Source organism: Vicia villosa, linkage group LG6 (genome assembly GCF_029867415.1).
Source record: "Vicia villosa cultivar HV-30 ecotype Madison, WI linkage group LG6, Vvil1.0, whole genome shotgun sequence".
Lineage (NCBI taxonomy): Eukaryota > Viridiplantae > Streptophyta > Magnoliopsida > Fabales > Fabaceae > Vicia > Vicia villosa.
Genome location: NC_081185.1, coordinates 142168634 through 142240722, shown reverse-complemented (window position 1 = coordinate 142240722; position 72089 = coordinate 142168634). Strand labels below are relative to the sequence as shown.

At 33.8% G+C, this 72089-nt stretch overlaps 5 protein-coding genes, 1 non-coding gene and 4 pseudogenes across 7 annotated transcripts; 4 read left to right on the top strand and 6 right to left on the bottom strand.

The window, feature by feature from the left end:
• The first annotated feature begins 2060 nt into the window (after positions 1-2060).
• On the top strand, positions 2061-2610 carry LOC131614852 (uncharacterized; annotated as a pseudogene).
• A 1794-nt stretch (positions 2611-4404) lies between these two features.
• Positions 4405-7886, bottom strand: LOC131610285 (ankyrin repeat-containing protein ITN1-like; annotated as a pseudogene).
• An 8419-nt stretch (positions 7887-16305) lies between these two features.
• TRNAR-UCG (transfer RNA arginine (anticodon UCG)) lies at positions 16306-16381 on the top strand. Its single transcript has one exon. It is a non-coding gene; the product is annotated as a tRNA-Arg (tRNA).
• Positions 16382-26316: 9935 nt separating this feature from the next.
• Positions 26317-27812, top strand: LOC131612594 (protein SODIUM POTASSIUM ROOT DEFECTIVE 2-like). The gene is made up of 3 exons (XM_058884360.1): positions 26317-27070; positions 27277-27352; positions 27442-27812. The coding sequence occupies exons 1-3, from the start codon at positions 26486-26488 to the stop codon at positions 27618-27620; spliced, it is 840 nt and encodes a 279-aa protein (XP_058740343.1). The 5' UTR covers positions 26317-26485; the 3' UTR covers positions 27621-27812.
• Positions 27813-39593: 11781 nt separating this feature from the next.
• On the bottom strand, positions 39594-40622 carry LOC131614851 (uncharacterized). Its single transcript, XM_058886390.1, has 2 exons — positions 40052-40622; positions 39594-39988 (listed from the first exon to the last, which is right to left on the bottom strand). Exons 1-2 carry the CDS (start codon positions 40620-40622, stop codon positions 39594-39596), a joined length of 966 nt encoding a protein of 321 aa, XP_058742373.1.
• Positions 40623-40952: 330 nt separating this feature from the next.
• On the bottom strand, positions 40953-42033 carry LOC131615257 (glutathione S-transferase T2-like; annotated as a pseudogene).
• Positions 42034-42778: 745 nt separating this feature from the next.
• Positions 42779-44084, bottom strand: LOC131614849 (uncharacterized; annotated as a pseudogene).
• Positions 44085-44414: 330 nt separating this feature from the next.
• On the bottom strand, positions 44415-44987 carry LOC131614848 (uncharacterized). The gene has a single exon (XM_058886389.1). It carries the CDS (start codon positions 44985-44987, stop codon positions 44415-44417), a length of 573 nt encoding a protein of 190 aa, XP_058742372.1.
• Positions 44988-46524: 1537 nt separating this feature from the next.
• LOC131610284 (probable serine/threonine-protein kinase PBL7) lies at positions 46525-49379 on the top strand. The gene is made up of 5 exons (XM_058882186.1): positions 46525-46803; positions 47780-47970; positions 48129-48318; positions 48404-48795; positions 48895-49379. The coding sequence occupies exons 1-5, from the start codon at positions 46704-46706 to the stop codon at positions 49159-49161; spliced, it is 1140 nt and encodes a 379-aa protein (XP_058738169.1). The 5' UTR covers positions 46525-46703; the 3' UTR covers positions 49162-49379.
• Positions 49380-63571: 14192 nt separating this feature from the next.
• Positions 63572-65766, bottom strand: LOC131612593 (mRNA export factor GLE1-like). 2 transcript variants are annotated; one of them, XM_058884358.1, is made up of 6 exons: positions 65492-65766; positions 65215-65317; positions 65061-65144; positions 64805-64961; positions 64522-64642; positions 63572-64357 (listed from the first exon to the last, which is right to left on the bottom strand). In XM_058884358.1, exons 3-6 carry the CDS (start codon positions 65095-65097, stop codon positions 64205-64207), a joined length of 468 nt encoding a protein of 155 aa, XP_058740341.1. In that variant the 5' UTR covers positions 65098-65144; positions 65215-65317; positions 65492-65766; the 3' UTR covers positions 63572-64204. The 2 variants fall into 2 exon arrangements, with proteins under 2 accessions (XP_058740341.1, XP_058740342.1); XM_058884359.1 differs by having other exon boundaries at positions 65061-65317.
• Between the last annotated feature and the right edge of the window lie 6323 nt (positions 65767-72089).

Sequence of the window (72089 nt, the reverse complement as noted above, 5' to 3'; positions counted from 1 at the left end):
AACCAATCTTGCGTGCAAACAAACGCTTCCACCATTTTAGGTGTTAGACAAGTGCGATAATCACTAACAACCCTTTCACCCGTGCTGAAAGCAGATTCTGAAGCTACAGTAGAGGCGGGAATAGCCAACACTTTTCGAGCTATGCTTGCCAAAACAGGATATCGAGTTAAGTTGGCTTTCCACCATCCCAAGATGTCAAATTCAACTCCTTTATTGTATGGTACTCGTGCTTCTTGTTGATATGATTCAATTTCACTCTTAAGATCAAACTTATGCCCATTTTCTTGACTGTAGTGACAAAAAATAGTATCACCATCGTCCTCATTCGATGGTGTGTCTAGTTGGCTAGATTGAGAGTCATCAACACCTCGATATTGAGCATAAAGTTCTGAAAGAGAAGACTTCAATTTTTTCTTTAGATCATCAACCTTTCTAGTGTCAGCATATAAAAGACTAATATAAAACTCCGCAATAGACAATTTCATCTTTGGATCAAGAACAAAAGCAATCAGCAGTAAGATGTTTATTGTGTCAGGATTTCCCCAATACTTGTTGAATTTACGTTTCATCTTCTCCGTCGTGTTTTTTATGTGCTCATTATCACTCTCTAAATATTTATTGATTCCTTTTTCAATGGAGAATATCTCTGTCATATATGAAGCACTAGTGGCATATAATGATCCAGACAAACGATTTGTAGATTTGTAAAACATCTCTAACAAGGGAAGCACTGATGCAACATATATCCAATCCTTTTTCTTAACTCCCCATTTGTTTTATCCATTTCTTCGCGAAATGTCTTATCTCGTGCATAGAATAAGTCAAAAGATTTTTGATACTGTAAGACAGCCTTCAACATTAAATAAGTCGAATTCCATCTGGTTTCAACATCAAGGATAACAATACCTTTGTATGTAACTTTTTCCTGCGCTGCATATTTCATAAATTTGGCTAGTTTGCTAGGAGAAGATTTGACATATTTAACCGCATGGCAGATTTTTTTATGTAACTTTTATCCATTTTCAATCCCGATTTTACAATTAAATTCAAGATATGCGTACAACAACGCATGTGGACAAATTTCTCATTCAAAACAAGATTATTCCAAGACCTCATCCTTATGCTTAGATACTTAATCATACAAGTGTTTGCCGATGCATTGTCAACCGTTATGGTCAAGATTTGACTCAACCCCCAACTTCTTAAGTAATCATCAATATATTTCCCATTCATGTGACCCGGGTGCCCTGGAGTTGACAAAAGTTGATGATTTTCTTATGCATCCTCCACTCACTATCCACAAAATGCACGGACAAACTCATGTAACTTAAGTTTTGAGTTGAAGTCCAAGAGTTTATTTGACCACCGACACTTGGACTTAAACTCAAAACTTAAGTTACATGAGTTTGACCGTGCATTTTGTGGATAGTGAGTGGAAGATGCATAAAAAAATCATCAACTTTTGTCAACTCCAGGGCACCCGGGTCACATGATTGGGAAATATATTGATGATTACTTAAGAAGTTGGGGTTTGCATCAAATCTTCACCATAACGGTTGACAATGCATCGACAAACACCTGTATGATTAAGTATCTAAACATAAGGATGAGGTCTTAGAATAATCTTATTTTGAAAGGGGAATTCGTCCACATGAGTTGTTGTACGCATATCTTGAATTTAATTGTAAAACCGGGATTGAAGGAGGATAAAAGTTGCATAAAAAAATTTGTCATTCGGTTAAATGTGTCAAATTTTCTCCTAGCAGACTAGCCAAATTTATGAAATATGCAGTGAAGGAAAAAGTTACATACAAAGGTGTTGTTATCCTTATGTTGAAACCAAATGGAATTCAACTTATGTAATGTTGAAGGCTGCCTTATAGTATCAAAAATCTTTTGACTTGTTCTATGCACGAGATAAGACATTTCGCGAAGAAATGGATAAATCAAATGGGGGAGTTAAGAGGATTGGATATATGTTGCATCAGTGATTCCCTTACATGTTTTACAAATCTACAAATCGTTTGTCTGGATCATTATATGTCACTAGTGCTTCATATATGGCAGAGGTATTCTCCATTGAAAAAAGGATCAATAAGTATTTAGAAATTGACAATGAGCACATAAAAACACGGCGGAGAAGATGAAACGTAAATTCAACAAGTATTGGGGAAATCCTGACACAATAAACATCTTAATGTTGGTTGCTTTTGTTCTTGATCCAAGGGTGAAATTGTCTATTGCAGAGTTTTATATTCTTCTTTTATACATGTTGACACTGGAAAGGTTGATGATCTAAAGAAAAAATTGAAGTATTCTCTTTCAGAACTTTATGCTCAATATCGAGGTGTTGATGACTCTCAATCTAGCCAATTAGACACACCACCGAATGAGGACGATGATGATAATATTTTCGGTCACTACAGTTAAGAAACTGGGCATAAGTTTGATCTTAAGAGTGAAATTGAATCATATCTACAAGAAGTACGAGTACCATACAGTAAAGGACGAGTATCTAAAAGAGTTTCAGAAGACCCTAGTTTAATTTTAGTTGCTTTTGGTTTAAAAAATGGTTGGATTGAATTTTGGTTTAAGAAAAGTTTTATTTAGATACTAGGATTGACTTTTTCAAGTTATCTCCTGATATAATTTTTGTGTCACTGTTTGGGAGACTTTATCAAAACAACTTATGACATTTTTTATAAGTTTTTTTAACTTATTTTTATAAGTTCTTCAAGATAGCTTATGAGAACAACTTGTACACATATATAAACCATTTAAATTTATTTTATATTTTGCTATAAAAATGACTTATACAAGCTTATTTGTTAGTGCTTGTTTTATAAGCACTTGTGCTATAAGCTATTTATCCAAACAACCCTAAATATTGGTAAAGTCGACTAATTTGTGATTTTTTAACGAGTTTTGCAATTTTGAATTAATTTGGATTTTGATTATGAATGTAGATTAAAAAAAAATAAGTTAAAAATTATGTATAATAGTATATTAAAAAACTTTATAAAAAAATGCTAAAAATAAATTTAAATAGATTTTTTATTAAAAAAACTTCAAAACTAAGTATGACGGTTCAGTTCTTTAACAAATGGTTCGGTTTGGAAAATTTGTTTTCTAATGGTTTGGTACAGTTCGGAATTCCAAACCGTTATGCCAAACCAAAACTTTTGATTCAGTTTGACTTTAAAATAATTGAAACGGTTCGATACAGTTCGAATGCCTTTATATAATTGTTCGACTCAGCTCGATTCAGTTTTCTGAAAAAACCGAACCATGAACAGCCCTATCAGCAATAGTCATCTTCTTAATTAGTACCACGGAAAACAAGCACTGGGACGTGATATGTTAGCTGCAAACGCTATTCCAAACAGACGTTTACACTTTTCATATGGAAAATATTACCAGATAAATTACGGCAGAGTATTAAACAAAATAATTATGTTATATAAATGGATATTAAATGCGTTTAAAAGAAGTGGAAATTAAAGAGAAGCTTCGTCTTTTTAGCCCATAAATTTACATATGTACTTATTCTACTTCATGAAATCACAAAGAATGTTTAACTCTTTGGTTGATTGATGCTTTTGGTGTGCGTATTGCTTAGGCTATCCATACTTTTTGAGCTTACAAATTGTTGATATTTCAAACAATCTATGGGAGTAAAAAATAATGTGGTACTAGCATAAATTATATTTGACAAAAATAAATTAGTTATTTACATTATTTCCATTCAACTATACTAAAAAGTGCTGATATGGCCGTTTAATAATGACATGTCAGACCTAAAAAGTTTTAATACTTACTCTTTAATAAAAAATAACTCAACAATATATATTAATTCAACATCTTCTAGCATGTTTGGATTGACATTTTAGAAGAGTCAAACTAATTCTAAAAATCTAGAATTGATTCTGAAGTGATTTTAAAATGATTGGTTCTTCTGAGTATAATTGATTCTGCCTCTCAGTTTAATGGTGATTTTTACATTGAAATTTATTATTCAACTCACTTTTATATAGATGTATTCAAATTAAATTAGTTATGCTAAACTCAATTATGTTAACTTCAATTCTACCAAACTCAATTCTATCAAAATCAATTCTTTCTACCACCAATCCAAACACACCCGTCAGCTTTAAATCGATATTTTATTCTCATCTTCAAAGTCTCCATCTATATAATAGTGTGTCCATGCCCTTTTTTATAGGTAAAAAATGTTCACAAGTTAGTATAAGCTAGTAGTTATGTTAGTTTTCAGCATTTTAGGTCTCCTTAAAACTCTTTGGGTGAGCTCACAAACCTTAAATAGGATTAACTGCATTTACACTTTTTCCGCATTCACGCATTCGGTTTATCTGTAGCCGTTGGACCAAGATCAAACGGTTCCGATTTAATACAAAATTTAACTTCGTTAAAAATTAAAAATTCACAAATTAAAATCTAAATTGTCCGAACAAAATCCAACAATCACAAATGTACTGAATGCGTGAATGTGTCAAAAATTGACTGCAGGAAATAGTGATCCAACAAACCGAGCAACCTACTCCAATAGTGTATCATGCAATCATTATATGATTCGACTTTCATCACTTTCATCTTTACAATCGATATAAATGATTATTTCTCATTTTGTCTAATTTGAATCAACCCGCATCCCTTAATTCCTAAGAAGCGACTTTCAGCCTTGCGGCTAACTTTCTTAAATCCTCTTTAACATCATAGTTATTAATTGAAATGTTTGATGGTTGTCCTTTTGGACTATTTTCTCAGCAATCAACAATTAAAATTGACATAGTGTAGGTTTCAAAAGGTGTTAAAGGTGTGTTCCTCGCCTAAACAAAATAGGAGTAGCTAAGAGATCAAAGATGTGGACCTCGCAGCGGATTTCATCCCCACCAACACGAGCTAGTTGTTTCCTCTTGTGATGCTTTCCTCCTTCTTTGACTACACCTAACAAAACAAGGACAAAATAGTATGTTCACAGCATACATGCTAAATATGACACCTAATGTCTGAAGTGAAACCAACCTTTTAGGAAAATGTGACTGACCGATTTGGCTCTGTTAGGTCTTTTCACTTTTAAACACTACCAAGAAGCCATTTACATCCATAAAAGCCATCTTTTTTCCCATCTATAAACAAAAGAAACCTTAGAGGACTGCTTTTTAATGTTTGTCAAATAAAAAGGCATGGAACAAAAGTATCAAACTTACATTGTAAGTGCAAAGTGAACATTAAATAGCATAAATTGGATTTACTTCTGATTCAGAATCAGAAAGACGCCATGAATTTGTCCCGTTCCTTGAGATCTTCTCTTTCTTCTTCACTCTTCGATGACGTTTAGATTTGACAACATAGTATGTCATTGTACCAAGAACACCACCCATTACAATTGCCCCTACAACAGTAACAAGGATTGCAGCCCATTGGCTGCGCCTACCAACTACTATATAAGATGCTGCAATGAAGGAAACTGAGGTGCCGACAGAGGCTAACCACATCATCTTATTGATCACCTCCACAACCCTCCTCTCGGACTTTATCTCCCCTCTAACAACTGTTATTTGAACCACCACCACGGCCAATGAAGTGAAAAGTGAAATGGCATTAGAAAGGAAAAAGGTCTTGAAAGATGCAGTGTGCACCATCACAGCCATCCCATGAGAATCATCCCCGCCGGGGACCGTGAAAAGTGCCGCAAATGCAACTGTTGCAAATAGCACAGAAACCACAGTTACAGAGTTGGTGGCATTGTTGATTCCTGCTCTGTGCAACTTGCGTAGTTCCTTGGCAATACCATTCACATTTTTGTTTGTTTTTCGAGTTTGTTCAAGCTGCAAAGAAACATCCTTCTTAATCTGTGTCATGGTTTTCCGTAACTCGTCCCTTGGCTGGTTGAGATCATTGGCTTTAACTGCTCCATAACGAATAAGGGAATCCTTGATCTCCAAAATTTCCTCAGATATTGGAAGTGCTTCTGCAAAATCGAGAGCTGTTTTGTTCTCTCTTGTAAGGGCGTTCACATTGGTGTCAGGAAGAAGCAACAACTCATTCACTATCTGCATGAATTGTTGTGTGTCATAATTACTTCACTCTTCAAATTAAAATCAGACACGATATATTTCTCAAAATAAAGGCATTATTGCGTATATAAAAACTATAGGATACATTCATATAACTAGTGAACTCCTCATAGTTTTACAGTAATACTATTGTATGTATCATATCATTGTTTAAAGTTGAGCAGACACAACGAGATTACCTCTACCCTCTTCTTCCTGGTGGCTACATGCAATGCAGTGTTGCCAAACTTGTCAGGAAGCATGACACTTGCAGCGTCAGCACCAAGAAGCAACTTCACCACTTCACAGTTAACCCCTTTGACAGCCATATGAAGCGGAGTTTGTCCTTTCTTATCGGTCCTTCGAGCAAGCTGTGGGTCCTTCCCTAGCAAAATCTTGACGACATCAACATAACCTTGACGCGCAGCTAAATGGAGTGCATTCTTTCCATTGGATCTAGATATCTCCAACTGACTAGGATCACATGATAGTAAAAGTTCAACAACATCTGCATACCCTCTTGTAGCCGCAGATATAAGAGGGGTTGCATTAGACTGCGCAACGGTCTTGATAAGCCCAGGATCATAGTCTAGCAGCAACTGCACAATGTCTGTAACAACACAACAATATATCATAAAACTGTCTAAAGGAACAACTTTACAATTAATAACAAAACCATAACTCGGCTCATTAGATAAACAACTTAATTAAGCCCTTATTGAATAAGTGCTTATGTAAGATATATATTATCAAATAAACTGCTTTCACTTTCACATAACATATAGGTTGTTTTCTTAAACTATCCTGAAATCCTTATGTAAACAACTTAAGAACAGCTTATGAACATGTCACAAGTTGATTGTATAAACTAGCAAAAAAAAAAAGTCTCCCAAATGCTTATGTCAATTATAAGATAACAAATCAACACCTCTAAAAAAATGTATGTAGCACCTGACATCTCTGAAAAAAATGTATATATCCTGAAACTGACATATGTGATTATGTTTAATTTAAATTTATTCATTTTTCCAAATTATTACTAGTGACGATGTGCCAGTGTGGTGTCATGTTTCTCGTGTCCGTGCTTCAAAGATTGTAAGTATACCTTTGTAACCTTGGTTGGCTGCAATGTGCAAGGGATCAAAACCAGAGCGGTTTTTGAAAGAAAGCGCCTCTTTGGTGGAGTAAGGGAGAAGCTCTCTGACGATATCGAACTGACCTTTATCAGCGGCGGTAAACAGGGCGGTTTCACCCAACTCATTGACCTCATTAACAATAGCAGACCTTATTTCCGCAACCTCAGCATCAAACTCTGCCCCACTTAGGGTTCCGGTCATCTGATCATCAATCTCAGCGAGAATCTGCCTAACCGCGGCCGCATCGCCGCGCTGCGCGGCGAGGTGAAGCTCGGTGTCGTTGTGACGGCCGGTGACCTGTTTGACATACTTTTTCTTGCTATTGATGTTATCGAGGCGTTTGCCGGAATTGGAAATGATGAGGTTTTTGCCGGAATTGGAAATGAAGAGGTTTTTGTGGGAGTTGGAAACGACAAGAGCCTTGCCGGAAGCGGAGACGAAGAGGGTGGGTCTTGGGGTGGTTGGGGTGGCGGGTTCGGAAGGAGGGTTGTGATGATCCATGAGTGGCCGCCGTGGTGGAGGGAAGCGGAACTACGGTGGGGATTGGATTGGGATTGGGATTTGGGGCCCCATTCCAAAATCCTCGACGACAATGCAAGACGACCAATCCCTCTGGTTTTGATATGCACCATTAGCGGAATCTCCTTCACTATTATTGTTGGTTTCTTCGTTCCTCCCCTCACAATTTCATTTCATATAATCTTTATATATACTATCTATTATTATTATTATTTTTGAAATTTTCATTACTCTACTATTTATTAATAAAGTTAAATATGATTTTTTTTTAAGGTTTTATATATATATATATATATATATATATATATATATATATATATATATATATATATATATATATATATATTGTTTCGTAGGTTAATTTTGAGGATCATTTTGGTCTCTTAACTTAAAAAAGATTATATAGATGGCGCAAATGGACTAGCATGTTTTTATATTTTGGACCGAATAGAGTGGATTTAAGATGGATTGAGTCTTAGTCATTTGGACCTTTGGCCAATCCAGATCAGGTGTTCATAATGCTTTGTCGGACACCGAAGGAGGTGGGGAAGCCTTTACTATCATTGATATATGGTGGTCTGATGTGGAATATACCTGAATTGCTTGGGGTCAGTTTTTGAAAAGAGTAAGGGGGAACATACACATTTAATGCAATCTCATTGATGAAACATTTGTTACTCATTTTTGACATGAATAGTGACTTACAATGTTGAAATGTAATACAAGATTACATGAGTACAGTTTTTGCATACTTATATGTCAAGTATGTTCACAATACAAGATGTAATAATACTCTAGACAACAAAGTATACAACGGAATATAAAATAAGAAAAGATAATCTTCCAGCTCCTCAAATATTCTTACTCCTTCCTTTACTCGATATCGGCTTATCTGAAAAAAAACCATCAAGAACGGGGTGAGATAATACTATTTCATTGTACCTCCTACTAAAACCATAAGTCCACCCGGCTCTAAGGTTATCTTGAACTATCTCAACATTACGGTCCTAGATCTTACGGGATCAATAGAAACCATATGGGTACTCGAGGCATATTAACTTCATACTATGTAAAGGTACTAACATATTAGCCACCTATGTGCTTATACACCAATTAGAACAAATACTTACAGAGAGACAACCATCAGTCGACACTTACTACGTCAAGCTCGGTTTATGGAATATGTGATTTCTTATCAATCCTTCTCGATTACATGTTGTACATACGGAACTTAACTTACACCCAGGAGATCAAGGTGTAACAATTTCCTACTATATGAAAATACTAACATAGTCACATGTACATAAAAATGTAAATCAACGAGGGAAGAATAGTTTACGGGATGAAACCTACCAACCGACACTTATTATGCCAAGTCTAGTTTACAGTTAGGTGACTCCAAACTATTCTTTCCGTTTACGGACTACATTTACGGGTTAGGCCTATTTCTAGCCTTTCTTTCGCACATATGTTTTACAACATCTCTTTCTAGGCTAAATTTATCGTATGCTCATCTTTCTTAGAAGCGGATAAGCACGCCTTACTCAATATTTCCAAGACCAATCGAGTTAACCAAATATTAGGGTTTCCCCACCTTGTTCGATTTATTTTATTCATGCATGAACAAAATCCATTATGTTATTCTTGGTCGTGGAATGAGTTAATCAACCATAAAGAGTCTTTTGTACTATTACAATTCCTTTAACATAAGAGAATAATACATGTTGTCTTTGTGCTTTCATTACATAGAATATACACGCACATACTATCATAATTTTTCTTACATCGAAACATAGCACTCAACATATTACGACTTGATTATCTATGAATATAAGGAATTATGGTTTCAAATCATTAATGAAACATAACAGACGTACCAACTTTATCAGGTACATACTATTTTGATTTTAATTGTTATTGAAACATTCCATGTCAATGTTAGACGAATATGACTACTACAGTTCCAACTCTTGTTAAGCATAACACATACACAATGGAAAAACATAATTAATTCATTTCACCATTCGATCATTTACTTCCTAAAATTGATTATATTTCCAAAAGATTGACACACACAAAGAAGGAATGAAAGGTACACAAGAGGAACATGAAATTAGTGTAAAGAGGAAAATAAGTAGGGAAATGCATTGGCTTGCTACAACTACTCGTAGCCTATGTTAAGACCCTAGCAATGCACAGGCCACACCCCTTGCAAATTCCAGGGGCCAATTACAACCATCCATAACAGTTGTTGCATCCCGTAGTCGTGGCCAAAAATGTCTAATTTCCATTTTTCATCCCTAACCTGCACTTTTCTCTAAGAAACCAGTCCCAAATTGAAATTATCATGCCTTGATGATGTTAACTTGTTTGAAATAGCTTAAAAACATAGCACGCAGCATTTTTACATATAACTTATAATCATTAAGCATCAAGTATAAAGATACACACACAAGGCACGTATCATGAATTAATTCCCTAATCCCCATCATGCATCAATTCTAATTGGATCTAATCCCAAAATCAGAGCCTAAAAGGAACCCCGCCTTGAAATAAAACCTGAAAATTTTGGATTTTGAGATGAAGATGTTGATGGTGGCTTAATGATAAACTCTAATGCTCAATAGCTCTACTAATGCAAAAGATCTCATGAAGCTTAAATTCAATTCCCCTTCTATTTGATCATGATTATTGTGTTAGAAGAAGATAATAAGATGATGATGGTAGCTCTTTTTTCCAACTTACCTCTCCTACAAGAATCCAAGAATTCTTCACATGCAACCAATTCTTTAATGAAGGTTACTCAACACTCTTATCCCTATCACTCACTCTCTCTCACTCAATTTTAGGGTTTTCAAAGTGAAGAATGAGGAAAGTGAATGAGAGACTTGAATTTTCTTCACAATATGCCTAAGAAATTACTCTATTGCCCTTGACATTTTTGGTTATATACTAATATGATATCAAGGAGATTAGACTACAGATTTGGTATAATTTATGCACTAATCTTGCCACTTATTCTTAAGTATGTCCACTATTGAACATTTCTCCACCATTAATTTACTATTAGGTGTTAAGCAGGATTAATGGAATTTGGGATATTATAATTTGTATTAGGGTTTATTTTTTTCTTTAGATTTGTAACTGATGGGGGCAGAATTGAGTGTGTGTGTGTGTGTGTGTGTGTGTGTGTTATACTATAAGGAGATTTATTTTCAATTTCTCATTCATAATATAACGGGATCGAGATAAATTGGTTTTGTTATTCTGATTATCACCCCTATTCATCCTATATAATCGTTCCCAACATCACCACTTTATTTAAGTTCATGTTGATCATTGAAAAAGGACAATAAAATATATGGTTTAAACTTTTCAAAATGTATGCACGTGTTTATAAATGGATTGATTTTATCATTCCCCCTTTACCCACTGCTATACTAACAACCCTTCACTCAAAGAAGTTAGTCCCTAACTCTAGTTTCATCTTAATATCGTCATATTACAATGTAAATACGACACCACTTCTAATGACCTCCTTAACACCATCATAGAACATGACTCCACCGCATAACTCACTTGGAATGAGTTATTTGATATATTCTATGACAACGAGAATTCTAGAACTCTCTACCTATAATATGAGTTTTTTAATACTCATGTGGAATTGTTTCTTAATGTGTCATCTTACTCTCAACACCTCAAACCCCCCTCTGATAAACTCTCTAACATTGGAGCTTAAACGAGCATTTGGTCCTTTATCTCATCTCAAGATTGACTAATGCATATGCTACAGTGGGCTTGCAAATTCATTAAGATGATTTTCTTCCACCATTTCATAATGCGTACTCCATGATTATTTTTTAGGAAACAAGAGGATAGAAAAAGACAAGAAACTACAACTTTATTGCATCTCACAAAGATCCATTGTTTGAACATTCCTGTAATTGCAATAGTCGCTGCAACTTAAAAATAATAATGACAATGGAAGAAGTGGTTGTGGCAATTGTGGTAGAGGATGAAACATTGGTTGCGATGGTGGTGGTCGCTCTTAGCATCACCGGTGGACTTCGCCAATATATCTAAATCAACAACAATAATGGGATTATCCATTATATCCCATCCAACATTGATAATGAACTTTCTGCTATGGTAGCATTGGTCCATTCTACCATGTATGAGTTTGACAATGGGTCAATCGAACATGCAACCTAGAATTCTTGGTCTGAAGCCGACTCATCACATTCATGTTACAAGCACTACACCATACCAGGTTGGTCACCAAGGGGCAAATTCTTATGCTTAAATGGATATTAAGTTGTTATGCATACCTTATTTATTTTTACTCTTCATGGTCAGTGGTACATGAACTTCATGACTACATTGCATATGACAATAAATTGAGGTAATCTTAGGTCTTATTCAAATATAAGAAATAGTATTACCATTGGAAATGGCCATAATAATCATGTTATTGGTTGTACACATGCATCATTACCTAACTCGCATTACTCTTTAAATTTAAACAATGTGTTACATGCCCTAAGCTGATAAAAAATCTTATCTATGTTAGAAAATTTACCATTGATAATGATGTTTATGTTGAATATGATCCCTTTGAATTTTATGTGAAGGGTTTTCATATAGTGATAATTTTAATAAGATGTAACAGTTCTTATGACCTCTACCAATTACCACAAGACCTTATATTACAACCTATCCACTATCTACTAATTCCGCATTATCTAATGAATTATGGCATAATTTTCTTTAGGACACCATCGAACACCTATCTTAAGCTTACTACACCCAAAAAAAACTTATATGTATTAAGTTTCACAAAAAATTGATTTGCATTCATGTCCACTTAGGGAACAAATAAAAATTCCTTTCCTATTTATTTGTCTTATACTTTACTACCTTTTGATATTATGCACAGTGGTGTGTGGGATCACATGTTCTTAGCTCAGGAGGACACATTTAATACATGTTACTTCTTGATGATTTCAAGATTTTTTTATGGACTTTTGTAATACAAATTAAGTCTCATGTTTATTATATTTTTCTTTAGTATCAATCTCAAGTTAAAATAATATTTGAATGCAAAAATAAATGTTTTCAGTGTGATAATGAAAAAGAATATGATAATTCTCTTTTTCATAAATTTTGTGGACTTAATGGAATGTCCTTCAACTTTTTATGTCTTATCCTAATATCCTATCGACACCATTCTCTACAAATAATAAATTATTTACATAACATTCTTCCAAATAAAAAGTTTCTCCTCTATTCACCCACTAAAATACTATAAAAAATCTTTCTATTCTCATCTTCTAGTCTTTGGATGTTTTTTATATCTTATGATTCCCTCCGCCTCTAGAAATACGTTACAAGCTCGATCAAAATATTTTGTATTCTCGGGTTATCCACTCAATAATAGAGGATAATAGGGTTACGAGTTGTCAAGTCATAAAATATTCATTTCTTGGCATGTTATTTTTAAAGAGAATATGTTTCTTCTTATTTTTTAACTCAAATGCCCCTATAACAGTCGACTATACCTTTTTAGATAATTACCCAAAACGTTTTCTTCATTCTTATTCATATGACACCTTTCATAAAACAATCCAACCCATAATAACCTTCAACATAATACCTCACAAACCATAACTTCAATCGACATATCCTCAACCGAAACATCCTCTTCACCCCCCTCACAACCAACCCTCAACCCCGAACTCATCATCCACAACTATATCTTCTTCTCCATACACCAATCTCAAAACCAAACCTCAACATCTACCTCACTCCCTACACCTTTGTCTTCACCAACAATCCAAGTGCATTTTCCTCAAATGATTACTGGAGCATATCATGGCATTGTTAAACTTTGCAAGCTCTTTAACCTTCACACCTCATCTCATAATTCTATATTCACTTACTTACAAACCTTGTTGATGCATTAAATGACCCCAATTAGAAAATGGTTATGAAAGAAAAATATGACACTTTTATTGAAAATAAGATGATCGACTTATGGATCTATGTGCTTGCGTGTATAATCGGTAGTTGCTTTTGATAATAACCACTGATAAAGTGATTTTGAAGATAACAAATCCATAAGTAAAATGCCTTATGGATGTTGAAAGTTCTTTGCGACAAGGGGAGTTGGTTTCAACTGTCAAGTGAAGCCTCTTATGATGGCACCTGATCAAGAAGATATCTTAAGCCTCATTAGTCATACAATTTAAGAATCTAATTTAAGTTCTAATCAAATTGTTGAATCAAGCAAAGTATCTTGAAGTCTAAAAGAGAACAAGTGTGAAAGATCATCTGGTCTTGCAATCGGCGTCTTAGAATGAATAGTCAAAATGTAAAAGGTCAAGAGTAATTCTTGAAGTAATGAGGCAATCACACACACACACACACACACACATGCATAGAGAAAGGTTTTTCAAAACCCCTTCTAACTTCATAAATCTTCTTAAATCTTGTTGGATTTAAAATATACTTTTATATTTATATTGTCATGTTACAAAAGCTACTTTAATCTATTGTGAGAACGCTAACACAATGTACCTCTCTAAAAATCCAAATCAACATCAACATACCAAACACATTGAAATGTATATACATAGTGTATATGAAAGAGTTTCTCACTGTCAAGTGCGAATATTAAACATTCCCTCTCAGTATCAAATTGTCAATATATTCACAATAGAAATTTCGTTGTAACTCTTTGATAATTTTAAGGATAATCTCAACATTCATTCACCTACAGTTTCGACTAAAGGAGTGTATTATGCCAAGTAAATATAGAACAATAATATTAGAGTTTACTGTAAATGATTGCTCATTTTTGTGTGAGAATTATTAGGAGATACATTTGATGTATATACAATGTTGATCATATCAATAAAAAAGTACAATATATTTTTTTAACAGTAATGTATAAAGGATCAACGAACAAGTGTGAATATATGAAATAATAACGTGATTATGGATAATAAACTCAATGAAGAGACTAAAGAAAAAAAGACTCCGTCAAAGAGATATGTCAGAGAAAAAGTTGGTATTTAACCTAATGAACGAGACACAAATTAAAGAAACACATGAAAATGTGTTTTGACTTGAATATTATTTTGACCAATTTTGATCCAATGGAAGTGAATATGTTGGAAAGGAAGTTAATGTTGATGCAAACTCCAATGTGAGAAAATATATGCTGGGAAGGTAAGGAAGTTAATGTTGATGTAAACTCAAATGAGAAAGAGAATATGCTGGTAAGAAAGTTAATATTGATACATACTTTGATGAGAGAGTTAATGTTATTTTTGAACATGGTGATAATGTTAATGTTAATGAATGTGGTGAACAGTGAAGTCAATATCGAGTGTTGGGTTGTATGGTTGTACAATTTTACGTGCCACTATTATCGTAACGTGATAGAGTCGTAGCTAGACCTTTTTTGTTGCCAGCATGATCAAGATTAAGATCTATGTAGCAAGATTATAAAATAAAATGTGTTGGATTTTTTATGTTGGAACTGTCTAACTAGGTCGGGTTTTTATTAAAAAATCTCGAATTATTTTAAATGAAAAATTTAACGATTCTTTCTAAAACTTCAATATTTAAGTGTTAATATTTATTAATTTATTGATAACATCAAATTAATAATATTTTAATATTTTAAACATGTCACATCATATAAAAAAGTTCACTCTATTTTGACAAATATCATTATTATAAACATTCATAATCGATAGCATAATATTAAACTTATTTTTATAAATATTTTTTTTTAAAAATTGATATATTGATAATTGTTTCGGGTTGGTCAAAATATTTCTTGAAAATCGAAACCTAAATCTAATAAAACACATTGTAAAAAGATAAAACTGTGAGAATTACATCTAAAATAGCCAATACCTTATAATTGCATTCAACAATCAAAACAATAATAATTTTTTCAATTATAAGATTAGAGTTCAGAGCTCTAAAATAATACTTAAAACTAAACCCTTTAAATATTAAATAATAAAATTCAATAGTTTTTTAAATTTGGTTGGTTATTACAATATTATAAATATTAAACATATTAAGTTCATTATTAAAAAAGTAACTAATAAATTAAATAATTTTAATAAAACTAATACTATTAATTTAATTAAAAAGGTCCACAAAAATTTGAGAGTTAAGGACTTTTAGTCATACTTTGTTATTTAATAAATGAAAATCTATAGATTCATTCATCCTCTAAAATACAAGGGCGTTTTGGAATGATTATTTTGAAAATGTACTTTTCATTAAAATATATTATAAAAAATTATTTAACAGTGTGTTTTTCTTAAAATTTAAATATAGAAAAGTAGGTTGAGAAAATCTATCTCATCATGAGAGTTGTCCTTAAATTATTTAACAGCGTGTTTTTTTATAGTGATTGTTTTTTTTACTGTTTTTTTTTTTTTTTTTTTTTTTTTACTGTTAAGAAATTGACTATAAAAAAATAGGGAAAAAAAACGACTTTATAATGAAATTTTAATTTGTTAATATCTTAAATTGACCTTCTAACATCAAAGATAGCGCAGTGGATTAGCGCGTTTGACTTCGGATCAAAAGGTCGTGGGTTCGACTCCCACTGTGGTCGATTTCTTTTTTTTTTCAAAACCAACAGTGGAAACATTTCCCTCGTCATGTAGTTTTTGTGTCGTGAGTCAACAATATAAAAAGCCCACTGGGAACTGCCCTGGATGGGTTTTAACATGCTGGCCTGTTTTTTATCGAATTAGTCTTTTTTTTAGGGAATCTTCAAAAAATTTTTTTTTGAGGGAGGAGATATTTTCATATTTCTCATTTTAAGTCAACTCTAGAAAATATCAATGAACTTGAATGACTTAAATAAGATCTTCTATTTTTATTGAATTTGAAAGTTAGTCAAGAATTAGAGAAGTGATTACACTAAAAAATTGCTTTATTTGACACATAGAAAATTTTGAAATCCTCCAAATAATATTAATTACAAATTTTTGAATGGTTAGGATTATTAGACTGCGAAATACACAAAACAAATTATATCGATAAAGGGTAGAAATGGATAAAAAAAGTTTAAAAACTTGTTTGATTTATTGTGTATGTTTAAAAATTTACTAGGATAATATTTATAAACAAAGATTAGTTTCATTAGGAAAAACTTTGTAACCGATTTAATTTAATCTTGTTTGGTTGATTGTGTTGTTAACCTATGATTTTTCTTGTTGATGGGAGTACGTGGCGTCACCACGTTTGACTTTGTTCTCCCATTATTTTACAATATTGTTTGTTTTCTAAATCCACGCGTGCGCTATACCCTTAGAACATAGCCTCATACGAATAACCGTTTTGGTTAATGACGTTACAAACAAGGAACAAGAGTGAAATGTCTAAATTTTCTAGTTCCAATGAGCATTGTTTGAATCTAGCACCTCTTTGAACTTCATAGATCTCACTAGATTTGACCAACAATTATTTATTTGTAGGTGTAAGCAAATGTCCTTTGTGTTATATTATTCGTTGACCTTAAGGTGTGAAATGGTGTTACATAAACAACAATTGTTACACGTGAGCATCATTAACATTTCACCGTCAAAGAAAAAGTAGATGTTATAAACCTTGTCCTAATTTATGAAAGAAAAAAACTCATTAATTTGGCGATTCAGTTACTCTAACAATAATCTTGATATTTGCAACTAATTAAGCGAAAAATATGCCTTATCACAAGGTGTAATTTTATAACTAGCTTTAGTTAAACCTTGTGTTATTTACTCTTCTATCTATTTTCTTCCTTGATTTTTCTTTCCTTCTGCTCAATATTTCTTTTGAACTTCCTTCTCGAAACCCTAAGTTTTCAAAATCTATTCTGAGATTCCCGATAACATAACCACAACTAGTTCTCACTCAAAATTCTCTGTTTTAAAATCCCATGTTTTTGCCTAACATCTTTGTCGAATCAACTTGAGCCTCTACTCCCCATTCTGAATCCATTTTCTTTTTGCTCCTTAACTTCTATTATACGGGAGAGCGCTATGTTTCTCATATAACTCTCTAGTTTACTCAATATTATTGAATGCCATTGGTAAAACTAAAAATATCATCACAAATGCATAACACAATATGTTCTTGATGTATTGCTTCAATAAGGCCATTGTATGTAATGATTGGATGGTTGTGTTGTGGTCCCAAAGATGCAATTGTACGCAAATATACTAAACATTCTATAAAGGGAAATACCTTGGGGTTTAGTATTATTTTATTCATTCTACCATTTCTTTTAGAGTATATAGATTGGCTGATTGAAAATGTTTATTTTTTCCTTAACTCTTTATTTTTTCATTTATGTTTTTACATTGATTTTTCGCTGCATATTCAAACGGTTTTTTAGAAATTAATTTTAAACTCTAATTCTAAAAATAATCTTGTTTTAAACTATTGTTTTTCAAACTCCTAAAATTCAACTCCCTCTTATGTGTGGAGTCACATGTTCAAAAAATGATATTATAACCTAACTCTTATTCAAAGACTAATCGTCTTAGGAAGAAAATGAATTTCAACACCATTATTAACAAGAGACATTTCCTAAACAACAATAGAACATGTGACTTCACACACAAGAGGAAGGGGCAAGGGTTAATTATGGGGGTTTGAAAAACAATAGTTTAAAAACTTATTGTTTTCATTTTCAGAGTTCAAAAACATTTTTGATAAAAACGTTTGAATAATAGCAGTGGAAAATAGATATTCAAAAAATAAAGAGAAAAGGGTAAAGAGACGGCACCATAAATTATAGATATTCGATCTAAATAAAGTGACATAATCTTTACCCTAAGACTTGATCATGAGAATATTCAACAAAGATTATGAGCTTTTAGTAGGTAACTCACAAACCCCCTTATACAAGAAATGAAGTTTAAGGTAAACTTCCAATCAAACAATGAACAATGGATGAAAGTGGTTAGTCTTCCTTCAAATCACGAACGAAGCTTCGAGCGGTTAGTCTCTGATCTTAAACTTTAAGATTTTACACAAGCTAATCTCAAACCAACATGGAGTTTTGAACAAGCTATCTTCCGAACTGAAATGATGGTTTTACACGGGCTGTCCACGAACCAAACTAGGGATTTACATAGACTAACCATAAATCGAGTTTAGATTTTTCACTAGGATGATCTCAAACCAAAGTGAGCTTTTACATAAGGTAAACTCCTAAACCAGGTTGAACCTTTACACAGGCTTAGCTCATGATTTAAACCTGCGACTTAAAAACTAAATCCCCAAACAAATCTTTTAACGAATTTAGCTTTGAACCCAAACAAACACTCCCTTAAGAGAAATTATTCAACAAATAGAAAAATATCTCTTGGTGAATTTACAATATTACCTTTTTCCAGAACAAAAACCTCTCTTAAACACAATAACTTTCTCGAAGCGTTATGACTAATTTTTAGTGAGAGAGTAGAAAAATAATTTAAGAGAGAGTGTGAGGAGTGAGATAGGGAAATCATGTTTCTGGATGTGAAAAAGTAAGGGGAGAGGCCTTTATTCATATGCTAGAGGTTGAAACAAAAAAGGAAAAGATCCATGTGCCAAATTAATGCTCTAATTGATTTAGACCTTATGCCAATCGATTAGATGCCCCAAATAATCGATTACAATGGCTCATTTTGGAAAGATTGGATAAAGAGTCGTTGCCCTTAATTAAGACACTGTCACAATTGATCATGGACACTATTTGAAATTACCCAATCAATTGGGAATATGTTCCAATCGATTTGACAATTAAAAAACTTGTCCAAATTATTCTGATAATTCCTAATTCATCTGGCTAGACTCCACAATTTTTAAGGTTATTTTATTTGAGAAATAGAGGCTTTAAAATTTTTTTAGTGCATTTGTGATTTATCCATATTACTTTACGAGAACACCCTTGTGTTTTTACAACACAAAGATCATTTAGACGCGACTAAATGAGCTTTCATACTACTTCTCTTTCACATTCTGTAGCTTCAAGGATTTTTCGAATAAACCAATCATATAAGAATTTGGTTGAATCTTCACAAGTCGCCATCATTGAAACTAGATGTCATCATCACAAGCAAACCTAACTTTGACCATTTCTTGTATAACCAGCAAACACATGGTTCCACAGGGGTACATACCCTTGGCCGAGTACAGTCCCTAGAGACATCCAATAAACTTCGAGCATAAAAATCGGAGGAAAAGTTGAGTCTTACATAAATGAACCCGGGATTAGAGATAAAAGCATAAATCAGGTAAAACATGAATAATTAATAAACTGGAGTATATATGTGTTTATACACACACACACACACACATATTTCAGGATATACACCAAAGTTGCATATATGACGAGTACAAGCACGTCTGTCAAAAGAAGAACAAAAAACACACAATAGTCCTCCAAGGAAACCACCTTTCCATTTTGATGTCTTGATTGAGACAAACCCAATCTTAAGAAATTGGTACAATGGGATAAAAATATTCCACTTGCTTTAATGCTCTCTTAAAGGCATCCCAAGCAACGAAAAACCTATTTGCAACGACTTGATTAACTCTTTAGAAAGAGAAAGGTTATCTTCACAGATTACACAAAGTCCATCCTCAGCTTTCCTTTTATGTTCCTGAGTCTCCTTTAGAAACCTAGCTAGTTCTTCTATCTTTTTTCGGGTAGGATCCAAAGATTGGCTTGCTTCTTCTAGATCAAACTCTACTTAGGACAAAACCTCACTCTTCTCAATTGTATCCCGGGAAAGCGACTTTACCTTTTTAACTAAAGTGTCAGGATACTCGAAAGGCTCTAAGCTAGCCTACATATCTTGAAATGAATTAAAATTAATAGTATCCAAGTTTTCCTCAAAGTCTCGGTTCCGCTCAATTGTATGGTCATCAATCCGTCCTTTGAGCTTGTCCTTTTCTTGAACAAGAGAGTCAACGCTGAATACCAAAACAGCCGACGCCTAGTGACTATGGTAGGCTAATTCGACCAACTCCAGTTGACGAGCTTCCTCACAGAGACCCGATAAATAGGCATATTCTTCACCAGAAATGGAAGATCAAACTTCTCTATTCGTCCTTAGCACAAATATCTTTCCTAAGTTGTTGCATGTCGTCCGTGCTTTTCATTGCATATACACAATCAAGAAATAAGGTGTCAAGGAAGATTCCAGGAGATAAAATAGAAGAACAAGACCTTAAGGTCAATTTCCACAAACTTTCTTCCTTTCCTTCTTTGATTTGGGATCCACCACCCAACGAGTCTGAATGCATATTTTAAAGAGGTTTCTAGACACCATATTAGAGGGGACAACCCCACCAACATAGCCAAGTTCCTGGTAGAATATCACCAACTGATTCTTCAAGAATATTTCTTCCTGGGACATGTCCTTTTCCCGATAGCGATACATCCCTACTCCTATGAAGTAGTGGCTTTGAGTCCAGTACTTGCGAAAGGTATCCGTGAGCACAAGCGAATGACCTGGCTCTAAGTGACATATATTCGCACGTGCCTTCTTATTAAGAGGAGTAGCTAGGAAAAAAATCTTTGAAATTTTTTAAACTATTCGAATAAGCTTCAAAATATTTGATGCTTTTCCTCAAGGAAATTAAACTAGAGTCATTCGCATAGTTGACGCTATTTTGAATCTTTAAAAGGTGTAAATACAACGTTAGAGTCGGCTTAATAGCCTTATATTCACACCAATGCTGAAAAACTATGATGAACACCCAACTTATTGGATGTAACTACGAAGACGAAATAAGAAGATGATTCAGTACTCCAACTTCAAACTCATTAATAGGAAGGTGATACCCTATGAAAGAAACAAACATTTGTGGAAAAGGATTGCAGGTCTGTTATATTGATTGCCAATTCTCTTATCATTGTCAAGGGGAAACGCTCCCTAGTGAGTTGCAAGGCCCACATCACTTACAACTTGGTCGAATGTTTTCTCACGAACAAAAGTAAAAATGGTTTCTAGTTGTTGGATGAGATTTTCAACCAAGACTAAAATCCAGCCAAAATAGTATAGAAGCTGAAGAAGTTCTTTGGGTCGAACCATGCCTGGTCGATTGGGAGACAAAAGTACCACAACAGTTTATTAAGCCCAGAAGCGCCAAAGGCCCAATAAGCAAGCAAAGACCCACAAGTTCAAACGAATTGGTCATATCACGCAAAGTGGGAAGTTTTGGAGGGAAATAGTATATGAAAGGAGAACGTGGGGCTTTATGAGAGGAAGTTAGAGGAAACAGACATGGAGTCCTAAGTGGGTCGAGAAACCTCCACAAAGTAGTTATTAGCATGCACTATAAATAAATAACTTAGTACATAGTTTAGGAGGTTCACAATTTTTACAAACGCCTGCACGCTAAACACTCAGAGTACCCAAGTGACGAGCGAAATGAGTCAAGCAAGGACTATGTATGTTTAAACCACTTACTTTTCTGCAAATTTTAATATCATGTCTTTTACATTCAAACTTTATCGTTTTCTTTACACGTTGTTTGTTTAAATCTTGGTTGATCATTGATAACTAATTTTAACTTTGATTTCGTGAATGTTCGACGTCGTGTCGAACATCTCTTTTACAAAGAAAACACCTAAAATCTCACAAAAAACTATTTGAAAATAAAGGCTTGTTATGAGATTCACTGGTTGATCTCGCATAAGGCTGGAAATGAGTCGAGTTGAGTCGAACTCGCCTCAGCTCAGTTCGACTCGTTAAGAATTGGCCGAGTTCGAGTTCGAGCTCGAGTTCATGACGAACTTTTTTTCAGCTCAAACTCGACTCGCTAAGAATTGGCCGAGTTTGAGTTCGAGTTCGAGTTTATCTCGAACTTTTTTTCCAGGTCAAACTCGACTTGTTAGAAGTTCACGAAAATCTCGATTCAACTTGTTAGGTTTATCTTGTTAGGTTCAACTCGCTTATTTCACGAACTTAAAACTAATTTTTTAAAGTCTATTTATATATTTATATATATATATATATATATATATATATATATATATATATATATATATATATATATATATATATATATATATATATATATATATTTGACATTTTAAATTAATATTTTTTAATTAAAAAATATAGAAATAAAATAAAAGTTATAAGATTAGAATTTATACGATGTTAATTTTATTTGTATAATTATTTGTAGAAATATTTTGCTCACTAGAGAATATAAATTATCAATTAAAACCGTTAGATTAAGATAAAATATGATACTAAGATTTAGAGAAAATATACAATCGAGTTGACTCATAAACCTAACGAGTCGAACCATGTATAGTTCAAGTTCAGCTCATTTAGTTAACGAACTTAGGTTTTAGCTCATACTCAGCTCATTTGGTTCATGAACCTAGTTCAACGATTTATTTTTCGAATCGAGTTTCAAACTATTTTCGAGTTAGTTTGGTTCATTGCCAGCCCTAATCTCGCAAGTAACCTTTAAAAAGAGACCAACAATGTTTATCAATTTCCAAGGTAAACACAAGTATCTCTAAATTAGTCTAGTTTGCCGAAATATCCTTGCCAACCTTTTTGGTCAAATTTGATATAATAACCATAGTTAATATGTGTTGCAAACATGTAGCAAGCGAACAAAGCTCAAATGCTCACCGTCCTAGAAATCCTAAAAGAAATAAAACAAGGGTAAAACAGGAAGTCAAAATGTTAGAAATCGAAATAAAGAAAAATCAAACCTGCAAAAAAGAAACCATTGAGTGAAGCTTCCTAAGCTTGAACCAGCGTTCATACGAAAAACGTTGCCGAAAAAGGATGATGAAGAAACAAAAACACTTCTCTTTATAGGTCAATAAGAGTTAAAAGAACAAAGTGACGCTTCAAAAACCTTTTATATCCTATTTGAGCATCACAATCCGTAATATTGCCCACATTATCAACAATTGAGATCTCTTCGAAAAAAGTTCAAAAGGTACTCGAATATTCTATGGTAAGAGGAGTATCATTACTGACCAGCGCAGAGAGATGTGTCGGTCATTTCTAGCGCCATGATATTTCTTACGAGAAAAACATTTAATGGGTTATTTCCTAAAAACAACAATGTTCCATCAAAGACCTCCACGTCTTCGGAATCCTTGGTCTTGCAAAAACACATGTCTCAAATTCTAATCTAGCAAAACAAAAATAAGGGCTTGGGAGGAACTCTTCTTGGCCTATACGGAAGTCCAGAAATCCAATAGCAATATGGAGTACATCTACCCTTTAAACACATATACATTGTATAAATTCTCATGTGTAGGACCTAATGACTCTTTTTTTTCAATTTACACCCACACATATAATTTAATGCATTGTTGTTATTTGTTCCAACAATAGGAGTGTTAATATATAATAATTGGTATTATATAGAATGAGTTCTTTCAATTTTTTTGTTGGGATCAATTTAATTTGGCAAGTTACAAGTTAAACCTGCTAAATGACTACTTAAGTTATTCTTTGAACCAAATTGAGTACCTAATCCTTCACACTAAGACAATTTTGCCTCGTATCCGCCAATCTAAAAGCTTTTAGACTGAAATCGAAGAGAACTCGAATAAAGAGTAAAAGCTAAGAGAGAATTTTAGCTATCATTTTAGAAAAATGGAATAATCAAGACAAAGTAAAGAGGAAAAAAGAAGAGAAAAAAAAGCTATAGAAGCATCCGATTCTATAGAGTTATGGAGCAAACTTTTTATTTTTGATACTAAGTCCATGGTCACATAGAAAAAAGTGACTTTGCACCTAATCCACACACTACACACAGAGAAAAGCAAAATTCCAAATGATCGAATTTGTTCCATTAGAATCTTAATAATGCTGTGTTTTGATTCTCTTCAACAACACCTTTATTATATTCATTTACCACTAGTGTCAAAGAATTTTAGGACAACTTGTAGCATGTGTGAGTACTGAATTCACAGCCATGCCCAACAAGCATGCAGGGTCACAGTGCATATCCAAATTCAATGTTTTGTGCCAGTAATTTTTTTATCCTTCAAATGGAAATTCAAGTCGCTGGAATTTCACGTCAATACAAAATATGTTTGCACTCAGAATAGAATATTTTTTATATGAAATCATTACTATATGAAATATTTGAGAGCAGTAATAATTACAAACATTGTTTATTTAGACACCCGTGAAAATCAATAGCACTCTCATGTCGTGGAATATGTGTACATAAATTTATTTTTTATATGTGAAATAAAGAACAAATAAAAAGGTTCTGAATACTAACATATAGTTATATAAATGAGACAAAAATGTTCAGATATTTATCATTGTTAGATAGAAATTGAGGGGGACTGTATAGTGTATACAGTAAATAAAGGTTTTTTTTACTAGTGATTGTGATGTTTTTCTGTTCTTTCATACTCCAATAATAGAAAGAAATTTGGTATTAAGACAATTTCAGTGTAGTTATTGTAACAATAACTATACTTTTATGAGATACAGCCAATAATAGTGTTGTACAAGTCCTGAAAGCAATAAAAGTGTTGGTTGTATCTCATAAAAGTGAGTCTGAAGTGTTCTGTCTTATCATAAAATTGATTAATTTTCACTCTTCTAGAAAATTACCTTCAATGTTGTATAAGCTTTTACAAATGTCATTTATTGTTGATATTTGAGATCTCAACAACGACAGATATTTGATCTTTATTAGAACAATAATCCAAAGTCATGCTAATCTTGCTAAGGATTAAAGGGAAACATTTAATTCCTACTTTAACTACTAGTTGCTTCCATTTTCACAACTTTATGTATTACTCTCTTCGTTCTAAATTTTATTGCAGATGAAACACATATTTCAATAATTTATTTAAGGAAGGATATGATATCTCACCGGACTTCAGTAGACTTGACAATAGACAAAGAGATTGAAACTACAAATACTACCGTTGAATTTAGAAACAAAAGATAAAATAAACGTTGAAATTGATGAATAATAGTAAGACAGTTGAGCGAAACAACATATCTATTGAAGTATAAAAAATTCTTTAAAATAGAGATATTAAGTGATTCACCAAACTCTTTAAAAAATATTACGAAATAAAAAAGACCTTTTAAAATGAAGAAGAAGCCAATTTAATCCCAATTTATAAAAACAATAAGATTAAACTTATAACTCATACCATAAAATAGAAAAAAGTGATTGAAGAGATTGAATTTATGAGTCATTTCAGATCATAAAATTATTAATTTTTTATTTATTTATAAATTCTATATTGCTCTCCTCTCTTAACTCACAAACAAACACTAAATAAACTAGTTTTAAATTAACATCTCATAAGAATGTACTAATCACCGTTTCTAAAGAGGTATCTTAGTTTTTCATCTCAAAAAGTTGAATAGTTATTTATGAAGTAAAGTATATTGGAAATTTTTAAACTTTAAATTATTAATAAATTATCAAATATAATAAAATAAATGTCAATAGTAAATGTAACTGAAATTCAAATTAGAAACAAATGTAAAACCAATTAACAAATATACATTGTACTAGACATATGCCAACTAAACTCTACTGAAAATTATACATTCCTATCTCTTTCTCTGTTTTCATTCTCTCCACTTCACACTCCTCAAAACTCCAAACAAATTAAACCTTAAAACCACTCAACACTACTACCAACTTTCCTTATCTCTTCCTTCACTACACAACTTAGATTCTCTAATTTCTAAGCCCATCAAAAACATGAAAACCATTGAACTCTTTTGTGCATCACAAGCCTCAACAGCCATATGTCTCAACACCGATCGCGCCTCCTCCTCCACCTCTTCTTCCTCAACCACCATTCAATATGGTGGTAGAGCCATTGATCGCCACAACCCCATCATCACAGATCCAAAAAGAACTCCAGCCAGAGATTTCACTCTCCCTGCCTCTCCTCCATCACCTATCAACCCAAAACCTCTCCATGATCTCAAAAAGACCAAGAAAAAGAAAAGCACTATTACAAAGAAAAGTACTACAGCGACTGAAAAATCTACCGAACATAAACATATTGCTAATAATTTCTCTTCAAAACCATTTGATAGTATTCTAAGAAGGAGTTGGGTTAAACCACCTTCTGATTTAATCACTCCTCCTTCTTCAAGATATTTGCTTGATGACATAACTTCTTTGGACAGTGTTTTAGATTATGACCCTGTTTTGGGTTCAACTAAAGTTGATGGTAACAAAAAAAAGGCTCAAGTTTCCCATGAAGATGAAAATAATCATTCATCTAAACAACACTCTACCCCCTCTGCTCCAAAGTTTAGTTCTTCTACAAGCCAGGTTAGTATATCTCTCTATCTGAATTCTATGTAGCAGAGACACTTCTGATGAAAGACGTGTTTGGTTACACGACACTGAAACATGTGATTACCTATAATTAATTAATATCTTCAAAATTTTAACAATATTGATGTTTCAGTATCGTGTCTGGGTGTGTCTAGGTGTCTGTGTTTGTGTCAGTGATATTTTATTGAATTTTGTTGCAGGTTGTGGTGTTAAGGGTTTCTCTGCACTGTAAAGGTTGTGAAGGGAAGGTGAGAAAACATCTCTCAAGAATGCAAGGTATGAAAATCATACTCTCTTGTTATATCAAATGGTTTGTTTTACATTTAAAATTCAATAAGTTTTTTGTTTTGGTAATTAAATTTCAGGGGTGACATCCTTCAACATAGATTTTGCAGCAAAGAAGGTGACAGTAGTTGGAGATGTGACTCCATTGAGTGTAATGGCAAACATATCAAAGGTGAAAACTGCAAAAATTTGGCCAGAAACTGCTTCACCAAATGGATCTGGTGCTGATGAAACAAAGAAGACAAATAGTATGATCTAGTGGAAGAGAAAAATAGACTGTTGGTTTTTTTGTATGCTTTTGAGTATGAGTTAGGTAGTAATTTAATTGATGTAAAGGTTAATGTAATCAAGTGAAGTAGTGACTTTGAAGAGGTATTGTATTTATATGTTTAATCGAGCTAGTTCGTGTAATAATATATAATATAACACGAGTGAATGTTTTGAATGATGATGTTTAAAGCCAAGCATGAGTTTAGTTTGTGGCACTTGACAAAGTGACTCATTGCGCAGGGGATAAAACAAATGGCGAATAAGTGATATGATACTTGTTAAATGTTAACAATATATATTGCGGATTCGAAACCTTTGTTCAAACCAGCACAAACGATTTATAAGAACAATTCGCATTCATTTCTTTTAGGCCATTTCTTTTCCCACCTTTATAGTATGAGACACGTATCTCAAAACTCTAAAACAGTTTTGGATTTTTTAAAGATATATTGTTGAACGTAACGAATCATATATTTTTTTAGAGTTTTTCTTTACCCACCTCTCTATGGGGTCACCCCAGCGAAAACCCCACTTTATCCCTGCTTTGAAAATGCATTTCTGAAGTAGTTTTTTTTTCTAAATTTTCCCAGACTTCGGAAGTGCATTTCCGAAAACACCAAATGGGGGGTGTTTTCGGAGATGCACTTCCGAAAACACCTTTTTTCAGATTTTAGTGTAATTCGGAAGTGCATTTCTGAATTATGCAGAACTCTATTTCTTTTTATGCTTTTTCTAATAGTCCCGTACGAAATATATACAAAACGGAAAAGCCGAACAAAACAAACCACATATAAACGTAATATACTAATATAATAAATAAAATTCAAATAATATATACAGACCGAGTCATAGTGTGCGAAATATATAATCCGAATACAAAAAAAATAATCCCGGACCCCTACTGGGTATGCTTAACCCTCTCTCCCTGGGACCTCCTCTGCAGCCTGTATGCCGCCGCACGGCACGCATCAGTGACGATCCTCTCCATCACGGCGACTGCCTCTGGACCGCCCTAATCAACGATACCTCGATCCAACGCGTCCCGCCCAAGCATCTCTATCCGCTGGTAGATCGGCAGGAGATCAATGGCGTGGTCATCCTCGGCCTGCTGGTTCTCTAGGATCTCCTCGTGTGCTGGCCTAGGAGCGCCGGGAGCGTCGGGTCTCATCAGAGGATGTAACACCCGATAGAACCATGTGACATAGCCCTCCATACTGTGCCAGTCCTGGGTGACCCGAATGCGACGATACTCCTCCGGGACCACATGACGCTCTTAATCCTCAAATATGCCAGTGAGCTGCACTCGGGTCACTGTGTCGGGAGCAGCCTCAAAAGGTGACTTGTGTAACACCCGAGACCAAAGAAGGCGAGGGGTGGTTACACCGCATGTAACACCTGAGGTCGAAGAGGGCTAGGGTGGTCACCACATCGGAATGAGAGGGATCATGAGGCCGTGCAGGTATGGGACTGCATGGTTGATGGAAAGCTTATAAGGATTGATGGGTACTACCTATACCAACAAGATGCATCTTCTTTTCGGTAGCTCATTCCATAAGAACTCCACAGTTAAGCATGCTTGACTTGGAGTAGTATTGGGATGGGTGACCTTCTAGGAAGTTTCCCAGAAAGCGTGCGAGTGAGGTCAAAACATGCTGAAAAGACTCGTGTTGGTTTGTGGGGTCAGTCGATCATCCCGGAAGCAGTCTAGGGCGTTACAATCTGGGTATCATCTGCACATATTCAAATTGTCGCATGCACCGCTCAGGGAGATACCGCACCATGGTGTTGGTCCCGCATGCCAACCAGCCAGAATATAACGACATGCCGTCAAAGGGGACAACATGAGTGTAGTCGTTGAATGGCCTCCAAGTGATGTCATCGTGCATCGTGCGGTCGAGGTACCCACGGTATGGTCCCACTGCATTGTTCCCTCTCTGGAGAACGTATCGGACGGCCCTGGGCATGGCGTCCTCGCACTAGGATCAACGCGAAAGTCGTGGATGCGGGAGAAGTAGGAGATGATCCAGCTCTGAAACACAAACACGATAATGTATTAAAAATAAAAACGGAACATAAATAAATGTGAAACAATTAAAATGAAACGTACCGTAAGTAGTGTGCAGGATCCGTTCAACTGCCTGGTCCTCCAGTTGGAGGCCTCATTCAGCTTCTGGTATAGGTATGCCAGAATAGCTGACCCCCAATTCCACTGGTGAACGGTAGTCAAGTCCATGAAATAGCGGAGGTAGGTCACGTCGACGTACCTTGCAGCGCCTACCACAAACATGTAACAACACCGGAGAGCGCAGCCACGGTGATACTGTGTAAATAGGGCGTCATCCGCCTCCTCGGATTCGGCCGCCGCCACCAGGTGGTGCTCGAAATAAGCGCTCAGTGTGGTGAATCGGATATGAGGCCCATTTGTCGTCATGCACTCAAAGTCAGCAACTTTGGGCTCCATACCCAAATAGAGCGCTATCCACTCACTGGCTTCGATCCTCTGGATCCGGGAGTGGTCCAACAGCGTCCCCCTGATCGGCAAGTGGAGAAGACACTGCACATCATGCAAGGTGATCGTCATCTCCCCAACTGGTAAGTGGAAAGAAGACGTCTCCCTGTGCCACCTCTCCACAAAGGCACCCTGCATGCCGTGGCTGATGGTGGTATACCCCGTCATGCACAACCCACTAAGCCCTGAAGCTCTCACCGCGTCGTTAAACCACTCAGCATTCGGTTTAAACAGACTGAAAACCTTTCGGGAGTGGTTCACCATTTTCAAAGTCTCTCTCTCCTGTTACAACAAAAACAAATAAAAAATTATGTTAATTAGACCGTTAAGAAAATATTGAATAAACGACTAAATTATAAACGGTTAAATAATATAGTCGGGCAAATTATAAAAAACACCTCTCCCTCCCAGATATGCCGAGCGACGTGCTCGTGGTAGGTAATCAGCAAATTTTGAATAGGAGAAATAGTATGGGCAAATTTTGGGGTATGACACTCTCAGTCCATTTTTTTCTACACAACACACTAAAACTAGAGAATAAATACATATCTCCACCTTACATTTGTGTATTTCAACGACGATAAACCGTCACTTCCATTACCCATCGTAGATCTGATATCCAAACTGAATATTCTCTCGCGCTTTTCAAAAAATTGCAGAGTTGTCAAACTCGAGTATCGTTCTCCCTCGTTTGACAACGAAGCGAAGATACATTTTACCAACTTTGAACCCAAGACAGATGGAGATTTAAAGGTTATGTTGAGTATTTTTCACCGTTATAAATCAAAGGATCCGATTGAAGTGGATGCGAGTATTCAAATATCTGTCAAGGATATAATCATTATGTTGAAATGACTCGTTTATAACAATATTTATTGTTGAATTTATTTTAATGATTATCTATGTAATGTTAAGTATTTTAATTTAATGTCAAGTTGTTGGTGTTGGTTTGGTTTTCAATTTTGTCAGACTGTCATGTTTCTAGTTTTTGTATGTTTTTCAGAATTAGGCCATTTTCGGATATACATTTCTGAAATATACTTTTGCAGATCAATCTCCCAATTTAATTTAGATAAAATGAAGAAATGGTGCATTCGGAGATGTATCTCCGAAAATAGGACATATTTTTGACATTTCGTCCGGGGTCTGGGAGAATGTAACATGGTGTGAAGATAAATCCCCTTATTCAAGTCTCACGTATGAATTGAGCTATCTCGTTCACTATGGGCCAGATCCGGTTCCTAATGAGATTAATGGGCTTATTGTTTGCAAAACTTGTATGCAGAAAATGAGGTAAATTCTTTGTTGGATATTGATGGTTTGGGGGGTATGAATAAAGGAGTGAAGTTTGGTGGGCTGGGGATGGTTAATAGCAATACAAATTTTCCGTTAGTGAAGCAAAAGGGGAATTTTTCGTGTTTGAATGATTCTTTTCCCTCAGGTGTAACTTTCAACCTACATACCAAAGACATTGATTTCTTAATACAAAAGTCCTATTTTTCTTGTTTACTACCACCGAGTAAAAAGATAGGTGTATCCCAACTTACATCATCGAAGAGCTCTTTTTTTTGGAGTCTTCATCTAGTAGATTTTCAGGAGGGCCTATTGCGAGGAATTTTTGGATGAGGATGTTCGCCACGGAAATTCCAAGCTCATTAGAAATGTGAATTCGAATATAACTTCGAAATTGTGGGATAAGGTTGTAGTGTTTGGAGTGAATGGAGGGGATGTTGTTGATTATCATGTTAAAGCCATTAGATGCTTGGAGTTTAATGATCAAGTCTCAAAAAGTCAGAAGGATGCCACAGAAACAGGTTTTTAATGAACATTCTATCTTATTATATTAGAGGGTGTGGTAGTTTAAAAGTGTCTTGCTTAATTTTGATTAGGAGGATGATTTTGATGTGTGTTTTCTTCAAGAGACCAATTTTAAGGTGATTGATGAGAATTTAGTCGTTGTTGTATGGGGAAATGAGGAGTTTGAATGGTCCTTCAAAGGCGCTAATGATAGATCAGGGAGTTGCTCATTATATGGAATAAAGTTTTTTTGATCTTCGTTTTAGTTTTGCTGGTGAATGTTTTGTTGGCATAAATGTTGATTGAAAGGGGGACTTATAATATTGTTAAAGTTTATTCTCCTTACTCCATTTCGTTGAAGAGAAAATTGTTGAAAGAGCTTAGTAATTGCAAAAGTCGTTTTATGGACGGGTTATGGTGTGTTAATGTGGACTTTAATGCTATCAAGAAGGAGTGGAAAGGAATGACATTTCATCGATGGTGAATAGCGGTGAAAAAGTTGAATTTAATGAGTTTATTAAGGGAATGGAGTTGATTGACCTTCCTTTGATTCGGAACAAACTCACTTGGTTCAATTTAAGTGGTAAGACGATGAGTAGGTTGGATAGATTTTTGGTTTCAAAAAAGTTGATTATCAAGTGGAATGCTGAAGGTCTAATGGTAGGGGAAAAATATTTTTCCGATCATTGTCCCACTTGGATCAAAATAAATTCTAACAATTGGGGTCCCAAGCCTTTCAAGTTCTTCAGTTGTTGGATTCAACATCCAGTTTTTCTTCCTTTTGTAGAGAATGTTTGGAAATATTTGTCTGTGACGGGAAATGCTTTTTACTCCTTCAAAGAAAAACTTAAAGGTCTTAAACGGTAGCTTAGAAGTTGAAATAAAGAAGTTTTTGGGTGGTTGGATTTAGGGGTGGAAGATGCGGTTAAGGAGTTGAATGCTTTGGATTTTGAGATGGCTAACAATGGTGTTTTGGATGTTGATAAAATGGCTCGAAAAAGGTCTTTAGCTACTAATAGGGTATGAAAATATATTTTTGAAAAGGAGAGTATGCTTAGACAAAAGGCTAAGAAAAAGTCGCTTCTTGAATGGGATTTCAATTCAAAAAAATTTCACAAAGCGATGAATCAAAGACTTAAGAGGAATAATATTTTGGGGATTAATTCAGAGAGTGGCTTGATGGACAAGGTGGATGATGTGAATGCCAAACCTTATTTTGATTCTAGATTTCAAGAACCGGGTTATAAAAGACCTACCTTGGAAGGAATTTTTTTCTCATAGTTTGAATGATGATGATAAGACTTTGCTTGAGAGTCCCTTTTCTTTAGAGGATCTAAAGGGGGTTATTTGGGATGATGACGGGAATAAAAGTACTGGTCTAGATGGTTTTAACTTGTGAAGGATTATCTTTTAAAAGTGGTTGATGAGTTTTACCGTGTTGCTCAGGTGCCCAAAGCAATCATCACTTCTTTTATTGCCTTGATTCCTAAAGTGGGAAATACTTTCTATCTTAATCAATTTAGGCCTATCCTGCGCACTTTACGAACGTTAGAGTATAGAATTTTTCTCCTTACATTGTATACTTGTTATCATAAAAACTCAAGAATTAGTTGCAGAACCAAACTTGTTCCAACACAAACAAGTGATGCAAGTGAAAACATTGCTTTGGGTGTAAACTTTGCAGATTCAGAGGATGATATTGGTATTGATAAATAACTTACTTTTGATGAAGAGAAAACAGTAAAGGGAAAGGTAAAGGTAAATCTAAAGGGAAAGGGATAAGTAAAGGGTAAGGTTAAGAGAAAGGAAAGAAAAAAAGGAAAGGGAAATACAAGGTTGGAAGACCAAGTTAACAAACAAGGATAATTGACTTTAACGGTAACATGAGTGATTTACATGATGATGTTAATGAAGATGATGAGCCAAAGAAAAAGTTTAGAGGATTGAGTAACATAGAAGTATACAACAGTGATAAGTTACCTAATGAGTATGATAAATAAGAGGAAAATAGTTTAGAGGAAGCTTTTCAAACCTTCAAGCTTCCAAAAAGAACAGAGGATTATAAGTGGGAAGTTGGAGCTCATGTTGCTACAAAGCAGGATTTAAAGATGGTATGGGAATATATGCTATACATTCTAGAAGAAATTTGAAATTTAAGAAAATGGTAACACGAGGATGCAAGTGATTTACAATAAAGCTTGTTCATCAGAGTCTTATTGTGTAAAAACACCACAAGAAGAGACTTGACATTGGAGAAAAATAGTCGACAAACATACAAATAGTAGGGATTATAATGTTAGATTTCTCACTTCCAAATGGTTCTGCAATAAGATACAAACTAATGCGAAGGAGAATCCAAATTTGAAGTTGATATATATTATGGAGAAAACACAACAAATGTGGAATGTTAAGATCAATAAGACACTTGAATATAGAGCAAAGATACTTGTTACTAATATTGTGAATGGTTTATTTAGTGATAAATATATAAGAATTTATAATTATAGCCATGAACTTTTAAGGTCAAATCCTAGATCAAATGTGAAAATTACAACTCCAACATTTCAAGTTGGGGAAGAAAGCATTGAACATCCTGATAGACCATTTGTCATACCCCAAAATTTCCCTCCCATTTCCATTTGATTGCATTTGACTACAGTCCATTAGATCATCTGAGTCTTCTAAAATGTATTTTGAGTCAAAGCCAACCTCTATTAACCCAAAAGTCAAAGGAGAACCTTTTTACTTTCAACCATATTATTCTTTGTACTCTTGGTGACATCATTTGTCATACCCAAAAATTTCCCTTACATTTTTAGATTCAGCCAAGTGAAAGCTTCGAAGTAGGTGGTTCTGTCAAAGGAGTAGCGGTAATCGAAGGATCGTTCGGGAGTCTTAGGTCACGATAATTCGCAATTGGATTCATCCGAGTGAAAGCTTCAAAGAAAGTGGCTTTGTCGAAGAAGTGGAAGTAACCGGAGGATCAATTGGTATTATTGGGTTACTTGATCGAGGTCAGGATCAAGGGAAGATACAGAGTTAAGATCAACATCAAACATAGGGTTTATAGGTTTAGATTACTACATTTCTATTGTAAAATTTTGCATAGTAAGATTGATCATCTCAATTTAGTTTAGAATTGGGTGTAGACGCAGCCATAGCGAGGACGATTCGTGAACTACCTAAACAAGTTCTTGTGTCCTCTCTCTCATTTACTTTATATAGCAAATTGTTGAATTTGGTAATTGTGCAATTGATACGATTAGATAAATTATTTATCATTTCAAAGTTGTTTTGTTGATTTGATTACAATCCTTGTGATTGTAATTGGATTTCAAATCAATAAAGCCATAAAAAATTCTGATCAAAATTGACTACAGAACAAGTGTTCGATAAATTTCTTCACTCAGTTTTTGCTTAATCATTTCATTGAAAATAGATTACTTACGTGTTTAAATTCAAACGTATTGTGTTGATTATTTAATACATTGATTCAATTGCTTTGCATTATCATTGCAAGTCTTAGTGGTTTTAATGCATATTTGAGTTTTCCGATAACGGTTCGAATTATATAAATTAATCCGGGTGTTTTCCGCTTTCCATGTCAAACTATTCTTAAAACAGTATTTTAACCAAGTAATTTTAATTAGGGATCTATTCACCTCCCCTCTAGATAAGTTGTCTTTGTTTAACAAAAAGGACTAGATACATCAAAAGCTCAAAATTGTAACACCTAATTGAATCAATCACACATAAGTAACAAAAATCTAATCTAATTCTTCCCAATTCAGAATTATCAAACCTAATTATTTGTGTTGTATGGACTGATTTGATTTAGGTTTTAGTTTTTTGTTTTGGTTTAAAGGGTTTTTGGGGATTTGGAGTTTGATTTTAGGTTTAGAAGAGGTCGATCTATCGATCGACCAATGTTTTGAGTTTGTTTGGTTTGAGTGAGAGATTTTCTGGTAGATATAAGGTTAGGGTTAGGGTTCATATAATTCCTAGGTTTAAGGTTTGGAGATCCAAGTTGAACTTCAATTGGAGATTTGGGTTTTTAAGGCGGCATACGGCGGCACCATGATGGTTTTGGGGTTGAAGGTATGAAGATCCTGATTGAACTTCAATCGGAGATCTGGGTTTGGTTATGGCTTAGAGGAGGCTGAAGGTTAAACCACCAACGGAGGAGATTTTTGGCCAGTGGTGGAAAGGTGTTTTTAGAGAGAGGTTAGAGAGAGGCGAGAGAAGGGAAGTGAGAGTCAGAGAGAATTGAGAGTAAAGAGAGGAAAGAAATGAAAAATGAAGTTTTATGAAGGAAATGAGGATTTATACTCCCTCCAACGTGCGATTGGTCCTCAACACGTGGCCTCCTGATGACCACATGATTTACTTACTTTGACCCCTTTGATGTGTGTGCGCTCATCATACTCCAGTTTCACTTTTAATCATGACCTTAGGTTTCACTTACTTTGCTTAACATTTTGTTCAAACGTTCCTGGTGAGATCTGCATGGATCTCATGGATTGATCCAGCGCTCCAAAATGAGAGTCAAATTTATTGACTCTCTAGTAAGCCCAGGCCAACGCTTTGGGCCTTTGTCTTACTGAGCCTCCACATTTACTTTTTCACACACCTTAATTACTAGTATGGGCATACTTTGCACCCATATCTCTTTTCTTAATCTTTTTTATTATTTTATTTTATTTTAATCTATTTTATTTTATGTTTTTAGTTATTTAGTTTTTAGTTAGTTTTTATAATTCTTTTAGAGTTTTTTAGTTTAATTAGGATTAAGTTTTATTTAATTTAATTAAGAATTAATTTAATTTGGTTTTATTTTTCTAATTAGGTCATAGAACTATAAAATCTATAAAAAAACAATTCTTTTTTTATTTAGTTTTAAGTATTAAAAAAATGATAATAAAAACATGTCATTCTCTTTTAATTAGACTTATTTTTTAAAATTAACCAAAAATAAATAACATCTAACCCATCAAACTTAGGTTTAATTCTTTTTTATCAAACTTAATTCAAACAAAGATAATTTTTCAAAAAGGAATAATCTGGTCCCTTAAATGCGAACACAAACAATACCCAAGCCTCTATCGTACGAGCAATACAAACATGCGTTTAACCACTCAAGTGTGACATTACATTGCTCCATAAAAATAAACAACCAACACATGCAGAACTACATGGACTCTGATTTTCTCATCACTCAATGAAAATACGTAGGCATAAGGTTGCGAAACCAAGGTGAATCCCCAAATCTAAAACTAACCTTTTCTCACTTGACCCTTTTTATAAATATTTAGAAATAAACAATTAGATCAAGATTATTTCCTTAAGTATACAAGTTAATCCTAGACCGTAGGAGGTTCCCGTTGAGTACAACAGAGGTGAGGAGTGCCTAACATCTTTACGTCACTTAACCGACTCCCAAACTCATATTCGATTGTGATGATCGTCTTATCCATTCCTTTAAGATTTTATCGTTATTTCCCAATTTCTTAGGGATAAATTAAATACGGTGTCGACTCTGTAAATTTTCCCTTCGCCACACCATCAAACCCCCACTTTTTAGAGGATGTATATATGCTTTAAAGCATGCAAAAATAATTTTTTTAAATGCAAGCCCATTATAGGATTGATTGGATGTTTCTTAAAGGGTTATTATGGTGGCCAAATACTAGGAGCCATTAAAAGAGACCCAAATGGTCAAATGTTGCCAATATCATTTTTTTGTTGTAGATGGTGAAGCCAAGGGTCCCATGGTTTCTTGAATTTTTTACAAGTGATTTAAGAGGTGTTAGGTTATGAAAGAGTTACACATTTATCAGTGATCAACAAAAGGCACTCTTGAATTGGTTTTTGTGTAAACGGCATATTTCTAAGTTACCTGCATTTTTATGTGTTAACTAAATATTTGTTGTGTTATATAAATGGATTGTGTTTAAATACTTGTGATTTCTATTTGTCTTATAGGCGTGTTGGTGAATATGACTATAAGGTTGGACATATCTCATATAATAGAGAAAAATACACAATGAGTTTGTCAGAAAATGAATGCTCTTGTAAGAGATAGATGCTTACAGGGCTGTCAAGTTGTTATGCATGAAGAATCAACATTTAGAAATTAAAGATTTATTACTTGACTGCTACAAAAGGGTATGCTATAAAGCTTGCTATGCTCCAATTATTTATCCAGTCAACGGGGAAACTCTATGGACAAAAACAGGTTTTGTTGATCTGCAGCCACCACCCATAAAAAGATAATTTGCGAGGCGCAAGAAGAAAAAGAACATGGAGGCAGGAGAAATGGTGAAAGATGAGATACAACTGATGCAGACAAACTTTGAAATCAAGTGTAGTCGTTGTTATATGAATGGACAAAATAAGGTTACTTGCAAATTGTCAATGCCACTTACACAAGAAACAACTCAATCTAACACAACTCAGGAAACACTAAGTCAAGTAGAACAACTTGACTATCTAGCACCATGTCAGGTAGCACAGCCTGTTTTGAGCCAACCATGACTGTGTTAACCATTTCCTGTACACCTTTTGTAGTAGTAGTAGTGTTTGTGTAACAACATTTTGGTTTAATGTCGTATTGGTCATGTTCAATTTTGTAAACTTCAAAATTCAATTCTCTTAATGCCATTTTGGTTTCAATGTTCAATTTTGTAAACTTTAAAATTCAATTCTCTTAATGCCATTTTGGTTTCAATTCTATTAATCTATACTCTTATGAAATTATAGTCTGATTTACAAAGTAATTTTATTTAGTTTATTTAGGCATAATGTATCATATTTAATCCCTTTACTTTATGTAAGATTTCATTTTAGTCCTTTAACAAATATACATGACATTTTTAGTCCCTTAACTAATAATTATTGAGAATGGATCGTCTGCAGCATTTTGGCTTCAGCTCATTATCATGCTCCTGATCCAATGGTTGATAGGCAATACATAGTATTATTTTAAATGACTAATTTGCATAGACTTTAATACAATAGTTAATATTAAGGCTGAAGAGAGGGCAGCAGGAAAAATGCTGCAGACAATCCAAGCCATAATTATTAGTACCTTTTTAGTCTCTTAAGAGTATCTCCAATGGTGCAACCCATTGTTTGGTTCTTTGTGGGACCCATTAGTCCACATCATCTTGAAGCAACTCACTCCAATAATAATTTTATTTGAATTTAAAATAATAATTTAAATTATTTAAATTTAAATTAATATAAAATAAATAAAATTAAACAAAATTTAAAATTATAATTTAAATTAATCTCAAATGCATGACATATAATTAAAAACAATAAAAATATAATTAAAAACAATAAAAATAAATTACATAACATAATTACTCAAATTTAATTTTCATCGTCCTCATGTCCAAAACGTTCCCAAATATGTTCGACTAGATCTCCTTGAAGTTGGCGATGAACTTGTTTTTCACGAAGAGTTGCTCTTCTTTGTAGTCTTGTTGCAAGATTCAGATGAGGACCGCTAAATGTTTCAGTCATTGAGTTGTTGCTACCTGCATTATCGTAACAGTAATCAAAATCACCTCCATATGTGTGTCGTTCGTCTTCGACAATCATGTTGTGCAATATGATGCAAGCATATATGGTATGCTTGAGGGTTTCCATGTGTCAAGCACGCGCTGGACCATGTACTATTGCAAATCGAGATTGAAGCACTCCAAATGCACGTTCCACATCCTTTCTAGCTGATTCTTGGTGTTGTGCAAATAGTTTTCTCTTTTCTCCTTGCGGCATTGAAATGGTCTTGACAAATGTATCCCACTCGGGATATATACCATCTGCTAAATAATACCCCATATTACATGGATTCCCATTGATTGTATATTGCACAGTAGCAGCACGTCCTTCCAAAATATCGTTAAACACATTAGATTGGTTTAGCACATTAATGTCATTGTTTGAACCTGCAATACCAAAAAATGCATGCCAAATCCATAAGTCTTGTGATGCCACTGCTTCAAGCATGATCGTGGGTTTACCATGATCACCTCGACAAAATTGTCCTTTCCATGCAACAGGACAATTCTTCCATTCCCAATGCATACAATCAATGGAACCTAGCATGCCTGGAAATCCTCGTGACTCCCCCATTTGTAAAAGATGCTCAACATCATTGTTATTAGGCCTTCTCAAATACTCAGCCCCAAATACCTCATTCACGCCCCTTACGAATCTCTCTAAGCACTCAATTGCAGTGCTTTCACCAATTCGAACATATCCGTCTACAATGTCAGCGGAAGATCCATATGCCAACATACGAATAGCAGAAGTGCACTTCTGCAATGGTGAAAGACCCATTTTACCAGTTGCATCGACCCTCATTTGAAAATATTCATCATGATTTCCAAGGGTTTCTACAATTCGAAGAAACAAATGCCTATGCATTATGAACCTTCTACGGAATTGGGCGTCCGTGTATACTGGATTTTCTGAGAAGTAGTCGTTGAATAATCGTATATGCCCTTCTTCACGATTCCGATCTATCACTGATCTTCTTTTTCGCCTTAATGAACTTCTAGATTGACGTTCCTTCTCGAGCATTGACAACAATAGTTCTTCATCTGTGTTGTCCATAAGTTCTTCTTCAATCACCTCCCAAAAAAGTTTGTTGAGGTTGTTTGAATTGTTTGAATCCATTGAAGTGAGAGAATGGTGATAGAAAAATGATAGATGAGTGAGAGAATGATGATAGAAGTGTGATAGAAAAATGATAGAAGAGTGTGAAAAGAATGAGAGTATATATAAGGCTAGTTTGAATAACAACTAGTTTGAATAACGACTAGTTTGAATAACGGCTAGTTGGAATAACGATTAGTTTGAATAACGGCTAGTTTGAATAACGGCTAGTTTGAATAATATTTAAATATAAAAAATACTAGAACATTTCATCTTATTACAATAGTCGTTGATACATAACAAGTACTACATAATATTTAAATATAATAAATACTAGAACATTGCATATTATTACCATCCATATTTTTCTTTTAGGTTATTACAACGTTTTTCATGAAATTCACGTTGACTATCATTCATCTTAGAAGTGTCTGACATTATGAATTGCATTGCTTCAAACTCCATCTTTTTCTTGACTAATTTATTTTCTTCCTCCTTAAGTCGTGCTAGATTTTCCATTACTTCCATTCTTTTATTCCTTGTATCGGAAATAACACTAGAAGGAGGTTCAGTTGCATTTGCATTTTCCTTTGCCTTACCTTTTCGTTTTGCCGCCTTTTGTCCCATTGGACGCTCCATTGGAGATGATGAGTTTAACTCATAACTTGAAGGTGTCTCTGAGTTTAGCGATGTCGTGTATGAACCACTAGCAGAATTCTTTGATCTCTTTGAAGAATTTTTGGTGAATGCTCCCATCCATTTAGGTTCATCTTTTGAAAGCCGCCATGCATACTCAAGATTGAATGGTGCACCTTCATCTTGTTCATAAAAAGCATGCGCATTGATTAAGATATCTTTCTCTGATGCCCCACTTTTTTTCCATGAACAGCTTGTTTGTAACCCCCAGCAAATTTTTGAACACAACCATTTATTCGATGCCATCGAGATTTTATTTGGCCTTGTAGCTTTTCTCGTGACTGCCCACGATATTGGTTATAATTATCGGTGATTCTTAACCAAAAGCTATCAACTTTTTGATCAACTCCCACAATTGGATCCTTTGAAACATTGAGCCATGATTGCATAAGAAGTGTATCCTCTTCCCTTGTGAATACCTCTCGAGGTTTTTTTTAACAGAACGCCTTTGTTCTTTTTCAATTGTAGTATTTTCAATACCAACTTGAGTTGAAAATTGTGGAACTTGGCGTTCAGACATAAACCCATTTGGTGTTTCGGGTTCATGATGAGAAAAATTCACCCCATGAGTATTTATCTGTGGTCTAAAATAAATATTTGGGTTGTTTGGTGGCGGAAAAAATACGGTAGAGTTTATTGGCGGTGGGGGAAATTGAGAATTTTGCGGATTGGAATTTTGCTGATTTTGCATGAGATGGAACATAGATTGTTGAAAATTATATTGATTAGGGTCCATTTACCCTTAACAATAATAATTTGAACTAAGAAGATGAAAAATTTGGTAAAATATATGATCAATTGAAGGCTAATAAGAAGAAATTGTGAGAGAAAAATTAAAATACTATGAGTAAGGAATAAATTTATGAGATAAAATATGACTAACATTTGCTTCTATTTATAACCAAATAAATTATAAAAAAAAAATTAAAAAGAAAAAGAGCCGTTGAATAGAAAGTACCGTTTGAAAAAAAAATTAAAAAGAAAAAGAGCTTTTAGTTATATTATTATTTTAATAGAAAGTACCGTTGCTTTCCATCATCACGTGTGCTTAGCTGGCGGAGTTCAATTTTTAAATTTTTCTTACAGCTGGCGTACGACACGGTTTTACCTTACCGTTGTAGATGGCCTAAGAGCATCTCCAATGGTGCAACCCATTGTTTGGTTCTTTGTGGGACCCATTAGTCCACATCATCTTGAAGCAACTCACTCCAATTTTCACTCCAATGGTATAATTCTAAAGAACTCATATTGGGTCCCACAATTTTACTTTGTATAATAATATTTTATTCATACTAAATTTTATTTGATTTAAAATAATAATTTAAATTATTTAAATTTAAATTAATATAAAATAAATAAAATTAAACATAAAATTTAAAATTATAATTTAAATTAATCCCAAATGCATGACATATAATTAAAAACAATAAAAATATAATTAAAAACAATAAAAATAAATTACATAACATAATTACTCAAATTTAATTTTCATCGTCCTCATGTCCAAAACGTTCCCAAATATGTTCGACTAGATCTCCTTGAAGTTGGCGATGAACTTGTTTTTCACGAAGAGTTGCTCTTCTTTGTAGTCTTGTTGCAAGATTCGGATGAGGACCGCTAAATGTTTCAGTCATTGAGTTGTTGCTACCTGCATTATCGTAACAGTAATCAAAATCACCTCCATATGTGTGTCGTTCGTCTTCGACAATCATGTTGTGCAATATGATGCAAGCATATATGGTATGCTTGAGGGTTTCCATGTGCCAAGCACGCGCTGGACCACATACTATTGCAAATCGAGATTGAAGCACTCCAAATGCACGTTCCACATCCTTTCTAGCTGATTCTTGGTGTTGTGCAAATAGTTTTCTCTTTTCTCCTTGCGGCATTGAAATGGTCTTGACAAATGTATCCCGCTCGGGATATATACCATCCGCTAAATAATACCCCATATTATATGGATTCCCATTGATTGTATATTGCACAGTAGCAGCACGTCCTTCCAAAATATCGTTAAACACATTAGATTGGTTTAACACATTAATGTCATTGTTTGAACCTGCAATACCAAAAAATGCATGCCAAATCCATAAGTCTTGTGATGCCACTGCTTCAAGCATGATCGTGGGTTTACCATGATCACCTCGACAAAATTGTCCTTTCCATGCAACAGGACAATTCTTCCATTCCCAATGCATACAATCAATGGAACCTAGCATGCCTGGAAATCCTCGTGACTCCCCCATTTGTAAAAGATGCTCAACATCATTGTTATTAGGTCTTCTCAAATACTCAGCCCCAAATACCTCATTCACGCCCCTTACGAATCTCTCTAAGCACTCAATTGCAATGCTTTCACCAATTCGAACATATTCGTCTACAATGTCAGCGGAAGATCCATATGCCAACATACGAATAGCAGAAGTGCACTTCTGCAATGGTGAAAGACCCATTTTACCAGTTGCATCGACCTTTATTTGAAAATATTCATCATGATTTCCAAGGGTTTCTACAATTCGAAGAAACAAATGCCTATGCATTCTGAACCTTCTACGGAATTGGGCATCTGTGTATACTGTCTGAGAAGTAGTCGTTGAATAATCGTATATGCCCTTCTTCACGATTCCGATCTATCGCTGATCTTCTTTTTCGCCTTGATGAACTTCTAGATTGACGTTCCTTCTCGAGCATTGACAACAATAGTTCTTCATCTGTGTTGTCCATAAGTTCTTCTTCAATCACCTCCCAAAAAAGTTTGTTGAGGTTGTTTGAATTGTTTGAATCCATTGAAGTGAGAGAATGGTGATAGAAAAATGATAGAAGAGTGAGAGAATGATGATAGAAGTGTGATAGAAAAATGATAGAAGAGTGTGAAAAGAATGAGAGTATATATAAGGCTAGTTTGAATAACGGCTAGTTTGAATAACGGCTAGTTTGAATAACGGTTAGTTTGAATAACGGCTAGTTTGAATAACGACTAGTTTGAATAACGGCTAGTTTGAATAATATTTAAATATAAAAAATACTAGAACATTGCATCTTATTACAATAGTCGTTGATACATAACAAGTACTACATAATATTTAAATATAATAAATACTAGAACATTGCATATTATTACCATCCATATTTTTCTTTTAGGTTATTACAACGTTTTTCATGAAATTCACGTTGACTATCATTCATCTTAGAAGTGTCTGACATTATGAATTGCATTGCTTCAAACTCCATCTTTTCCTTGACTAATTTGTTTTCTTCCTCCTTAAGTCGTGCTAGATTTTCCATTACTTCCATTCTTTTATTCCTTGTATCGGAAATAACACTAGAAGGAGGTTCAGTTGCATTTTCCTTTGCCTTACCTTTTCGTTTTGCCGCCTTTTGTCCCATTGGACGCTCCATTGGAGATGATGAGTTTAACTCATAACTTGAAGGTGTCTCTGAGTTTAGCGATGCTGTGTATGAACCACTAGCAGAATTCTTTGTTCTCTTTGAAGAATTTTCGGTGAATGTTCCCATCCATTTAGGTTCATCTTTTAAAAGCCGCCATGCATACTCAAGATTGAATGGTGCACCTTCATCTTGTTCATAAAAAGCATGCGCATTGATTAAGATATCTTTCTCTGATGCCCCACTTTTTTTTTCCATGAACAGCTTGTTTGTAACACCCAGCAAATTTTTGAACACAACCATTTATTCGATGCCATCGAGATTTTAATTGGCCTTGTAGCTTTTTTCGTGACTGCCCACGATATTGGTTATAATTATCGGTGATTCTTAACTAAAAGCTATCAACTTTTTGATCAACTCCCACAATTGGATCCTTTGAAACATTGAGCCATGATTGCATTAGAAGTGTATCCTCTTCCCTTGTGAATACCTCTTGAGGTTTTTTTTTAACAGAACGCCTTTGTTCTTTTTCAATTGTAGTATTTTCAATACCAACTTGAGTTGAAAATTGTGGAACTTGGCGTTCAGACATAAACCCATTTGGTGTTTCGGGTTCATGATGAGAAAAATTCACCCCATGAGTATTTATCTGTGGTCTAAAATAAATATTTGGGTTGTTTGGTGGCGGAAAAAATACGGTAGAGTTTATTGGCGGTGGGGGAAATTGAGAATTTTGCGGATTGAAATTTTGCTGATTTTGCATGAGATGGAACATAGATTGTTGAAAATTATATTGATTAGGGTCCATTTGCCCTTAACAATAATAATTTGAACTAAGAAGATGAAAAATTTGGTAAAATATATGATCAATTGAAGGCTAATAAGAAGAAATTGTGAGAGAAAAACTAAAATACTATGAGTAAGGAATAAATTTATGAGATAAAATATGACTAACATTTGCTTCTATTTATAACCAAATAAATTATAAAAAAAAAATTAAAAAGAAAAAGAGCCGTTGAATAGAAAGTACCGTTTGAAAAAAAAATTAAAAAGAAAAAGAGCTTTTAATTATATTATTATTATAATAGAAAGTACCGTTGCTTTCCATCATCACGTGTGCTTAGCTGTTTAATTTTTAAATTTTTCTTACAGCTGGCGTACGACACGGTTTTACCTTAAATGTTGTGGATGGCCTAACAAACACATTTACATCCTAAATTTATGTAATGTCATTTTACTCAAGTCAATTCATAACACTACCAAAATTTTATAACTTTTTGGATCAACCAAATTTATTAAACCAACACATGACAATACAACAATTACAATTTTTATATAATAATGTTATTAGTTTAATACATTTTTAAATAATTAAAAATAATTTCACATATTAATGTTTGCTCGGAGAGCCTTGTGATTTGGCCACATCATTTTGTACGAAAATGAATGAGGGAATTTGAACAAGATGTTAACCGTTAACACTAATGCTATTAATAGATTATTCAGATAAATAGATTAAATGAAGATCACATTAATTCCTAATAAATGCATTAAATATTCCAAACCCAAATAAAAAAGCATTAGGTATTTTATTAATTAGATTATTAAGGTTGAGACAGACAGCAATGTGCATACAGTAGTCGCTGGCATGACATGTTATTAAATAAATAAATAAACAAACTTAATTCAAAAGCAATTATTTTATTCTTAACCAAAATAAAAAAAAATAAAAAGAATATTTTATATTCAAGATTATTTTGAAGTAGGTTTTAGGAGACGCATTTGAACCAATCATGGAATTTTTTCCGACAAAAAAAAACCAATGACTAAATTAATATTTTCAAACTCTAAATACCCACAAAATTCAAAGACAAAGAAACATAGAACATAAACACATGATAAAAAAATGACATAGTCAGAGAAAAAGAGAGAAAGAGGTTCTTCTCCAAGTTGCTGTAGCTAGATACCGGAGCACCGTGTTCCGGGTCGGGTCGGATCTCCAAAGAAAGAAGAGGAAATATGGGTTGGATTCCGTGTTCTGGAAATTCAGGAACCAAGAAGAAGATTGTGAAGATGGAAGTTCAAGATAGTGTTGCTCCTCAGATTAAACCTACCCAAGGTATTTTTCTTTTCTTTTGTTGGTTTAACTGTTCATCAATGGGTTTATGGTTGTGTGAGATGCAGTAACGAACCCTATTGAAGATGATTGAGTTTTCAGTGATTTTGTAATGTCTTTTAGAAATTTATCTACTTGCTTGATTTGGGGTTTCTTGCAAAAAAAAGTATGTTTTTTTTAGGTGGAATTTGATGTGGTTAATGACTGCAATTTTTTTTTAGTGATTGACCAAACTAGAAGCTAGAGCAACATGTGCATTTTCCATATACAGATCATAATAGCAATGTTAACATGCCAGAATATTTCAAGAAGATCATTGACTCTGTCAAATTTTATGTTAACATGCCAGAATATTTCGAAAAGATCATTGACTCTGTCAAATTTTACTCGTATTAGTCGTTCGATATTATAATGTTTGGGACTAAATTGACAGTAAGTGGTTAAATACAGGGGCCAAATTGATAGTAAGTTGTTTAATATGAAGACTTAATTGATAGGAAGTGGTTATATATAGGGATTAATTTGACATTTTAATAGAGTCGGGGACATTTTTGAAATATTCGTAGCGTCAGGGACAAATTTGAGAGTGTTCTACAGATACGAGGACTAATTTGCTATGTTACTCAACACCAAATATTAACAAATTTAACATTGCTATCGAGTATCAACTTGCTTAATTTTCGCGATATAGTCAACTCAACATGATCATATATGCTAATGAAGGTAACAATATGAGCTCTATGGTTTCTTCTATCACACAGTATAATCCTAACTCTCAAAATTGTATGTACGATTGATGATGATTTTGAAAAAATGCATGTGTAAAACTAGTTCGCGATTCATATTATGTTAATAATGTTTAATTTGTTTTTGGAGATTCCAAAGTGAAACATATATATGGTAGTATACACATGGTTCCTAGAGATTGCAGTATCATGTGTTGGTCTTAGATGTCATTATTCATCTCACTTGAGTGTAGGGAAATTGAAGAGGAGTTCATCAACAAACTCCAAGGATAAATCTAAAAACGGGAGCACTCAACACATTGCATCACAGACTTTCTCATTTCGCGAGTTGGCATCTGCAACTAGAAATTTTAAAGCAGAATGTCTTTTAGGGGAGGGAGGCTTTGGTAGAGTATACAAAGGTCATATGGAAAGTATTAATCAGGTGAGTATACTTTATCATCATTATTTTTTGTTTATGGAGATTAAAGGAAACTTGCAGGGCAATGAAATAATTCTTCCGCTTTCTATCTACCTTAACATGGAACTCTTCAAAAGGTTGAGTTTGTAACTTGTTTCATCTTTTTTTAACATTGAATATAGGTTGTCGCAATCAAGCAACTTGACCGAAACGGACTCCAAGGGAATCGGGAATTCCTTGTTGAAGTATTGATGTTAAGTCTACTTCACCATCCTAACCTTGTCAATCTTCTTGGTTATTGTGCTGATGGAGATCAAAGGCTTCTAGTTTATGAATTTATGTCATTAGGATCCTTGGAAGACCACTTGCATGGTATTCATGCGTTCTTTTTCTCTCTGAATTTGATGCTATTTGATGCTATCTTGTTATTTATGGATTATACATATTTGGTTTGCAGATATATCTCCTGGTAAGAAGCGACTTGATTGGAACACGCGAATGAAAATAGCTGCTGGGGCAGCAAAGGGGTTGGAATATCTACACGACAAAGCTAATCCTCCGGTTATATACCGAGATTTGAAGTGCTCCAACATTTTGCTTGGCGAAGAGTATCACCCAAAGTTGTCTGATTTTGGTTTGGCGAAACTTGGCCCGGTCGGAGAAAACACCCATGTATCGACAAGGGTTATGGGAACCTACGGATATTGTGCTCCAGAGTATGCAATGACCGGGCAACTCACTCTCAAATCAGATGTTTATAGTTTCGGTGTAGTTCTTCTAGAAATAATCACAGGAAGGAAAGCAATCGACTATTCAAAATCTGCAGCCGAGCAGAATCTCGTTGCATGGGTAAGAGAGAAAATCTTCGATTTTTTGTTTAATATTGGCCTTTAGTTATTGAAGTACTTCATAATGAGATTCGATATATGGTTTGCCTTTTACTTGCAGGCCAGACCATTGTTCAAAGATCGAAAGAAATTTTCGCAAATGGCCGATCCTATGCTTCAAGGTCAGTATCCTTCAAGAGGGCTATACCAGGCTCTTGCTGTTGCAGCAATGTGTGTTCAAGAACAAGCTAATATGCGACCGGTTATAGCTGACGTTGTCACTGCTTTATCTTACCTTGCTTCACAAAGATACAATCACAATACACAGACAGTCCAGAACTCGCACCGCGCTCCTCGCACTCCTCCTAGAACCAGAAGGGGACAATGATTTGGAGAAATTTTCAAATTTGTTGTTTAATGAGGGTGACAACATGGTTCAAAATATAGGTTTGTAGATGTTAATATCAGTGTTCTTTTGTGGTGTTCTCTCCTCAGCTCATAGGATATGATGGATAGTTGTGAAAAAACTTTGTGGTCAGTGTCTTTATTGTTGCAGTTTTGGACAAATACCATATGCATCAAATTTATTTATTTATTTTTGAAAAAGTGAAAAATGTGTTTAAAATATTATTTACAGATAGATATAAACAAGAGCTAACAACAAACTTTACAATGATGAAAAAAATAGAGTTATTTTCTTCATTGCAAAGATAGTTGTTCGGAAGCAAGTTGTTCATTCTATCATTTAACAGTTATTTTTCAATCATTTTTTTAATCAAGTGTTTTTGAAAAGCAAGTCCATGCTTGCTTCCGAGGACTTAGAAACTATTTTGGATCCGAAGTTGATCGAATTGACATCTTTATCTGGCTTGACATCATAACACTTGTTTTGGTCTTTGTGGTAGTTATTGGGATTGATATGTTTGTTAATTGTTATGGACCAGTCACTTTGTTGGGCCACTAAATGCTACCTTAATCCATGCGCGGTAACAATTTCCCCTCGAGTCAAGTTTTGCGTAACATAGTGTGGCTTATAATTTTTGACCCAATTTCCCCTCGAGTCAAGTTTTGCGTAACATAGTGTGGCTTATAATTTTTGACCGGCTTCGCCTGCACCCACTTGGTGTTTAGGCCCATAGGTCTCGGTGAACTTCGGCGACCATGCCTCGTTGTTTCACCTTGATTTTTGGTTGTTTTCCCTCGTTTCTATCAAGATTCAAAGGGATGTTCTTTTTTATTCTTTATAATTTATTATAGGATGCTAGTCTACTCATTTAGTTTAGCATTATCATAATTTAGGAATCATGAATTTATTACTATTTCGATGTCATACCTTGGCTTATTGATTAAGACCATTTTGGTTATTCCTTTCTTGACTTTTGAAAATTTGCGGAAAAGCCCTGTAATAACGTATGACATTTTTCTTTCTGCATTTACTTTTCCCATATATAAATTGCTGATAAATTGCTTAGATGTATGGCTAATAGGATTGTATGGCAAGATTAATCAATTAACCCTTAGATTACTAACTCAAAGATAAATATCTGAATCAAAACATTATTCACACACTCACCTTTAGGGTTTTCCCTCTTCGTTGCCTTTTGAATAATAGTCAAGTCGCTCGAATCAATAGCTTAGGTAAATTTACTTTTCCGCACCAAAATGGGATGTAATAGCTTAGGTAAAATCTACAAATACATCCACTTATTTTTATGAAGGTGTTTTAGCTAGCTTTAACTAAAAAATAGTTAAATGCACCATAAGGTGGATGTTGCTAAAATAGTTTAATATTTATTTTAAAGATCTTAGAAAGAAAACCAATCCAGTCCATTAAAATCAACAAATCAAAATTTAATGGTCGTGATTCATTGTTCTCATTTCTCATAATAACTAAGTGTTCTCACTTGAGTCGCCCCCTATATATATATATATATATATATATATATATATATATATATATATATATATATATATATATATATATATATATATATATATATATAGGGGACGACTCAGGTGAGAACACTGGGTTATTATGAGAAATGAGAACAATGAATCACGACCATTAAATTTTGATTTTGTTGATTTTAATGGACTGGATTGGTTTCTCTTTCTAGAATCCTTAATATTTATTTTAAATCAACATAGAAAGAGAAACCAATCCAGTCCATTAAAATCAACAAAATCAAAATTTAATGGTCGTGATTCATTGTTCTCATTTCTCATAATAACCAAGTGTTCTCACTTGAGTCGTCCCCTATATATATATATATATATATATATATATATATATATATATATATATATATATATATATATATATATATATATATATATATATATATATATATATATATATATATATATATATATATAGACTTGTTAAGTTTTATATTTCATTAAAATAAAATACTCATCTTTTCACGGATCTAGATTCTCTCCAGTTTGTAGCCTTTAGATTTAATTCAATGGTGGAAAAAAGAAGTTGTTAAAAAATCTGCATTATAAAACAGAAAGATTTCAACCTTAGATTAAATTCAATGATCATGAATTGCGCAGGAGAGATGGCAGCAGAGGAAACCCACTAGACAATCCATTTCCTCTTTTCACTATCATATAAAACGGATGAATATCATGAATTTAATTGACAGTGATTAGGAGGAGTGCCCAAAATTATCCACATTGATATTTATCAAAAACCGGTTAATTATGACTCTGGTTTTAACCAAATTAATATATTTAAACATGTTATTATTGTTTCTTTCAAAAAAAAAATGTTATTAATGTAGTTTCAACCAAATTCATATCTAAAATAAAAATATTTTAAATTATTTTTTTTATAATTAAATGAAATTAAATTTTTTTAATATCTTTAAAAAACATAATTTTTTGTAAAATTTTGTAAAATTTATTTTTGAAAAACATTCGGTTCACTGCCCACAATTTAATCATTCTCCGTTTTAGATTTCTCTTTTAATTGCTACAGTTTTTATTGTTGCAATTTCTTGTTATTATAATTATTATTTGTTCAGAACTAAAAAAAAAAAAGTCAGTAATTGGTGAGCAATTTTTTTTTTGTTGGGCTCGTTTTTAGCCCCTCTTTTGTAGTAGTGTTTTTAAATTTTTGTTTCCCTTCAATATAACTTGATTAAAAATAAAATAAAAATCTAAAACCGAATGTTGATTACGTTTATTGTTTTGAAAAACTTCATAACGTTTATTCATTATTATTAGCATTGATATTCATAGTTAACTATACTATTTTTAATTTAATTTCTACCACTATTGCGTCAATTAATAATTTTTTTTTAGTTTAAGTCTTTGTTTGGCAAACTATATTTTAAATTTATGGCTTAAAGCTTATAAGCTTGTATGATAATAAAATAATTATTTAATAATAATTTTTTTATCACGAGCTTATAGTTTATTTTACTTATAGCTTATTTTTTAGATCTTATTTTAAATAGTGTTTTAGATTATAGCTTATCATTTTTTCTTTCATTATTAATTAAAAAATACTCCCTCCGTTCCTTTTTAAGTGTCGTTTTAGCAAAAAGCTCTACAACCAAGATAATTGATTATTAGAATTTCATTTTCTATTATACCCTTATTTATTTTTCTCTTTCCTAATAAATTCAATCCTACACTCTCTTTTTTCAATAACTAATTGAAAATTTTGAGGTGGAGTTATTGAAAAAATAAGGGTATAAATGACAAATTATAACATTAAATTATAAAACGACACTTAAATAGGAACAAAAAAAATTCTTCTAAAACGACACTTAAAAAAAACGGAGGGAGTATCTTTTTTGTATTATTTTACATTTATCAACTAGTTAAACCACTAATTTACCAAACACTTTAATTAACTAATCAGCTATTAGTCAATAGTCATCAACCAACAACTATAAACTATCAACCATTAGCCATCATCCATAAACTACTCGCCACCCTTAAATTTACCACACAGAACTTAATAGTAAATTGGAAATTTCTACATTTCATGATCTACAAATTGTTCCGATTAAAATTATTAATATGTATAATCTTTTATTGTAACTATAAAAAAACGAACACTTACTGTAGCCATTTTTTTACTAAGAAATTTATATGCACATATTTGATTCCTGGGTTATATTGAATTAGGAGAATTAAGGAAATATAGTAATGTGAGAAAAGGAAAATTTAGAATTTAAAAAATATATAATTTAAATTTGATTTGATAATTAAATTAATAAATTTTTATTACTTTCTTATAAAAGTGTTTTAATCAATATAAAAAATTTAATTTTAACTTTTTAAAATGGAAATTTTTACGTTTAAAACCAATTATAAAACTAAAATCCGGTTATTAAATCAATTAGTTATAAAATTTGGTAACATATGAATTGGTTATGAAAATAAACCATCTATGAACCGTGACTAAGTCTAAAGAATAAGTTAATCTTTTTGTGACTGAGTCTAAAGAAAAAAAAAAGGTTAGATCAGAAGAAACTCCATAAAACAACGAAACTCAGATAAAAAAACATCAACTATTTACAGAAAAACATAAAAACTATAAAGAAAAGAATAAACTGTCACTATTAATTAGTGTTGAAAGACACTGATATACAGATGAAATCAAAAACTACATATATCAAACTAAAAAAATTGAATATGAAGTCTATGGAAGGAAGGGTCCTTGTGGTTGAATACTTGGAGGACTTTCCAGCACCTTGTTATTGGCAGTAATAGCATTAGGAGGAGAAAGTGAAGGTTGAGGTGGTGGTAGCAATGGTGAATAAGATGGAAGTGAAAGTGAAAGCCATGATGATACATTCACCATATCTTTTTCTTCATATGATAGTGCATTAGCAGCAGGAACACCAGGGTACAAAATGTTTGAATGAAAGAATGTTTTTGGGTCAAAAGGACGGGTTGGAGGTGTTAATGGTGTGTATTTAAATGGTAATGGTCTAACGGGTGATGAAGGTGATGAAGATGGTTGTGACTCATCCATAGCAGCATCATCATGGTTTGTCATCTCTCGGTTGGTGTTCTTCTTTCTCGTATAGGCAGTGACGGCAAGAAACAGGAAGAAAAGAGGGAGGGAGGTTGTAGTTTGCCGTTGAAGTTTGAATGAAGCTAGGGTTTGGTTTTAAATAAACTAGGGTTTCGTTTTAATATACTACTTATAGAAAATTATGCTTCCATTTAAAACTGTTTGTTACATTTTAATATATTAAAAATATAATTATATATATTTTAAGGGAGTTTCTATGGTGCAGTCATCAAATTGACTTCAGTGGTGAAGTCACTGCAATTGACCAATAGAATTAAAACCCTAATCAACCCTAATTAATTCTAAGTTAAACTAAGCCACATCAGCTCTATGGTAAAATAACTTTACTGTGGGACCCATTTTAAAAAAAACTTTTGATTATTGCATATAAGTCCCCATTCATTTAATAATATCTTACAAATTAAAATTAACTTTTATTAGATTACAGTTTTTTTTACTCATATTATCGTTCTTCTTCTTCATCCTTCACCATTCTCCCAACTTCCCTTCAAAACCCTAAATCCCTAAATTCCACCCATCTGTTCTTCTTCTGCTACCTTCTCCCAAATTTGACATACTCCGTAATTCTTCAAATTGTTCATATGTTCTTCTATCTTCTTCCACTTTCGATTTTTGTTTACTCTCTCTGCGAACCTGCGAACAGGTAAACACTGCGAACAACAGATGAACATGACTTCGACCTCTTCGGCGCCAACGAAATCATATTCTCAAGGTTGGTGAAGACAATGAGATCGATAAATATGGACGAAAGATGAGGCTGCTCAAGGTGAAGGATGGGACACTCTCACCCATTTTTTAACCGTGTTCATGTTTGATGTTGAGCTTTCAGAGTAAATTTGCGTGTAATTCGGATCTGGTTATTTTTTCAGCAGATCGTCTAATGATTCCATGTTGTAGCCTCCTTTGACAGGTTCATATCGATCCAATATGTATATTTTCCAATTCTATGTGATTGTGGATTAGATTTGTATTTATGTAATTAATGAATTCTGAAATGGAATTGAATTATCTAGAAATTGTGTAGTTGTGGATTAGGGATTGTATTTTATCATATGCATAAATTCTGAATTTGCATTTGAATTTGAATTTGAATTGAATTTTGAGATAGTTAAATAAGATTTCACATATCTGATACATATGTTTATCTTATGGTTTGAGGACACATTTAAATGGATATGCTCCTCCATTGGGCTGTTGATTTTTTTGTTATTTGTTACTGTTGTGAAAAATGATACCAATAACAAAGTATAATAGGGAATTAGGGGAGATAAGGAGAACACGAGAATTGGTTATAACTGCTATTCTTTTACTTTCTCTTAAAACAAGATTACAAGTTTACAAGAATAACAAATAACCTCTCTCACCCCAAATTAGGATTTGCAGCTTAGCAATGATGAGAGACTAGTATGCTATTTATAATAAAACCTAACATACTAACTAATGGGCTTTTTCCACAAGGCTCATTACACAAGTCAACTTAATAAACAAGCTAACTTAACAAATTAGGGTTTAAACACTAAAACCTAATTTAACATGCTAACAACCCTAGCATCTTCGACATCTGCATGCTAGACCCATCTTCGACTACAGCATGCACACTTCGACACCAGCATGTGAACAATCCTTCGACTTGTCGAACTGTCGAACCAAGAAACTACCCTTCGACAATACTAGAGTTCGATCCAATATCTCACAAATCTCCACCTTGGACCTAACTCTACAACGTCAAGGAACAAACTAGTTTTCTTCATGCAGCTTTATCAACTGCATACAGTGGAAAAACTTGCAACTCGGCAATGTCTTGGTGATCATATCAGCAGCATTGTCTTCAGTCGAAACCTTCAGCACTTGGACTTCTCCACGCTCGATTACTCCTCTGACGAAATGCAGCCTCACATCAATGTGCTTAGTTCGCTCATGATAGGCTGAATTCTTCGACAGGTGTATTGCACTTTGACTATCACATTTAACAGTGATACCTCGACCTTTAAGTTTTAGCTCCTTCGCAAAACCTTCAAGCCACAATGCTTCTTTCACAGCTTCAGTTAGGGCAATATACTCCGCTTCAGTGGTTGATAGAGCAACAACCTTCTGAAGTGTTGCTTTCCAACTAATTGCAGTGCCAAACATAGTGAAAACATATCCAGAAATAGATTTTCTGGAATCCATACAACCTGCATAATCAGAGTCGACATATCCTTCTATTACTGCTTTACTATCTTCACCCAAGGCTCCACCATAAATTAGGACTCTATTCAGAGACCCATTTATGTACCTTAAAATCCACTTCAATGCTTGCCAGTGAGCCTTTCCAGGATTCGCCATGTACCTGCTTACAAGACTTACTGCGTATGCTATGTCGGGTCTAGTACAGACCATAGCATACATCAAAGAACCAACTATATTAGCATATGGGATGCTATTCATATAGGCTCTTTCGACATCAGTACTGGGACACTGATCAATACTCAGCTTGAATTGAGGGTTTGTTGGAGTCACAACTGGCTTCGAATTCGACATACCAAACTTTTCAAGAATCTTCCGTAGATATGCCTCTTGAGATAGGCATAACTTCGACTTCTTTCTATCTCTTCGAATGTCAATTCCAAGAATCCTGGAAGCAGCTCCCAGATCCTTCATATCGAACTCCTTATTGAGTTCAGCCTTCACCCTCATCACATCTTCGACACTGTTGCTTGCTATGAGAATATCATCCACATAAAGCAACAAAATAACAAATGAATTACCAGGTCGAAATCTGAAGTAAACACAGTGGTCGAACTGACTTCTAATGAAACTTATGCGTGCCATGAACTTGTCGAATCTCCTATTCCACTGTCGAGGAGATTGTTTCAACCCATACAAGGATCTCTTTAACTTACACACATAATCATCCTTCGCCTTTTCGACATACCCTTCAGGTTGCCTCATCAGGATCGTTTCATCTAGATCACCATACAAGAACGCAGTTTTCACATCCATCTGTTCCAGTTCAAGATCGAACTGTGCCACCATGGCAAGCAGCATTCGAATGGACCTATGTTTCACAACAGGAGAAAACACATCATTGAAGTCGACACCTTCTTTCTGAGTGAAACCCCTTGCGACTAACCTTGCCTTATATCTTTTCGACGTCACTCCTTCAATTCCTTCCTTAACTTTGAAAATCCATTTACAGCTGACTAACCTTGCCCCAGCAGGTTTCTTGATCAGTTCCCAAGTGTGATTATCATGAAGAGATTTCATCTCATCATCCATGGCCTTCAGCCATTCAGTCTTATTTTGACTCCTCATAACTTCCTTATAATCTCTAGGTTCATCATCAAGAACCTCACTGGCAGAGATTAATGCATAAGCTATAAGATCTGCATACCCAAGTCTCTGAGGTGGTTTGATGACTCTTCTCGACCTATCTCTCGACAATAGGTAGTCATCGTCAGTTTCCTCAACTTCCTCAGCATCTTCTGCTTCTTCTTCGACTTCATCAGGGACATGCAATTCAGCATCAACATGCTCCACCTCAACAGGAATCTCTACCTGTTCCAGCTCTTCGTCAGATGTTTCTGTACTTCGACCAACATCATCAGTTTTCTTAAAAGCCATTTCAGCTTCATTGAAAACAACATCTCGACTGGTGATACACCTCCTGTGACCTGGCTCTAGGCACCATAGCCTATAAGCTTTGACTCCTTCTGGGTATCCCATGAACATGCATTTCAGAGCTCTAGGTTCGACCTTGTCTTGCCTAATGTGAGCATAGGCTATGCAGCCAAATACTCTCAGTTTGTCGAGATCTGGTGGATGTCCCGACCAAACTTCTTCAGGTGTCTTCATATCTAACGCTGTCGAAGGACATCTGTTTATCAGATATGTTGCTGTCGAAACAGCCTCAGCCCAGAACACCTTCTTTAACCCCGCACTAGTCAACATGCATCTGACTCTCTCCAAAATAGTTCGATTAAATCTTTCAGCCAAACCATTTTGCTGTGGAGTACCTGCAGTAGTTCTGTGCCTTGCAATACCAAAGGCAGCACAAAAACTGTCGAATGCCTCATTGCAAAATTCAAGGCCATTGTCGGTTCTCAACCTCTTGACCTTCCTGCCAGTCTGATTTTCAACCAGAGTCTTCCAACTTTTGAAATTCTCAAAAGTTGCATCCTTAGTCTTCTGGATGAATACCCATAATTTTCTGGAATAATCATCTACTATGGATAGAAAATACCTTGCTCCTGAATGTGATGCACACCTTGCAGGCCCCCAAAGATCAGCATGGATGTAATCAAGGGATCCATGTGTTCTTTGTTTGCCTTTGTTGAACTTCACTCTGCAAGATTTTCCAAGTACACAGGGTTCACAAAACTTCAGCTTTTCGATTTTGTCTCCACCAAGCAGATTTTGTTTCCCTAATTCGACCAGACCCCTTTCACTGACATGACCCAATCTCATGTGCCAGATTTCTGTTTTCGACAAAAGTTTCGTGGATGCAACATTTGTCGAACCACTTACAACTTCAGCCTCAAGGGTATACAAGCCTTGTTTCTTCACGCCTCTCAAGACTTCCTTCGAACCCTTCATGACTCTTAGGATACTTTTCTCTCCTTGGAAAACATATCCTTTCTTGTCGAATTCACCAAGAGAAAGCAGATTTCTCTTCAAATCAGGAACATACCTGACTTCAGTCGACAACCTTATTGACTCATCATGGAGCTTGAATCTCACAGATCCAACACCTGTAATCTTGCAAGCCTTGTTGTTTCCCAGCAATACTGATCCACCATCTTGATCACATAATTCCTCGAACAAGTCTTTGTTTGGAGTCATGTGCCAAGTGCAACCTGAATCCATAATCCACTCCTTCTTAGAGTCACTGCTTGAAACCACAAGAACATCAGATGATTTGAAATCATCTTGAACAATGGCAGCGTTGCCATTATCCTTACCTCCATGATATTTCAAGCGTTCAGGGCACACCTTTCTTGTGTGACCCTCCTTTTTACAATGGTAGCATCGAATGCCAGATGCTTCGCCACTATAAGACTTCGACTGGCTTTTGCCTTTCTTCTTGTCGAACTTACCATCCTTTCGTAAGAGTTTTCCTTTAACGGACAAACCTTCGCCAACAGTCGAAGGTTTATGCTCCTTTCGTTCATTCAAGTCCTTAGAGTACAAGGCTGATTGAACTTCTTCAAACGTCAGGGACTCCCTTCCATACAAGAGAGTTTCTTTGAAGTGAGCATGTGATCTAGGCAAAGAACACAATAGTAACAGCGCTTGATCTTCATCATCGATCTTCACATCAATATTTTCAAGATCAAGAATCAGCTTGTTGAACATATCCAACTGCTCAGCCAATACTTTGTCTTCAATCATCTTGAATGAATACAAAGCTTGCTTCAGGTAGAGTCGATTTACCAGCGATTTGGTCATATACAAACTTTCAAGTTTCACCCATAACCCTGATGCCGTCGTCTCCTTTGATACCTGTCGGAGAACCTTATCACCAAGGCTCAACAAAATTGCGCTGTGTGCTTTCTCGATCATAGTTGTCTTCTCCGCTGCCGTTAATGCAGCATTCATGGCTGCCTCTCCCTTCAACGCTTCCAAACAACCCTGCTGAACCAGTAGGGCTTTCATCTTCAAGCGCCACAGACCGAAATCATTCACTCCGGTGAATTTTTCAATCTCATACTTTGTTGACGGCATCTTCTCCACGCTCACCGCACCAATTTGTTGTGAAAAATGATACCAATAACAAAGTATAATAGGGAATTAGGGGAGATAAGGAGAACACGAGAATTGGTTATAACTGCTATTCTTTTACTTTCTCTTAAAACAAGATTACAAGTTTACAAGAATAACAAATAACCTCTCTCACCCCAAATTAGGATTTGCAGCTTAGCAATGATGAGAGACTAGTATGCTATTTATAATAAAACCTAACATACTAACTAATGGGCTTTTTCCACAAGGCTCATTACACAAGTCAACTTAATAAACAAGCTAACTTAACAAATTAGGGTTTAAACACTAAAACCTAATTTAACATGCTAACAACCCTAGCATCTTCGACATCTGCATGCTAGACCCATCTTCGACTACAGCATGCACACTTCGACACCAGCATGTGAACAATCCTTCGACTTGTCGAACTGTCGAACCAAGAAACTACCCTTCGACAATACTAGAGTTCGATCCAATATCTCACAGTTACCCTGTTTGATGCAGGTTTTATTAGCCTTATTGGTTTTGTGGTGAGCTTCTGTCTATGATGGTTAAGCATGCTGCTTCTGTCTATGATGGTTAAGCATGCTGCTTCTGTCATAGATGGTTAAGAATTACGTGGATTCTGACCTATGGTGGTTAAGCATTATGCCCTTTGTTGGCTTTATTGATCTTTGCTTCTGTTAAATAGTTAAGCCTCGAATTATTGCCTTATGGCTTTAATTAGGCGGCAAAGTAATTTTCAACTTCCTGTAATGGAATCGTACAAGACATATTTGTCAATCTGAATGTAAAGAAGAATAAATTATCCATAATATAAACATTATTACATCATGAGTTAACCATTCAAAACATATATCGAAAACCAAAAATATAATTGCCTAAAACTTGCTCTGAAATATTAACTCTTTTCTTGCTTTCAGGGGTTTGTTTCGACTGTAAGACATATGCGCTCATTCGTTCCTGCCATTTATGACATAACAGTGGCTGACCCTAAAAGTACTCCTGCTCCTACAATGCTAAGACTCTTAAATAGGAAACCTTCTGTGGTAAGCTCATTTAATTAAAGTTTCAGTAATACATTTATTTTCATAATCCTAATCATCTAATTGAAATCCTCTGTATGCCATGACATTAGAAAATGATAAAACAGAAAATGATAAAAAACATTGGAGAAGGCAAAGTATCTGAACCAAACAATGGTGTTACAGTTATTGATATTCCACCAGACCTGTTGATTACAGAATTTGAGGACCCAATCGTAGCAATAGTTAATTCTACATATCCGGAATTTACGAGCAATTCTTGCTTCTACATTGGAGGTTGTTGACAAAATATCTAAATCATATTCTTGATTTAATGGCAGGTATCATACTAAATTATAATCCTATAAGTTCTTCCCACCAAAATTTCCCGCCAAATCTTTTTCACCAATTAATAATATAAAAAATTAATAATAATCAATTAATTACTATAAACTACCCACTTCTTCTATTAAGTAATTAATTAAATAAATAATAATATTAATAATAATAATAATAACTAATAATAATTTAAAAAACATAATTAGATGAAATATTTTTCTCTTTAAATTCATGGTTTTAATTTTCTATTCATATGTCTAAATTTTATTATTGTTTACTGATCCTAATATATATATATATATATATATATATATATTTTAGATGTGAAATTTGAAATATCACAAACATTTTTAGAAGAATTTTTTGAGATAGAAGAAATGTCTCCCTTTTTAAATCTATGATTTTTATTTTCTCCTCATATGTTAAATTTTTTTTATTGTTTACTAATTTTAAGTTATATACTTTTTTTTTTAGATATGAATTTGAAATATCACAAAAATGATTTTTAAAAATTGAAATGTAAGAGAAGGTAGGTTACAAATTAAATTGGAGGCCACTACCTCATGTAGTGGTAAATTTTCTCCCTCATTTTATAATTTTTTATTTCTCATTTAAATATTTAAAGAAAGAATAACTAAATTAAGGTAGGTTACAAATTAAATTGGAGGCCACTACCTCATGTAGTGGTAAATTTTCTCCCTCATTTTATAATTTTTTATTTCTCATTTAAATATTTAAAGAAAGAATAACTAAATTTGTTTTAGTTATTTTTTGAATTATAGTATTATTGAAGAAGTTGGATGGTATAAGATAGGAAGTTAATAAGTAACACTAGTACAAAAATGTTAATTTACACCCGTTTTTTATTAAATTTACACCCATTATTTTTAATAAAAATCGGGTGTATATCCACAGGGTGAGAAATGTCTAACGAATTTACACCCGTTTTTAAAACGGGTGTAAATACGTTTGTAATTACTCCCTATTTTAAAAATATCGGGTGTAAATACGTTCTACGTTATACCCTATTTTAACAAAAATCGGGTGTAATTGGGCGTAATTACATTTTTAATTACACCCTATTTTAATAAAAATCGGGTGTAATTGAGCGTAATTACGTTTTTAATTACACCCTGTTTTAATAAAAATCGAGTGTAATTGGGCGTAATTACGTTTTTAATTACACCCTGTTTTAATAAAAATTGGGTGTAATTGAGCGTAATTACGTTTTAATTACACCCTGTTTTAATAAAAATCAGGTGTAATTGGGCGTAATTACGTTTTAATTACACCCTATTTTAATAAAAATCGGGTGTAATTGGGCATAATTACATTTTAATTACACCCTATTTTAATAAAAATCAGGTGTAGATATGTTCTTAATTACACCCTATTTTAATAAAAATTTGGTGTAAATACACCATTTATGAATGAACAATTATATCTATTTACACCCTATTTCATATACACTATTTAGTTATATTTCATTTTCAGTCATAATATTGCAAATACTATAAAATCATACACATAAAAATCATATTTTAACTAAGTCAAAATATTTTTAATATTAACCAAAAAGTATAGAAAATCATGTACAGTCATAATATTTCAAGTACTATAAAATCATACACATAAAAATTATATTTTAACTAAGTCATAACACTTTCTTCATATATAAGTTTTCTTCTTCTTCTTCTTTGGCTTTCATTTTGGCAACATTTCTATGTCCTTATCCTCTTCAACCATTTGTATTTGATCTTGTAGATTTTCCTCCTCAACCTTTTGATTTTCAACCATTTGCATCATACAAACCATGCCACATCTAAAGGTTAGTGATAGAAACCGGTACCAATTGAAATAATTCACTTAATAACAATGATTATTTGTTGAATATTCTCTATAGAAATGATCTCAAACAGAAACAAAACACAATGTTAGTCAAACTTCTTAATGGTACCAACTGAAATAATTCACTTAATAACAAGTTTATAACAGCTAGCATGTATAAGGACTTGCAGGGATGAATGAGTTTCACCATCACCAGAGAAGCTGCAGCTGGTTGAATCACAATGAAACATGACTGGAGCACAAAAAAATGTCAACTGGCTGAGAGTGAACGACGGTAGAAGAAATTCTAAACACGCCGGAAGGATAACACAGCAAAGAATTTTAAGTTACTATTAAGCCAATTCGGGACAACTGCTCCAAGAAATGCACATAATTGCATCAACATCCCACATCAGTATTGTTACTGACCCCATTCGCTCGTCGATGATTGAAAATATTACGCCAGCTTGGTATGAAAGAATGACCTGAAAAAAGGTATTCATAAGCATTTGCATCAAGCATTCAGTTATTTTGATAATGCTCCGGATATAAACGAAGTCAAGCAAATACCTCTCTAACAATATTTTTGCCATGTGAGATAGGATGCATTCGGGTCAAAAGTTCAAGAAACACAACACCGAGACTGTAAACATCACTCTTGTCGGTCAACTTGTGAGTTAAGAAGTACTTCGGATCAAGGTAACCCTGTATGAATTTATTCCTCAGAAGCCTTTCAATTTCCTCTTTGATCTTCGATATCACTTTTGGTGCAAATCTTTTAAGTTACTATCCTGTATGGATTTTTTCTCCTTTTCATTATTTTTTGTCTCCTTTTCTCCTTTTCTTTTTTCTAACCAATGAATACTTTAAATAAACAATAAAGTTGCAAAAACAATTATCTATTTTTAAAGAGTACTAATAAAAACAAGGTTATATAATTTACACTAGAATAAGCAATAGTATACGTATATGTTTTCTTAAGAACAGTTTTAACTTCTAGTTTAAGTAAACGATAAAGTGAAAATAAAATATGACGACCTTAAAAAGAGTCTTACATTTAAAATACTAAAATAATTCAATAACTTTTTTAATTTTCTTTTCCTTTTTAACCTATATGCATGACTGCATGTCACATGAGGCATTGGATGAATGATTCTTATGCTTGCTGTCTCGTGTCTCATATGTGTTTCTAGATGATACACATTCTAGATTATCAATAAATAATGAATAACTAATCTCTATCTTAAATATGTGCTGCTGCTAAAGCACCGTCATACTAAATAACCCATTATTTGACCTCTTATAAAGCATATTAAGAATGTAGACAATTCTAGAGGAGCCTACAATTCATAGTCAATGCTTACTTCTTAAATCTGACAATAAATATATTGTAGAATGAAGGAATCATGTTGCCTTGAAAAGAAAAGATAAAGGGGACATGACGAAAGAATGCAGTCTTACATTTGGCGTTGATATTGAGTGTCAAACTTTTTATCCAACTCCTGCCTGGTTTCTTTGTATTTCTCAACTCGAAGAAGGGAAGAAAGAGAGTTCTGACTTTCATTCAGTAGAGCTGTCTTCAAAGCTGATATCTTATTCCTGACTTCATCCTGTGAATCCAGAAGATCAGAAACAAGTATGCTATAAGCATAAAACAAATCATGATGTAATTTACTACAAGTTATACGTCAATCAAGAATGACTAGCTATTCAATAAGTAACTGACAAGTCAAATTGGTAACAGGTGCATTGGGATCAAAATAGAACCACTCACGGTAACCCTTAAATGATGTTCGTGTGCCAACTCAATCAAGGCACCTTCTACCTCCCCAACTTTATTCATCAGATAAGGTTGCACTTCAAAATCAAGGTCAACATAGGAATCATCACTGTCACTGAAACACAAAGTAAATGACAAAAACATTGCTATCAAATCAAAAAATTCAACGGGAAACATGAAGTTAACATTGTTAAATTAAAAGAGATATACGGGTTCAAAGTCGATTTTATCATGATTTGAAATATGAGATTAAAGCCATGGTTTACGAAATAAGCACCTTAGATAAAGGTCATCACAAGTGAAGTGTTTTCCAGTGCTGGATACCACCAACGCTTTGTCATCCTCATCATCATTCTCACTCTCCGTCTTATACTGGGGCACGAAGTACAAACCTTCTACCTTTCTCAATTTCTTTCCCACCGGATAAGTTAAGCCTGAAAATCAACAGAGTTCAATTTGACAGCAATGACATGCTCATAAGGCAACAAAATGCTTTTCACAAACAGTTGGCGTTCAAAAACAGAAAAAAATACCACTGTTAGCAGATTGAATAGAAACACTAGCAGGCATTGAATGTTCTGGCTAGACTGGTTTTTCCAAGGAAGCCGAACAAAGTCCTAATACAAATGAAAAGCAGTTAAACTGAGTGGTTCAAGCATCTATATCTTATCAAATACTTTAACATACCAGGTTTAGGGTGAAGGGGCTCTGGAACACCACCCGTAGAACCTTGTGGATACAAGTTTGCATCAAAAAATGTAGAACCCATATCCTTTCTCGCAGCTTCTTTCTAAAAGAAAATTGTTACTAATCACAAATTCGTTTATATAATCAAACACAAAAAACAAAAATCCACCAACAATAGAATGACCATAGAAATTGGCCTTTACGACACATACACAGGTGAAATACAATAATAACAAAAATTTAGGGTTGAGATGGAGGAGAGAATAAAATTACTCACTAAGCATACAAGGGAAGGGACGATTGTTGATGAATCGCTAAACCTCAAGATTGTTGCGACCGTAATAAACATGACGATAGATGAAGGGGTTTTTGCGATTTAGGGGTTTTCCTAAAGGATAAAGTCAAATTACTCACAGTGCTACACAAAGGAATGGGCGATTGTTGATGAATCTCTAAGCCTTAGGATTTTCGCGACTGCAATAAACATGACGATAGATGAAAGAAGGGTTTTTTTTTGTGATTTAGGGATTTTCCTGAAGGATGATGATGATCGGTGAAATGGGATGAATCTGAGTTTATAACTTTGTGCGATGAATCTGGATGAAATGCAATGAATATGAATTATTTATTTATTTATTTATTACTATGCCATTAACATGTTTAGATTATTTTTTCATCAAATAAATTTAGATCATTAGTATGGGTCCAATAATTTATTAATTTGTTAATAATGTTTAAATTATTTATTATTTAATATGTCATATATATTAAAAATTTTGAATCATAAAATTAAATAATTTTTTTAGTTTATATAAATTTACACCCGTTTTTTAATTTAAAGGGAGTAATTGAAATTTTATTATAATAACATTTTTAATTTAAACCCGTTTTTAGAAAATAGGGTGTATATTGTCACTTGATAATATTTCAAATAACATTTTATTTACAAAATTGCCACCGAATTTCTCATTTACACCCGTTTTTAGTATATCAGGTGTAAATTTTAAAATTATTTTGTTCTTTTTGCACTAGTGTAAATTGAAGTATTTGTCTCTCTACATATCTGATTTTTATTTGTTTTTTCTCTAAAAATTATTTAAAGAAATAGGAGAACGCTCTAATTATTGGATGCATTTTTTATTTAATATAAACTAACAATTATAAAATCTTCTATGAAACTTAATTCTAAAAGTGATGCTAAATACAAATACTCCATAGAGTTTAAAAGTGACATACAAATAAATTTATTTATCTTGTATCATTTATAAAATTTGTGAATTTTCTATTTTAATTTCACAATTCTACTTATTTTCAATTTTAATTATTAAATTGATGTTATAAATAATTGATCTATTTTTTTATTTATTAATTTTATGTTGATTTATTTTAAATACTTAAATTATAATATAAAACATCAAAACAACTCACTTATTTTTTAAATCACATATGTAACTTATATCGAAATTATTTATATGTAACTTATATCGAAATTATTTATATGTAACTTATATCGAAATTATTTATATGAATATATTTCAAATTATTTTTAAAATTATAATAATTGTCGTTGACATTCAAATAACCGTGCATCGCACGGGTGTACGACTAGTACATGATTCAATTTTTATATTCATTTGAACTAACTATTTAAATTCCCAATACAGGAGACGTGCGTGATTATTTCAGCGCAAATTCTGTTGATAAGTCGGAATTCCACGATGTAACATTGGTTGACATCCTCACCCCAGAATTTCTCAGTTCACTGCAAACATCAGGATTACCTAACCATCATATAAAACTAAAGGTTGGGACACCAATTATGGTCATGAGAAACATCAACCAGTATGAAGGCTTTTGTAATGGAACAAGGTTGATAATAACAAAGTTGGGTGGTGTGATTTAAACTATGTGATTTTTATTCTGGTGGTAAAATTACTCTTGGTTGGGTGGAGATAGAAGTTGAGTGTTGAGCCTTTGTTGCCTTTTATATGTACCAGTATGTAAACTTGTAACAGGATCATGGCATGTCTTATGCTGTGTTATTATTAATATATTTCTTTAGCCTTTACAATAAAAAAAAAGTTCATGATGAACATGCAAAGTTCAAATGAATAACTACAAATGTAGTTGACAAGGAAATCTTCACCAATATAAATGTAGCCCGATATTAATGAAAATAATTTCAGCCACAAATACTTTATTTGAAAAATATTATGTTGATTTCTTTTATATTTTTAAACCAATCCTTAAATGTTTAGTTATAACTGACCATTCAAAACATAACACCCAACTACAATGACTATTGTGAATCATGTGAAAGCAAGCTTCTACAATACTATGTTTTGATGAAGACAACTATCATAAGTATGCATCAATAAAGGATGAGCAAAAAGATCAAATAAGCTATGGATCAAGATTGCAACTTTCATGAAGATTAGCTTTGGTTAATTGATCTTCAAATCATAATGGTACAAGTTAAATACTTTTACATTTGATATTCTTTAGTGCTCAAAAAATCATATAAACTTTCATTCATACATACTCAAACTTATATATGCATGGCATAAGTTTCACTCCAAAGTAAACTCTTGTTGAAACCTTTTTCAAAGTCTAAATCCTAAATAAAGGTTTTAGGAACCGGGTTGTCCCTATGCAGGAACCGGTTCCCAGCATTCTCAGTTTTCAGCATTCTGTGGTTTACTATGGGGAACCGGGTTGTCCCTATGCAGGAACCGGTTCCCACGTTCAAAATTCAAATATTCTGCTGTAACGTTCAGCAGGAACCGGGTTGTCCCAGGCAGGAACCGGTTCCTACTGAACCAGTGTGTCTCTTCATGTTAAAATCTGTCCCAAACGAATTCATCTTTCAAACCTTTAACCATTGCATTGTTCTATCAATATGCAACCATTCTAAGAGGCATATAGTCACCTATATATACTATACATTTCAGATTTTATATGACACCTCTTTCATTACAATTTACCACACTTTTGATCATATATTTTCATCATATATTTGCAAACAAGTGTTTCATACTTAAACTTTTATTGAAACTTTTTCTACACATTGTTAGAAAAGTTTCTCATTCATACATAAACACTTGAGCACTATTTTATATCATTGTAAATTGTTTTTTGCTTGAAAGAGAAGATCAATCTTATAGATTGATATATGTTCATCAACTTTCTACTCAAAATATATTTTGTTATTTTTGACTTGCTATCCAAGATTGTTGGAAGTAAGGGTTATTGATTAGTGAGAGGATTGTTCTCATAATCAAGATAGTAAATCCAAGAGGATTGTTCTTGGTGGTTGAAATCTTGTTGTCCAGGATTGTTGGAAACAAGTTAGTGAAAAATCCAAGAGGATTGTTCTTGGTGGTTTTGTTAGAAGATTGTAGGAGGAGTCTTGGTATAGGCTTGTACAAAGATCTAACAATAGTAAAATCTCTTTCGTGTTTGAAAGGGGACTGGAGTACTCTCGGATTGTGAGGGGAACCAGTATACATCATTGTGTTCTTTACTTTTCCGCAATTTACCGCTTTCATCACTATTATCAAGGAAAGAAAAGAACCATTCAAAAGCCTTCAAACACTTAACCAAAAATAAGTACAAGTATTCTAAAAACCGGATAAATCTTTGAAAACCTAATTCACCCCCCCTCTTAGGCGCACTCTTAAACTTACAATTGGCATCAGAGCAAGTTATAGGTAACTTGTTCCTAAAGATCCAGAATGGCTTCCGCAAATCAGAATCCAGTTTTTAGAGATGGTGGTAGTAACAACAAGCCTCCATTATTTTGTGGTGAATACTTTGACTTTTGGAAAATCCAAATGAAGGCTCATTTAGAAGCAAAAGGAGAAGAAGTATGGGAAGCAGTCCAAAATGGTCCCTTTGTTCCTACAACTGTCGTCGATGGTGTTGAATCAACAAAGCCTAAAGTTTCATGGAACGATGATGATAGAAGGAAAGTTCTTGCTGACAAAAAGGCGATCAGTCTTCTTCATGGTGCTCTTAGTATGGATGAATTCTTCCGAATATCAACATGTACAACATCAAAAGAAATTTGGGATACTCTTGTAGAAACTCATGAAGGTACCGCTGAAGTTAAAAGATCAAGATTGAATACCTTAAGTCAAGAATATGAATTGTTTAGAATGAAGCCCAGAGAAACTATTCTCGAATTGCAAAAACGATTCGTTCATTTGACAAATCACTTGAAGGCACTTGGTAAGACTCTTCCTACCGAAGAACTAAACCTAAAGGTTCTTAGATCTTTAACAAGAGAATGGCAACCGAAAGTAACGGCGATATCCGAGAAAAAGAATCTATCAAAGATGACTTCCGCAACCTTGTTCGGTAAACTTCAAGAATATGAAACAGAACTCGGAAGACTTGAAACGCATGAAATTCAAATGAAAGATTCAAAAGATATTGCCTTGAGGACAAGAGTCAAGCATCATGATAGCAATCAAGAGGATGAATCCACTAGTGAAGAAGATAATGAGTTTATCAAAAAGTTTGAAAAATTTCTAAGAAAAGAAAAGAAAAAGGAGATTATTAAAGAGGAAGCACCAACAAGGAAGATTAAATGCTTCGAATGTGGAGAAAGAGGACATGTCAAAAGTGAATGCCCTAAACTTGTAAAGAAGGACAAATACTTTAAGAAAAATAAAGATAAAAAATCAAAGAAAGCGTATGTAGCATGGGATGACAATGAAATAAGTTCATCTTCAGATGAAGAACATGTGAATCTTGCATTGGTAGCAACGCACCATTCCGATGATGAAGACAATGAGGTTAGTAATGAATTTTCTCTTTTTGATAATGATGTTCAAGATGCAATAAATGAATTGTTAAATGAGTGCAAAATTCTCTATAAAACTATCTCATCTCAAAAGAAAATAATATCATCTTTAGAAGAGAAGGTTAAGATAATAGAAGAAAAAGATGACAAAGAAAAAATGATTAGTGTTCAAGAAGATAGTGTTGCATGCAAGAATTGTGAATCACTTTCTTTTGAAATTGTTCAATTAAAGAGAGTTCTGGAAAGGTATGAAAAAGGACAAATTGGGTTGGAAGGTGTCCTTAGGCAACAAAGATTCCCTAATGATAAAAGTGGTCTTGGATATGCAAAGTCTAAACCAAGTACTAGTAAAACTATCTTTGTGAAGGCAGGTGAACAATTCAACAAATTGGATAAAGCACAAAAGGTTTATCATCATCCTAAAAGGTTTCCTAAAAAGAAACCATATGTTCCTAGATATAAAAGCAACTTTGAACCTACTTGTTTTTATTGTGGTATTATTGGTCACACACCCAATGCCTGTTATGTAAGGAACTTTAGTGTTCCTAGTGGACATTATGTATGGGTAAAGAAAGGAACTAACTATGATGGACCCAAAGCCACTTGGGTACCAAATCAAACTTAATTTGTTTTGTAGGTTTGCTTGAGGACCACTTAAAATCTATGGTGTTTTTATCAAGTGGTGGTTCTAAGCATTTGACGGGAGACATGAACTAACTTTCAAATCTAGTTTTTAAGTCCAAGGGTGATTTCACATATGGAGAATACCTTAAAGGAAGAATTCTTGGCATTGACAAAGTTGGAGCACTAACTTTCATATCCATTGAGGATGTACTTTATGTTGAAAGACTAAAGCAAAATCTTCTAAGCAAAAGTCAACTTTGTGACAAAGGCTTCAAGATCAAATTTACTAAGGAAGAATACTTGATCATTGATAAAGTCACCAATGAGGTAAAACTCATAGGTAAAGAATTATTTGTGTTCATATTTTATAATAATTTATCTTTTTCCCATCCTTTTTGATAATGACAAAGGGGGAGAAGATATTTGTGTATATGTGTATGCTTGCTTGTCTCTAACATTTGCAGCCACAAAGAAATAATATTTCTCAAGAATTTAGGGGGAGCATTCACATAATCGCATTACACTTCATATTTCAAAGGTTGTCATCATCAAAAAGGGGGAGAATGTGAAAGCAAGCTTCTACAATACTATGTTTTGATGAAGACAACTATCATAAGTATGCATCAATAAAGGATGAGCAAAAAGATCAAATAAGCTATGGATCAAGATTGCAACTTTCATGAAGATTAGCTTTGGTTAATTGATCTTCAAATCATAATGGTACAAGTTAAATACTTTTACATTTGATATTCTTTAGTGCTCAAAAAATCATATAAACTTTCATTCATACATACTCAAACTTATATATGCATGGCATAAGTTTCACTCCAAAGTAAACTCTTGTTGAAACCTTTTTCAAAGTCTAAATCCTAAATAAAGGTTTTAGGAACCGGGTTGTCCCTATGCAGGAACCGGTTCCCAGCATTCTCAGTTTTCAGCATTCTGTGGTTTACTATGGGGAACCGGGTTGTCCCTATGCAGGAACCGGTTCCCACGTTCAAAATTCAAATATTCTGCTGTAACGTTCAGCAGGAACCGGGTTGTCCCAGGCAGGAACCGGTTCCTACTGAACCAGTGTGTCTCTTCATGTTAAAATCTGTCCCAAACGAATTCATCTTTCAAACCTTTAACCATTGCATTGTTCTATCAATATGCAACCATTCTAAGAGGCATATAGTCACCTATATATACTATACATTTCAGATTTTATATGACACCTCTTTCATTACAATTTACCACACTTTTGATCATATATTTTCATCATATATTTGCAAACAAGTGTTTCATACTTAAACTTTTATTGAAACTTTTTCTACACATTGTTAGAAAAGTTTCTCATTCATACATAAACACTTGAGCACTATTTTATATCATTGTAAATTGTTTTTTGCTTGAAAGAGAAGATCAATCTTATAGATTGATATATGTTCATCAACTTTCTACT

Coding starts and splice junctions, on each gene's coding strand:
- LOC131612594 (XM_058884360.1), top strand. CDS start 26,486: ATGAAAACCATTGAACTCTTTTGTGCATCACAAGCCTCAACAGCCATA. Junction 27,071..27,276: donor TTAGTTCTTCTACAAGCCAG/GTTAGTATATCT, acceptor ATTTTGTTGCAG/GTTGTGGTGTTAAGGGTTTC. Junction 27,353..27,441: donor ACATCTCTCAAGAATGCAAG/GTATGAAAATCA, acceptor ATTAAATTTCAG/GGGTGACATCCTTCAACATA.
- LOC131614851 (XM_058886390.1), bottom strand. CDS start 40,622: ATGGATTCAAACAATTCAAACAACCTCAACAAACTTTTTTGGGAGGTG. Junction 39,989..40,051: donor GGAGTCACGAGGATTTCCAG/GCATGCTAGGTT, acceptor TTGCATGGAAAG/GACAATTTTGTCGAGGTGAT.
- LOC131614848 (XM_058886389.1), bottom strand. CDS start 44,987: ATGGTTGTGTTCAAAAATTTGCTGGGTGTTACAAACAAGCTGTTCATG.
- LOC131610284 (XM_058882186.1), top strand. CDS start 46,704: ATGGGTTGGATTCCGTGTTCTGGAAATTCAGGAACCAAGAAGAAGATT. Junction 48,319..48,403: donor CTTGGAAGACCACTTGCATG/GTATTCATGCGT, acceptor TTTGGTTTGCAG/ATATATCTCCTGGTAAGAAG. Junction 48,796..48,894: donor AGCAGAATCTCGTTGCATGG/GTAAGAGAGAAA, acceptor TTTTACTTGCAG/GCCAGACCATTGTTCAAAGA.
- LOC131612593 (XM_058884359.1), bottom strand. CDS start 65,097: ATGCCTGCTAGTGTTTCTATTCAATCTGCTAACAGTG. Junction 64,643..64,804: donor TGTGATGACCTTTATCTAAG/GTGCTTATTTCG, acceptor TTTGTGTTTCAG/TGACAGTGATGATTCCTATG. Junction 64,358..64,521: donor AACATCATTTAAGGGTTACC/GTGAGTGGTTCT, acceptor CTGGATTCACAG/GATGAAGTCAGGAATAAGAT.